This window comes from Camellia sinensis, chromosome 2, assembly GCF_055761805.1.
Source record: "Camellia sinensis isolate YWXY chromosome 2, ASM5576180v1, whole genome shotgun sequence".
NCBI lineage: Eukaryota > Viridiplantae > Streptophyta > Magnoliopsida > Ericales > Theaceae > Camellia > Camellia sinensis.
The window spans coordinates 159138692-159210780 of NC_138962.1; the positions used below are offsets into that span (position 1 = coordinate 159138692).

At 38.3% G+C, this 72089-nt stretch overlaps 2 protein-coding genes and 1 non-coding gene across 5 annotated transcripts; all 3 read left to right on the forward strand.

The window, feature by feature from the left end:
• The first annotated feature begins 10533 nt into the window (after positions 1-10533).
• LOC114279089 (cellulose synthase A catalytic subunit 3 [UDP-forming]) lies at positions 10534-27811 on the forward strand. 3 transcript variants are annotated; one of them, XM_028221274.2, is made up of 15 exons: positions 10534-10906; positions 11103-11313; positions 11635-11830; positions 12994-13214; positions 13302-13419; positions 13506-13704; positions 14202-14468; positions 14594-14939; positions 15025-15162; positions 17363-17488; positions 17575-17787; positions 18360-18624; positions 24542-24744; positions 25757-26107; positions 26902-27811. In XM_028221274.2, the coding sequence occupies exons 2-15, from the start codon at positions 11290-11292 to the stop codon at positions 27484-27486; spliced, it is 3252 nt and encodes a 1083-aa protein (XP_028077075.2). In that variant the 5' UTR covers positions 10534-10906; positions 11103-11289; the 3' UTR covers positions 27487-27811. The 3 variants fall into 3 exon arrangements, with proteins under 3 accessions (XP_028077075.2, XP_028077076.2, XP_028077073.2); XM_028221275.2 differs by having other exon boundaries at positions 10545-10906; positions 13302-13371; XM_028221272.2 differs by having other exon boundaries at positions 10584-10906; positions 13302-13434.
• Positions 22370-24064, forward strand: LOC145820418 (uncharacterized). Its single transcript, XM_082915974.1, has 2 exons — positions 22370-22505; positions 23282-24064. The coding sequence occupies exon 2, from the start codon at positions 23314-23316 to the stop codon at positions 23947-23949; it is 636 nt and encodes a 211-aa protein (XP_082772100.1). The 5' UTR covers positions 22370-22505; positions 23282-23313; the 3' UTR covers positions 23950-24064.
• A 43891-nt stretch (positions 27812-71702) lies between the features above and the next one.
• On the forward strand, positions 71703-71796 carry LOC145820772 (small nucleolar RNA SNORD96 family). Its single transcript, XR_014362835.1, has one exon. It is a non-coding gene; the product is annotated as a small nucleolar RNA SNORD96 family (small nucleolar RNA).
• The last annotated feature ends 293 nt before the right edge of the window (positions 71797-72089 follow it).

Sequence of the window (72089 nt, forward strand, 5' to 3'; positions counted from 1 at the left end):
ATTATGTAGAGTACACGGTTTTTTTTTTTTTTTACCCATACATTCTATTTGAAAGGTCTTCAAGATTTGTTGCTGAGAGTTGATCGTAAAAATTGTCCCCATTGTCTGGTTCATTCTCCCATTGGTTATTGTCTTCTTCCAATATTGGTGAATCATGAGAGACGTTATGCTGATAGTTAGGATACCGACTTTCATTGACAAATGTTTATTTGCTGAAGAGAAAACCTAGAATGGCTAAGTTACAATATATCTTCTGATTTCTATATTCACAGACGAGATGACCATAGTTTCCATTATATGTTAATAGAGGATTATTGGAAAATTTTCTTCATTTATTAAGCTGATCTCTAAGCGAAAATTTTCTGCATGGCCAGGGTCTTCGATTGAGAAGTCCTCAGTATCCTAGAAATGTCGAAATTCCTCTGAGGTACATTTTATGCTTGGCGGGGATGCATCTTATTCCTTTCCATTCCAGTAACTTGCTGTCAATTAATACTTCTACAAATGGATGATGCTCTTCCTTACACAAAGTACTAAATGAGCAAGTTTATTCCCAAAATTATCTGTCTGTTCTGAATCTAAAAAAAATTATTCTAGAAACAAAGCCATAATCTAACAATTGTGTGGCTGTTAAATGACGAGTTCTGCTCTAATCTCTATCTCCAATGGCTTAAAAGTTGCTAGATTTATCTGGCAAAGACAGATGTTGAAATCGAGATTACACTGACATCTTTCAAACTATGCTGGCCTTTCTATACATCTTTCTTCTTGTAAACATGGTTGTTCTTCATACTCGTAGAAATAAGTCCATTGATATGCTATACCGTGGCACTGAACTCCTGCTATGGAAAGGTCCTGAAGAAATTGTTGTATAGTGACTAGCTCACTATTTCTACTATCTTCGGGTAAGGTGTATATATAAGGTTTACGGTCTTCTATTTCTTGGCTTTTCTTACAAAAAGATTGAATGATAGAATGCTTGAAAAAATACATTCTAGCACTTAATTGTTCAAATTCCTCACTGGTGAGTTGTCTGATTTCTAGGTTTGGAAAGGGAGTGGGTGCTTTATCTAGAGTTAGTTTTTTAAGCTGGCTGGTTAGGATTCGAATGGTTGCTCTCAATTGTTTTTCCTCGTCTCAGAGCTGGTCTAGCTCTTCACTGACCTTTTTTCCTTTATTCATAATTTTCTTGAAATTTCTGGTAAGGCCTTCACAATGTCTGCGCATTTGAAAAAGATTTTGAGAATCTAGTTGAGGGTTAGTACTATTGCTCCATGTTATCTGGCTAACTAGAACTCTACTGGCAGCAAGAATAGTTGACTGCATCTTGCTCAATGTGTCTAGATAATCTTTAGCTATTTGGCTAATAAAATAACCGATTCCTAATTGTCTACAGGCATATGTACTGACTGACTCAAAATCATAAAATCCTTTGACCTGAGGTAAGGAAATTTTTTTAACTAAAGGTTCAACTTCTATCCAGTCATGGTAAATACCAGGCTTGGTTCCTTTGGCTACTACATAGAAAGAAAAACTTTTAGACAAAAGTTTATTCTGGATTTTTGAGAAATATATACTAAGAGAATTTAAAGCTGACAAACGTTTAGCTGGGTGGTTAAGGTTGTTCCAAAGGTTGTCTAAAAAATACTGTTGAACTACATCTAGCTAGATTCCTGTTAACAGTTTGAACTTGGTTCTGCCCTCATAAATAGGAAGAGCAAATCCCCCAAAGTTCATTGTTTTGCTGTTAACTTATTATCACTCCCTTTAATATGAACTACATACTATAAATTAATTTTCACTACACTCTACATGAACTACATACTATATAAATTAATTTGGAATTGACTCCTTTCCAGTTCATTATTGGATTGGAGGGTACTCTTGGACTCTTTTGGGTCCTAATTTGGGCCAATCTCGATAATTCAAATCATTCAATATATAGATTCCGTCAAATAAATCATCTCTGCAAAAAATCACAGCGATCGAATATTAATACTCACTTGATCAAATCACATTTCTATCACAATTTATTTTGAAAATTATGTATGCCATTGATGGAAATGTAATCTAATGAAATGCCTATTGATAACCGATTAACGTGATTAATGTACTCTACAAATTTTATAAATTAAACAATTTAAATCATCAATGAATCTAAATCAAAGCTCACAACAATCGAACAACCTTGTCCAATTCGATAATAGATTGAAAAGAGCCCTTCCAATTAAATTCCACCGCAAAAACACCCGCCCACGATATTACAGATGGGGCAAGATCATCTCCAATGGTTCATCAAATCCATCATCAAATTTAAATTTGATGAAAAAAGTTACTTTTTGTTCCTCTAACGGTTCATCAAATCCATCGTCAAATCTTGGATTTCATTTTTCTTTTATCAAACTGAGAATCAATGTGCCTTTCATTAAATTATTATTCATTCCCGTTAGATTTTTACCACTGGATGTCCCCCAGATGTCCTCGGATGTCCTCCGAATGACTACTTCAAGGCAAAAATTTGTTAAAAAATTACATTAGTCGATCGACTGGCCAGTCGTCTACCTGGTTGACTAATGGTTTGATGAAGTTACAAAACCCCCCGTTAGAGTATATGATATCAATGAGAACTTTTACTTAAAATTTTACTCAAATTTAGGCTTCGTTTGAAAATAAGCTATATTAGTAACTTTCAATTTTTTACGAAAAAATGTATAAAAAAATAAAAAAGAATGATATGATAACTTATAATAACTTTTTAGGAGATGTTTGGAATGTTTTAAATAAGTGCACTTTTTGACTTTTTATGATAAAAAAAATATATATGTTAAAAAATAAAGAAAGTGGATAAAAAAAGTAGAGACGAGATGTTGATAGATGTAGCCTAAATAAGTGTATGTATGTAAAAAAAAGTGTACTTTTTTAGTGCATGTTAAACAAGCACTTAATATTTTGATCAAAATATATAATTAACAAATAAAACTTTAATGAAAAAATTAATACGCCATTTGATGCCTTAAGTCAGGTTAGCATACTTTCCCTTTCTATATTTCTAACATTTAGGCCTGGTTTGAGATACACATATTTTTACTTAAAAGTCAAAAAATTACTAAAAAATTCAAAAAATTATAACTTATATCAAAAAGTTAAAAATTTTCTTTTTTCTTTATTTTATTTTAGAAAAGTCTACAATGTGCACCTTCTAAAAGGGCATATGATATGCACTTATTGTGTGGTTCATATTGTGCCACATCATAAAAAGTAACTTGCTAAACAGGTCATTTAACACGTTACATGAAAGAATCATAACGTTTTTCAAATATCATAACAATACTACAATGAATCATAACAATGTCATAATATTCACCAAAGTGTCATAACAAAGACACTATAAATCATAACAATATAATGACAACTCATAACAAATATAGTTATTTCTAATTAATTATCATAACATTTGAATCGTAACATTTTTTATTATGATCCTCCATGACAAATCATAATTTTTGGTGGTACAAATCATAACTTTTACTAATGAATCATAACCATAACACATTGAGTATAACTTTTTTTCCCACAATCATAACGACATTAACAAACTATCATAATTTTTACCAATGAATCATAACATAGCATGTTGATTGTAATTTTGTCCCGAAAATCATAACAACATTAACAAAACGTCATAACTTTTAAATTTTCAAACACAATTAATTGTGTAATAAATTGGTATAGCATATTGGAGTGAATGGAAAATCATAATTGATTGCAAAATCAATTGGATTGAAAGGCCACAATTGGTTATATAATCGATTACCAACCAGAGTTTTGAACAATCACAATTGATTGTACAATCCATTAGAATATAAGGGAGATTCAAATATCACAATTGATTGTAGGAATCCTTGATATAATAAACCTAATTGATTCAATAATCAATTAGTTTTCATAAGCCACACTAAACCAATTAATTCTGAACTTATTCATAGTTTCCAATCAATTAGTAAAAGCGTAATCATTAATATCAATTTAGTTAATATTCGAATAGTAATTGATCGGTTGATCGGTCGCCATTTATATGTAATTATGTTGTTGGGTTGTCATTACCTCAAACATTATTACTAACAAATACACATGACACCCCAAGTACATTTCTCACTCTACAGTTCTCTCTCTCTCTCTCTCTATCATTATCGTCAATGTTAATGTTACCTAAAATGTTGTTGCTATGACTATCTCATCGACTCTCGCTTTTTCTTTCCTTGTCATTATTAGTGAATTAGACAATAATGTTATAGTTCCAACTTCAATTAATCATGCCCTTTGATCTACTGAAAACCATCATCATCGACTTAGACCATTATAATAGCATTGTTGTCACTACTAGTGTCATGTTGTCATTATGTCCAAATGATGACATCGGGTATAAATCACTGTGACACATTTATAACTGTAGCACATACCACTAGTAGTCCTTACCTATTATTTCGTAGTTGGTCACTACCTTTTTACCATCACTTTTTTTATTCTTAGATATATATTGTTTGTCATTGTACCCACCTTAGTCCCTATATTATTTGTCTTTTCTTATTTTTGGTCCGATTGGCTAACTTCTGAAGTGTGACAACCCTCACCACTGATTAGTGCTAATCCATGATTAAGCATGTTAACTAACTGATTGACTAAAATCCTGAACTGATTGATTGAACGTATTAGTTTAAATGCATGTCTATCTGTTTGACTGTTAAATTATCTGTTCGTATTTTATGTTTTAAACTGCAAATTGAAGGCCTTATCAGCGGCCGAATCCGAAATTGCTTAATGTTTTATGCTCGTTAGAATTTATGTAATTTTATGGTATATTTAATTGAAATGTGATTGTGTAGATTAAATATTAATAAATTACAAGAGTTGGCCTTATTTACAACCTTGCCACTTAGTGGCCCACTCCATATCATATTTTGAGACTTAGAATCAACACTTCTTCAGCCATTTGCTTGCACCAAACCGACTAGAGAGAGATAGAGCTAGGAGAAAAACTTGGTTTCATCTTGATTTACTTGGAGGCTTAGGGATTTTGGAAGATAATTGGCAAATTGAGCTTCTAGACTTGTAATTGAGAACCCAAGGTAGGATATTCAACCTCTCATTAATGTATTCAAGTTAGTTCTTACATGGCTCTTGATTTATGGAAGAATTGAGTCTTGATTTAGTCTAATAATGTTGAATTGGAGCTTAATCCATGCATGCATGTGCATGGTCTTGCATTTTGAGATTGTTCTTCATGAAATTCCACATACATGTTCATATCTTGAGCTTAGTCCATGAATTCATCTTGTTTTTGAGGCAATTGAGCTCATTTGAGCAAGTAATTGAAGCTTTGAATTTGATTGAACACATGCATGTTACATTTGAAGTATGTTCTTGAAGTTTGGTTTGAAATTGGGTTTAATTGACTCACCTTTGGGCCTTGATTTTACAAATTGAGCTTTGAATCATGTTATACTATGAGTTTTAAAGTGTTTTCCAAAAAATTAGCCCAAAAAGATCGAATTTGGTATATTGAAACTTGATTTTGAGCTTGAGGTTCAAATTTGGAAATTCCAGATTTTGGACTCCCGCTCGAGCGGGGTAAGTGGCGCTCGAGCGGGAAATTCGCGTATCCAGCACTTTTGTTGTGTTTACAGTCCACTCGAGCGGGGTTTTGCACGCTCGAGCGAGGACTTGTGTCACACGCTCGAGCGGGTGTCGAGCGCCCATCGAGCGTGATTTTCACACATCCAGTACTTTTGCAGTCCGCTCGAGCAGGAAAGTTTAAGCTCAAGCGGAGCCTTTTGTTTGCATGTCTGCTCGAGCGGGGAAACCTACGTTCGAGCGGGACCTTTGTTTTCTGAAAATTCTAAAAATATTTTTAAAATGCATCTTTGCATCCTCATTCCATTCTAGGCATTCTTAGGCCTAGTTTAAGGCATCTTAATGAGGATATTGATGTAGAACCACACCGAGGCAAATTAGGAATTAAGTTATTATTTCCCAACTGTGTAGCTTAGTGTGTGTTTACTCTGTAATTGTGTAGGGTTGGCATCCGAGGACGCGTACTAGCTTATCTATAGCCCAAAACTCTGTGAGTAACAATGTTGTAAAAATATGTTCAATTGAGATTATTTTCTGAACAAATGACTGTACTGCTTTATGAAATGACACTGTTTACTGAATGAATGTTTGTCCTATTTGTGAACTGTATTCGTGGCATCCATAGCAATATACTGTTACTGAACTGTTACTGCTACTGTTACAGAGATCTCTGTCGGTTCCCATGTTTGGAACCACTACTGTTTACTGATATGATGGCCATCATTGACTGTTCGGTCTGTTAAGACCTACTGTATTGTTTTGCTATTGGATGTACCACATATGACTATTATAGTTTCTGAATGACTGTTATGGCATGAATTATGAGCCACAAACAGAATGACTGATATACTGATAAATGACTGTTTTCAATACTAAAGGGACATTCGTTCTTAACCTCTTTACGCATATGTTATTCACTGGGCTTTAGCTCACTGCTTATATATATATGTAGGTGTACAGGCACCAGACCGCTGCTAGGAGCGTCGGGCTAAGTTCCCGTTTTGTCAAAGCCAACCACTGTGCCTTACTGCGAGGTTCCAAGTCCATCAAGCTAGGGCTTTTTGGGGTGTTTTAGTTTTCCCTCTTTTCGTATCTGGTTTTGTAACACTGTATAGGCTGACATGTGTACCCGTACTGTACTGTTATGGTAGGGATTTGGTCCCTAACCTGAACGCCTGTAAATGATGTATGCATGTATATACTGTTTTGTTTCTGAATGTGAATATATATGAAAAGTCTTTTTGCATACAGACCGTCACAGGTCATTGGACATCTTTTAATTACTGTTTTGGCTTCCGCCAGCCCCTGTACTCTGTATTACTATTATTACTGTTAAGCAGGCCTTCGGTAATCTCGGATTACTGGCCGGTTACGGTGCTAAACCCATAGGGGCAGGTTTGGGTCGTGACATGAAGATAACTGCGGAATTTTAAAAATTAACTTTCCTACTTTGATCACTTAGAAAACTTTGTTTTCCCACTTCAAAATAGATAGGTCATGGTAAACGGTAAATAGAAGTGTTCTATGATGGAGGATTGCATGTTAAGGTGGTCTATAGCAGAGGTTTTCGTATAAATGAAGGTCAACTTGACCTATCTCGCATTTTCCGTCACAAAAGCTTAACATTTGTTACAATTTGGACCAAAGTGAAAAGAATATAATAGTTTGGTCATTTTTGTACAAATGTAGGCGAACTTGACCCATGCCGCATTTTCTGTCACAAAAGTATAACATCTCTTACAATTTGGACCAAAGTGAAAAGAATATAATAGTTTGAAGACCAAAGTGAGAAAGTATTCATAGGTAAGCAGGGTGACCATTTTACAAAATGTAAACCATGCCTTAATCTGTGAAGAAATTATTGATTTAATTAATATCATAATAATTAATATTTATTATTAGAAAATATGCTAACATAATTTAATATGAAGATTTAATAATTTTTAATAAAGGTAAAAAAGGAAATATCATTTCGCCTCTCATACTATCACTGAAAATTAAGTTAACCTCTATTATTTTAGTAATATTAATTTTACACTTAGTTTATTTGATTTTGGATTAATCTTACACTTAGTTTATTTGAAAATTAAGTTAACCTCTATTTATTAATTTTACCCTTGCTGTTGCTTCTTGAGATTTGATGAAATAATTAGAGATAATTTTTTAACACTTTTCAAGAAAAAATAAATAAAAATAACTAAATGGGTATTCAACTAAGTCGCAGTAACATCAAAATATTCATTCGTTTCTCACTTTCCACAATTCCCAAAGAATTGCTAAAGGTAATACATCTCAAACCACTATAATTTTTTTTTCTCATAGGAAAAACAAGCCACCATAAGAGTAATTGTTAGAAACATAAACAGATTTCAATAAATAAATAAATAATTACAGTCTCATATCAGTTACATGAGTACAAAATTCAATTACCCACACATCATATTTCACACCCTGAAGCCAAATTTCAAGGACATACATATATATATATATATATATATATATATATATATGGAATCAAAACAACTACCAAAGCAAAGAGGAGCTTTGGAGTCGTCTCTAAAGAGAGCTCTAGAGTTGTGTCTGAAGAAGGCGAAGAGGAGTTTCGGAGTCGTCTCTGAAGAGAGCTTCGGAGTCGTGTTTGAAGAAGGCAAATAGGAGCTTCGGATTGGTCTGAAAAATAAGGGTTTTGGGAAAACAAAGTGAAGAGGGTTTGTGGAACATACAACAATCGGTAAATAAAATTGTAACCGATTAAGAGGGTATTCAATATTTTTAATCAAATTATTTAATGGTTGAGATTAATTTATAAATATCTAATAATTTAAAATAAATGTATACATGATGTGCACTATTTAATAAGGTGCACATCTTCAACAACTCCCTTTTTTTTTTTTACATCTTTTCATAAAAATTAAAAAATTATTTTTAAATATACTAATTATTTTACCTTATATTTTAATAAAAAAAATTACTAAAATAATCAGTTGCAAACGAGGCCTCGTTATCTTCCGTCTTCTCTCTGACCATGTTTGATTAGGGGTTTGGGAGGGTGGATTGGATTAGCAATCCGTGGAACCCACCAAACTCTTGTTTTGATGCAACACAATGTGATAGGATTAGTAGTGAAGGAGACTTAGTAATTCCCTTCTATATGGATATTAGCTTGAGTGAAATTTATGTGGGATTGGGAAAATAGTGAGGGAATTGGGTCTATTTTATATAAAAAATTTATTATTTTTAATTTTTTTTTTACCAAGTGCTCCTATTTATTTTAATATTTGTTTTAATTTTTTTTGTAAAAATAATTTAATAATCCCATCACTAACCATTTTCCATATTATTATCAAAATAAACACACTTTTACTTAAACCCTTCACTAACAATCCACATATTAACAACCTCCTTATAAATAATTCCTCTTACTGTGTGTTTGGTAACGTTTACGTTTTTAGTTTATATTTACAAAAATTTTATAAACTGGTTTTTGTTTATTTTTAAAAAAACATAAATTACAAACGCGTTTGGTAATTGACAAAATGTTTTAAAAAAATTTAAAATATAAAAAAGAGTGAGAAATGGCAAGTGGTGGCAAGTGGCGGCGGAAGACAGTGGTGGAAAGTGGTGACGGTGGGTGGTGGGTAGTGGCGGGTGGATGGTGGTTGGGTGGGTGATGGTGGCGGGTGGTGGTGGTTGGGTGGGTGATGGTGGCGGGTGGTAATGGTGGTAGTGGTGGGTGGTTGGTGGTGGTGGCAAGTGGGTGGCGGATGGCGGATGGCGGGTGGTGGGGGTGGTGGTGGCGGGTGGTGGTGGTGGTGGCAAGTGAGTGGCGGATAGCGGGTGGGTGGTGGTGGCGGGTAGATGGCCGGTGGTGGTGGTAGGTGGGTGGGTGACGGTGGCAGGTAGTGGGTGGTAATGAATGGGTGGTGATGGTGGTAGTGGCGGGTGGTAGTGACAGGTAGGTGGCGGATGGCGGGTGGGTGGTGGTGGCAGTGGTGGTGGTGGGTGGGTGGATGACGGTAGCGAGTGGTGGGTGGTAGCTAGTGGGTGGTGGTGGCAGGTGGGTGGCGGATGGCGGGTGGTGGCGGATGGGTGGGTAGGTGACGGTGGCAGGTGGTAAGTGGTAGCGAGTGGGTGGCTGTGGCAGTGGTAGTGGCAGGTGGTGGGTAGTGGTGGCAAGTGGGTGTCGGAGGGCAGGTGGTGGCGGTGGTGGCGGGTGGTGGTGATGGTTGGGTGGGTGACGGTGGCGGGTGGTAGGTGGTAGCGAGTGGGTGGTGGGTGGTAATGGCAGGTGGGTGGTGGGTGGGTGGTGGGTGATGGCGGCGGCGGCGGCGGCGAGGGATGGGTGGTGGTGGCGAGTGGGTGGCAGGCGGGTGGTGGCTGGTGGGTGGTGGTGGTGGCGGGTGGTGGCTGGTGATGGTAGGTGAGTGTTGAGTGGTGGTGGCAGGTGGTGGTGTCGAAAGACGGTAGTGAAAAATAGTGGCGGGTGGTGGCTAGTGTTGGGTGATAAAAAAAAAAAAAAACTCAAAACTCAAAACGGAAACACATTTTTTGTATTTTCATTTTTTGGCCAAATTTATAAACTGAGACCACTGATTTATAAATCAAAAATTTTACCAAACAAATTTTTATTTGAATTTTTAAAATTTTTGTAAATATAAATAGAAAATTAAAAACGTAAGTGTTACCAAATGGCATCTAATAATCTCATTCAACCTATTCCGTTAATCCCTCAAACAAACGTGGCCTCTATGTGTAGCAGCACAAGCCTTGTCGGTGGAGGAGCCGTGCTTCGGACTCCCAGTGAGGGTCGCACCCCCAATAAGTGACAACATGGGATTGGTGAAAAAAAAAAAAAAAAAATATTTTTTTTTTTAGACCAATCACACGCGACCCCCGTAGCCCACTGGCGGTCCGAAGCTTTTTCCGTCGGTGGAGTGACAAGTCATAATTTCACAGTCGCTACTACGTAGCTGTCGTCTCTTGTAAGTCAAATTTTCTGTTCTTCTCATATTACAGCTATGTATATACTCAGATAAACAAAGACAGACAACACAAGCCCCCAGACAGAGAGAGAGATACAGCTGTTTTCTCTCTTCGTCTGCTTCAGTTCATACTACTTCAATTCGATCCCCCCTTGTTAGGCACTTGTTCGATCTTCATTGTTACACATTCGAATTCGATTTTCGCCTTCTCTATTTGAAGCTTGATTTTGATCATCCAAGCCTCATTGTTTTTGTGGCGGACATTGCGATAACCCAACCCCTAGATCTCTAAGGTATTCTCTTCTTTTACTCTCTCGTCTTGTACTCAATTTTGCTCAATTCTTCTGCTTGGTTGCTCAGAATACATACCATAAGAAAATGAAATTTTTTTCCAACGATCTTCACTTTAACTACTCCGGCGAATTCAAGCTAACATTTAACAGATTGAGTTTCAATTTATTTATTTATTTATTATTTTTTTACACTCAGATCTGGGCTGTAATTTAAGCCGACTTTTGCAAGAGGCTTGCTTTTGAAGTGGAAGACTGAGAAAAGAAGATTCCGTTGATTTATGTGCACTTGGATTATAAGGCTTTGGATATGTTAATTGTCTATATATCTTGCTGAGACTGAAGCCTAATTCTATTCCATTGTTCTTATCCAAAGGGAATTGAGCATGGAGTCAGAAGGAGAAAGTGGGGTTAGTATTCACAAAAACTATAACACTTCCCCTTTGATTTGCAGTTTGATCCATTCTAATTTTGTTATTTTATTCACTTGTTGTGAATTTTCTTGTTCTCTATTTGATTGGGTATCTTTGTTTTGACCTTAGTGCTGCAGTTATTTTATTCTATACAATATCTGGTTAGCATAGATTTGCCAATTACTATGAATAATTATACAATTCTTCCACATATCTATATATTTGGGTATGTTTTGAGTTTGCAGATTTGGATTGATACCTTTCATGTCATTGCACTATTGGGTTTTTGAATGAGTTTGGGCATTGTGTTTGCCTCAGGGGAAGTCCTTGAAGAACCTGGGTGGTCAGGTCTGCCAGATCTGTGGTGATAATGTTGGCTTGACTGCGGGTGGTGAACCATTCATCGCTTGCGACGTCTGTGCATTCCCTGTTTGCAGACCCTGCTATGAGTATGAGAGGAAGGATGGAAATCAGTCTTGCCCTCAATGCAAAACCCGATACAAAAGACATAAAGGTTTGTTTAAGATAGTTAAGCATTATCTCACTATATATATGTTTATATATATATTGTGGTTTAGACATTTAAGGGAAGAAGGCAAATTACTTGAATCTCTGTATGTGTGTTACTGATATATCTATTTGTCTTTAAAGCTTAAGCTAAATAATTATCCTTTTAACTAGAAACAAGAGGAGACAGTGGCAGCGGTAGAATTTTTTCTTAGGATAAACATTCAAAACGTTAAATTTACAAATTATCTTAAAGAAATCACACTCATCCAAAAAATATGATGAAAATATATTTTTTGATAAATTTTATCCCTAATGGCGGAATTAATAAAAAATAAAAAATAAATTGAATTTGGTGGATACCAATTTGGCACAAATAAACATTTTTTTGACAAGTAAAAAATATTATTAATAAAAAAACAGATTCTACAATCAAGTTCAAAATACATGGTCTTGTAGTACAAACAACCACAATAGTCTCTCAATAGAGAAATACAAAGATCAACAAGCATGTTAAACAAACAACTCAAGTGGAAAGTCTCCAGAAGATTTAAAAGAATTTTAAACACACCTCAACACGTCCAAAACCAATAAAGAAAACACACTTTAAACTTTTTTGGAGTTGAGTGGACTTTTTGGGGGACTAAGTTCGGTTCAAAGTCTTCAGAGGAACAAGCTCATACTAGTAGTAGGTGAAGGGTGTTCAAAATTTTATTTTCAAAGGTGACAAATTAACAATCCAACATACAGCTGTATATTTTTTTCAGGTTCAAGTGAACACCCTAGAATGTTTGAAGTGCTGCCCCTGAGAGGAGATATTCTTATATCTGTTAAGCACATGTAATGTGCTATGGTGTGTTATCAGTCATTAGTTGTTTTTTACAAACATTTTAATTTTATATATGAGATAATGTTCTAGACATTACTAAGGAAGATTTGCTCTTCATTCGGAGCTGAGCTTTGTTATCACTACTGGTTGACCAACTTTTTTTCTATGATGTCTTCTTGAGTAATCCACTTATTTGACAAACATTTTAAAGCAGTTGTTAAGTAACTAAGCTAAGGTCTTGGACATTTACAAACATTTTAAAGCAGTTGTTAAGTAACTAAGTTAAGGTCTTGGACATTGTCTCTGTGAATGTCAGTTCTCATTCATGATGTTGACTCCAGGAAGCCCAGCTATTAGTGGTGATGCAGAGGAGGACTGTGATGCTGATGTTGATGCAAATGATATTCATTACAATTCACAAAATCAAAACGAGAAGCAGAAGGTCGCAGAGCGTATGTTGAGCTGGCACATGACATATGGACGAGGAGAAGAAATTGGGGCTCCAAACTTTGATAAAGAGGTTTCCCATAACCAGATTCCTCTGCTTACTAATGGACAGGAGGTCTGTCAAAAAGAATCTACTGCTCTATCTTGTACTTGTACGTGATCTGCTTTGAAAATTAATTGTTCCTATTTATCTGTTTTAAAGGTTTCTGGAGAGTTGTCTGCAGCATCTCCTGAGCGTATTTCTATCTCATCTCCTGGACCTGGTGGTGTGGGTAAGCGTGTACATCCGCTCCCTTACTCTGGAGACATGAATCAATCACGTATATCTCCTGAACGTATATCTCTTTTGCATAATGTATTTCTTTCCTGATGTGATTCTAGTTTCTTGATAATTTGCTTTTTGCAGCTAATATTAGAGTTGTGGATCCAGTGAGAGAGTTTGGGTCCCCAGGATTAGGAAATGTGGCCTGGAAAGAAAGAGTTGATGGCTGGAAGATGAAGCAGGAGAAGAACGTTGTTCCCATGACCACTAGCCATGCTACTTCTGAGAGGGGAGCTGGAGATATTGATGCCAGTACGGATGTGCTTGTGGATGATTCTTTGCTGTAGGTTTCCACTTCAATGAATTTCATGAATTTTTGCTGCCCCCTGGTTTAGTTAATTGTACTTTCTCTGTGGCTCATGTTGTCAGCTCGATACGTTTGTCAATTCTCAACATGTTTTTCTTGGGTTTGTTATGACAGTAACTACACAGCTTAAGCAATTTCTTGAAGATGCTAATAAATTTTCCTGATTGCTTGGTTAAACATGCTTGACTTGTGTGTGTGTGTGTTTTTTTGTTTTTTCCTTTCATTTTTTTTTTTTTTGTTTGTTTTTGATGTGTGTTCTCCACATCAAAGAAAAAATAAAAAAATAAATAAACAATAAAAAATAAAAAATAAAAATAAAAATGTGTGGGTTCTAGACATGTGGTTGACACAGCTTCTAGTTACATTCATGTTGATGTTTTTTTTAAGGTTTAGTTTCCTTGTCATTTTACTTTTTTTTCAATATCTTTTGTTGCGAGGGTTATTTGTCATGCTTATTTTCCTTTGTTGTGCAGGAATGATGAAGCTCGGCAGCCTCTTTCTAGGAAGGTTTCTATTCCGTCATCCCGGATAAATCCTTACAGGATGGTTATTGTTCTGCGGCTCGTTATTCTTTCTATTTTCTTGCATTATCGGATAACAAATCCTGTGCCCAATGCCTATGCTCTGTGGTTGGTATCTGTGATATGTGAGATTTGGTTTGCTTTATCCTGGATATTGGATCAGTTCCCTAAATGGCTTCCAGTGAACCGTGAAACATATCTTGATAGGCTTGCACTTAGGTGAGATGATTTTTCGGGTTATCCACCTTTATTTAATTATAAGTTGGTCCCCATTTTACTTCTACTTTGTATCATATGAGTTCCTTTGCCCTTCAGATCTTTAACTTGAAGTTACATGGTTACAGATATGACCGAGAAGGAGAGCCATCACAACTAGCTGCTGTTGACATTTTTGTCAGTACAGTCGATCCTTTAAAGGAGCCTCCTCTTGTTACAGCCAATACTGTGTTATCTATTCTTGCTGTTGACTACCCAGTTGACAAGGTCTCATGCTATCTCTCTGATGATGGGGCTGCTATGTTGACATTTGAAGCTCTGTCGGAAACATCAGAATTTGCAAGGAAATGGGTTCCATTTTGCAAGAAGTATAACATAGAGCCAAGGGCTCCAGAATGGTACTTCGCTCAAAAGATTGACTACTTGAAGGATAAAGTTCAAACATCATTTGTCAAAGATCGTAGGGCAATGAAGGTGGGGATCTATATATATAAACATATGTAATTTCTCCTTTCTGTAATACATCCTTTTGATGTTTCTTTGTGTGCTTGCATTCCAGAGGGAATATGAAGAGTTTAAAGTTCGTGTCAACGGGCTCGTTGCTAAGGCCCAGAAGGTTCCTGAAGAAGGATGGCTCATGCAAGATGGCACACCATGGCCTGGAAATAATACTAGGGACCATCCTGGCATGATTCAGGTAACTTCAGTTTCACATTGGTGTTGTGATAATGTTAAATATAAATGTTTATTCTCCCAATTAGTTGCAATAACTTTGATGCAATGCATATTGTTCTCTCTTTATTTCTGATCAGAAACAAAGAAAATTGCATTGGAGAACATGCCAAAGGGGCACAACCCTTGAACAACTGAATAAAAAGAAAAATGAAAAAGATAAAAAAGAAACCTAACCAAACTAAGCCTTGTGTCTCAACGAAGTGTGGTTGGCTACATGGAGATGGATTGTTTTTGGCAATGCAACTCTATTAAGGGCTATATACTCAGTTAAATTAAATAAATATCTTCTTTCACTACTCTGCATCTCATGTAAGCTGAGGTCTTCCCCTCCCTTTAGCAACTCCATTTTTTATGATCCTATTACTCTTTCTTACTGTTGCATCTACAGATCGTCGTTGCACATGACCAAACCATCTTAACCCCGTTATCTCTCAACTTGTCTTCAATAACATCCTTCTCCTCCTCCGTCCTTTACCCATTAAACAGTCTCCCCTATGTTCTGCTTAATTTCAGAATTCTCCTCCATCTTCAAAGTAACACCCAACTCATCTTCCTCTTCTGGCTCAACTCCCTTACATGAATCCTTTTGGCTTCTATGCTTCCTTTCATCCAAATCCAACCCAATCAACTGCCTTGAAGACTCTATACCCTCTACTGTTAATGCCTAGCCTCTCCTGTTAGCCTCTTCCCTTCCCTTCTCCACTGCAGGCCCCCATCTATTTTACCCTCGTCAATTGGGAAAGTACAGACCCATCACCCTCTAAATTTGCATCGACTTTCCCTTTCGACCTTACATCACAATCTCCTGCGAATCATCACCACCTGCTGCCCCATACTTCCCACAAGCAAAGGGAAAAACAATAGACTTCTGCCTAGGAGTTAAAGACTTGACTTTCCGTGAAGAACCAACCTTTAAAGTAGTCCCTCACACATCATAAGGATAATAAATAATAATAGGAGACTTACCTGAGAACACAAGAGCTCCTTGATTGAGCCGGCCTGATCCCTTCAAAAATTTTACCCACCCCTAACCATTACCAATCAGGTCTTTGAGACGACCCAATAGAGTTAGGCTTATTTTGTCTTTTGGGCTCATCCAAAATCTAGGCTTTTAAACTTTAGTGTTCTTGAAATTGTCCACTAGGATCTTATCGTGTCCTAGGCCGGAGGTCCTTGAAATTCTTAATTGGGCTCTTCCTCTGATCCCTATTAATCTTCAATGCAGGACTTTTCCTTTCCTCGGCCCAATATCACCTTTTTAAACCCAAATCCAACTTACTTGTCTATTAGGCCATTAAGTAACCGGACCCAACTTATTGAATAGGCTGTAACTTTACCTTAACTTTTACCACCCCCAAATTCAACTTGTCCACTCCAAATTCAAAACATCAAGCCAGGTAAAAGAACCTAGCTTTTGATTCCTTTCTAAAGTGGCACAAACTCAACTCTTCCTTTTCTTCTCAAAGGACTCATCCATTAATGTCAACCAAACACAACCTACCCCCACGCACCTTAAGACAGTGATCACCACATGATACTGCTTTCCACACCTCTGGAAACTCCAAAAAGCCATTTATCTGACCTTTTTCACTACATAATTCAAATCCCCCTAATGACCCTGACCACCCAACCTGAACCCATATCTTCTAATCAATGTCATTTCCAAATCACCAATCACTCCTGAAACATCAAGAATGAACAATCTAGGAGCCACAAACCTCCAAAAACAACATTCAATGCAATGCAACCGTTTCTCAACCCTCCAACCCTGTTTACAACCTCCGTATCTACTACCAAAACCTCCTTGCTCAAACTTGAACCTCTGCATAAAAGCCCTGCCCCTCTTCTTCCACATCTCCTACCCCACCACCTCAAACTCAAACACAAACTCTCTCTCTCTCTCTCTCTCTCTCTCTCTCTCTCTCTCTCTTTCTCTCTCTCTCCACACACACACACACACACACACACACACACACATGTTTGTTCTTCTATTTCTTGCATTTACAATGTGTTTATGGTTTTGTTCTTTCTGCTTACCTTCAGTTCCTATTTCTTACATGGTTTTTAACTTGTTATTTGTTTGGTAATTGAAGTTTTGTCTAATCCATGCTGCTTCTTTATGCACAACCATTTTGTTTTTGATTACGCGTCCTTATGTGCAGGTTTTCTTGGGTCAAAGTGGGGGCCTTGACAGCGATGGTAACGAGCTGCCACGACTAGTATACGTTTCTCGTGAAAAGCGTCCTGGTTTCCAACATCACAAGAAAGCTGGTGCTATGAATGCCCTTGTGAGTATTTAAGAATCACAGTCCGTGCTTATTCAGGTCTGTCTAGGCATCTGTAACCTATAATGGTCAATGTAACTCTCTTGTAGGTTCGAGTATCAGCGGTCCTTACTAATGGACCTTTCTTGCTGAATCTTGATTGTGATCACTACATAAACAACAGCAAGGCACTTAGAGAAGCTATGTGTTTTATGATGGATCCAAACCTTGGGAAATATGTCTGTTATGTTCAGTTTCCACAGAGATTTGATGGTATTGATAGGAATGATCGATATGCCAATCGTAATACTGTTTTCTTTGATGTAAGTTGTCTCATCCCTTCTTGCATTTATGCGTTGAGTTGACTGTGTCGTATAATGTTCATTACTGATGGTTTGTTAATGTTTGTTGATTTAGACTCCTCCCTTCCCAACTACTAATAAGATCAAGAGTGAATTGAAAGCCCCCAAGCCATGAACAAAATTGGAAGCTTTTCATTTCACTTTCCGTTCTCTCTTAGCCTTGCCCAATTTTTATTATGTACTTTCATACAGGATACTAGCAGTGTGTTATCTTGTTTGGTGCATTATGTTTTATGATTAGACAAACATTCATTGAAACACCAAAAGAAAAAGGGAAAACAGATTAGAACATTCAATCTGTCCTCGGGACCTGCTAATTACTTGTTGAACAACCCCTCCTCCCTTAAATGACTTTTTCTGACTGCCTCCTGGATAGTCACTATTTGTGGTGATTTAGTCACCTTTCAGTGCTCCCTTAATTATGTGAGTGGATCTGCCAAATGAGTAATGGGATCAAAGCCTGTATGCTCACTTTCCTTTTGGCTAAAAATCTTCCTCGATCCATTACCTATTTATTTTTTTGTTGTTGTCAGATTAATTTGAGGGGCTTGGATGGAATTCAAGGCCCTGTGTATGTGGGTACTGGATGTGTCTTCAATAGAACAGCTTTGTATGGCTATGAGCCTCCTTTCAAACCTAAGCATAAAAAAGCTGGATTTTTCTCTTCTTGCTGTGGTGGATCACGAAAAAAGAGTTCTAAATCAAGTAAGAAGGGTTCAGACAAAAAGAAATCTAGCAAGCATGTGGATCCCACAGTGCCAATTTTCAGTCTAGAGGATATAGAGGAAGGGGTTGAAGGTATGGTTTCATTTCATGTTAGTGTGTATCTACTTGTTAAATCTACTAATTGAAGATATCTTGACACCCTATGTCAAATTGGATTTCTTGACACTTCGTATCAAGTTGGATTTCTTGGCGCTTCTTCTGAATCAGCTATTGCATTTCTGTTTTGATTCTCAAAGTTAATCTTAATAGTGTTTCAGGCCTCGTTTGGAAACAGGCTAATTTAGTAACTTTTTGGCTATTTGGCTAAAATATGAGCTAAAAAAAACTACTATGTTTGGGATGACTTTTTGGCTTTTTACGAAAAGATGTGCAAAAAGTAGAGAGAAAAGAGAATCTTTGACTTTTTGGTATGAGTTGTTGGCTTTTTGGCTAATTTAGTAACTTTTTGGCTTTTTGGCTAAAAAGGAGGGTTCCCAAACGAGGCCTGAGAAAACTGCAAATACTGATTGAAACAGGTGTAAATTGTAGTAGCCTCCATTGCCTCCATTTCAGGCATGTTTATTAGACCTGGCTCGGGCATCATTGCTCAGAAGGGTCGTAACTGGGTTACCAGTTTAACTGCTAAGACATCTTGTCGGGCCATCATATCACAAAAATAGCAATTTTGCAGAAATAAAAATTACACAATTATGATTAGACTTTTGTTGTATTTCACAAAAACTGAATATCATTTTAGTATATGGTATGTGTTCTAACTTCTTCACTAACACATCTAAAAGACAAAAAGAATGTGGCGTAGGGCTCCAAACGAGTTGAGCCGAGCCAACCTTTATTGAGCTTGAGCTCGAGCTCAGCTCGTTTGCTTATCAAGCTCGTTTATTGAGCTCAAGCTCAGCTTGATAAGTAACTATTCGAGCTCGGGTTCAGCTCGGCTCTGCTCGGCTCAGCTCAGCTCAGCTCGTTAATATTAATAAAACTCGAGCTCGGTTTGGCTTGATAAGATTTTTTTTTAATATTATTTATATTATTTAATATATAAATAATGTATTTATACTATTATTTATATATTATTTAATATATAAATAATATATTTATTATATAATTTAAATAAAGATAAACGAGCCGAGATTATTCGAGTTCGAGCTCGGCTCGTTTAATAAATGAGCTCGGCTCGGCTCAGCTCAGCTCAGCTCGTTAATATTAATAAAACTCGAGCTCGGCTTGGCTTGATAAGATTTTTTTTTAATATTATTTATATATTATTTAATATATAAATAATGTATTTATACTATTATTTATATATTATTTAATATATAAATAATATATTTATTATATAATTTAAATAAAGATAAACGAGCCGAGATTATTCGAGTTCGAGCTCGGCTCGTTTAATAAATGAGCTGAGCTGAGCCAAGCCTATTCGTGAACAGTTCGATTCATTTATAATCCTAATGTGAATTATGTAAGCTTATGTATATGTATATAATTGTATAAATATGCATACAAATTATGCGTACTTTAGAGTTGCTTATTGCTTATTGTTCTAAAATTCATTTTAATTTTTTTATTAGTAAATAATATGATTATACAATCATCTAATCATAAGCCTACATGTGTATATGGTCCTATAATGGTAGCTAGCAAACTTCTTTTTATGGATATGTTTTGTTGACATGGGAGAATAAAGGTGTGGGTTTTCATTGTTATTTACTTCACTTTCTACTCCCAATATTAGAATTTTAAGACTGGCCATTACTATGTAGAATTTCATGTTGTCCTTGCAAAGTTTGTAGTCTTGGTTGAAGGATTAGCATTGATATAAGACGAGTGTCGGTATTACATTCAGTGAGTCCAACGTTGATGCAAAATATATGGCTGAATGGTTAAAAAAAATATAAGGTTTTTAAAGGTTTGGGTATGAAGCCCCCCATATCTAGGCTAGGTGATGGCAAGGAACTCCGACTTGTTTTGGCGTTGCGTTGGACCAGTTGCGGGTAGACCCAGTGGCTGGGACAGGAACAATGAAATTGGGAAAGGCAGAGCCAGAGCTACCCAATAGCAAAAGGCTAACATCTCTATGGCCTTTTTAGTAGTAGTGAACTATGGGATAAGAAAAGGGTAGGGTTTTGAAAATGAAAACACAAGCTTCTATGGCCTTTCATGGGTTGTTCTGGGCACTGTGAACAGTGGCCTCGTTGGTTTTGTAATCTTTGCAAGCTAGGATTGATGATTGAGGAACTGTGATACTTGAGCATGTAATAGGGACTATTACAGATCTGATTTTGTGGTTTTAGAAGCTATAAGTGCTGAAAAATTTTAAAGAAAAAAGTAACTCTAAATCAGTACTATATCTAGGCATCACACCTAGACTTGAATTGCATCTCACAATTTGCAAGAGAGCTTCAAAACTCAGTAGCAGGAAACTTCTACTTGGGTCATGTTTCTTACTCAGAAACGAGATACCATGCTCCCAAGTAAGAAACCTGTTAGAAACTCGGTATTGTTGAGGAAGAAACTCACTCTCAACTGAAATAGAACCACTCAGGCATACAAATATTAAATAAACAAAAGAAAACCAACTCAAACTTACTCAAGTACTTTCTATTTACATAATATTTATTCATACTTTACAGTGACAATTTGTAGTTGACGTCAATCTCTAATAATAATTCATATTTTAACACAAATATTACGACTAAGCAGAGGAAAAAAAAGTTAAAAATTATATTTTCAACATATAAAATATGTACATGCTCCTATAGGCACTCCAAACCTTAGAAACGTCTATATGCCCTTGCTCCCTGCCCCCACTTTGTGCAACTAAGTTCAAAATCTTCAATAATTCTCAAAAACTCAACTCTATTAAATTATATGCAATAAATGGCCTTATACAGACATTAGAGAACTCCTACTCTGTATAGAACTTTGACTTCATATGTGGAAATTAGACATTTTGACTTCTAAAACCTACCTAAATCTAAATAAGATTCATAAATAAAAACCCAATTGCATAACTTGAATGGCCCATGGGCTACCCCTATGGCCCATGTCCAAAAATCTTTCAAAATTCCAAAAAAAATGCTCGAACCTACAAAAAAAACTAGAAAACATGTTGAAAATTGATGAACTACATATCTAGCCTATAAATCCATAAAATAAGACTCTACTAAGACTAGAAACATGCCTATGCATGGTTTCCTATAGGTCTTGCCTTGGAAATATGCCTACTTTTGATATTATTTGCTTCCTTAAACTTACTTTCTCTTGCTCTTCTTGTGGACTGCATCATTTTGCTGGGTAAGCTTTGTTTTGGTTTCTTTGTAAGCTTAACCAGCTGATATGGTAGCTGGGCCTGTAAAGGGAGGTGAATTTGACTGTCTGGTCTCCTCTAAGTCAGCAGACAACATTGATACAAAATGATATAAGTGGTAATCCAGCTCAAGGAATAAATGTTGCAAAATTGATATTCTGACATGTTTAACTATCCGCGCTAAAGCTTGGTTTTCTCATACCTCCATATTTAGGACATATATGTGTTCATCTCATCAGAACATAATACATATAAAGCAGTGTTATTAAAAGCGCGCCTAGGCGCGCGCCTAGGCGCGCGCCTAGGCGCAAAGCCCAGCCATGCCCACCCCTTGCGCCTTGCAGTGGTCAAGGCGAGGCGATGTCACTAAGGCGCGATTAAAGCTCACGCTTCGAGCTAGGCGCAGTTAAGCCCAAGGCGCAGGCCTTGAGGGCTTTTTTTTTTTTTTTTTTTTTTCATACAGATTGGACCACCAAGATATTAGGGTCAGCTACAGCAGATTATTTCCTTCAAATATACTTGAAGATTTAGCTCAAATCAGCGACAAACAACGAAAGAAACATCGAGCCCTAATCCAAATCTCCAAAGTTCTTCTCTTCCAATCATCTTCCAGCGCAGTCGTCTTCCAGTTCAGGATGCCCAGGTATGTTCTTCTCTTTGTTTCTTCGTCTCTTCTTCTCCTTCTCTCCGTCTGTTCTCTTCGTCTGTTCTCTTCGTCCTGTTCGTCTCTTCGTCTTCTTGGTCGTCTCTCGTCTGCCTGTTCTTCGTCTTCTTCTGCTTCGTCTCGTCTGCCTTGTTCGTCTTCTTCTGTCTTCGTCTCGTCTCTTCGTCTCGTCTGTTTTTTTTTTTTTTTTTTTTTTTTTTTTTTTTTCCTCGTCTGTTTGAACCTTTTTCTTTTTTTTTATTTAATTTTTTTTTTAATTCTGAATTGCTCTGTTTAGATTTAATTTTAGCACAACTAAAATTAATTTCTAGTTGTGCTCTGTTTATGGTTCAATGATTTAATTTATTTAATTTCTTTACTTCTATGATTAATTTTTTATGGTTCAACTAAAATATACTAAAATTAATGGTTCAACTAAAATATACTAAAATTAATTTTTTTAATTCTGTTTATGGTTGTGCTCTGTTTATGGTTCAGAATTTAATTTAATTTCTAGTTGTGCTCTGTTTATGGTTCAACTAAAATATACTAAAATTAATTTTTTAGTATCTGGGATGTTTTCTTGAATTAAAAAGATCAAAAGATCCTGAGTTAAAAAACAGAGCACCCATTATAATCTTTTCTTGTGCTCTGTTTATGGTTCAACTAAAATATACTTAAATTGTTTATGGTTCAGGATCTTTTCTTGTACTTTCAAAAATTAAAAATTGAGTGCTCTGTTTTTTAATTCTGAATTCTCTACTTCTATGATTTAGATGGCATCTGAAAGTACAAGAAAAGATCCCGCATGGAAATATGCACATCAGTTAGATCCTATAAGAACCCAAATCAATTTAAGTGTAATTTTTGTGGTAAAGTATCTAATGGAGGGGTTTATAGAGTCAAACAACATCTTGTTGGAGGTTCAAGGAATGTCACAGTTTGTCAAAAATGTCCACCTGATGTAAGGGAAGAGATAAAAGAGTATATGGGAAACAAGAAAATACAGAAAGATCAAATGAACTTGTTGCCTCATTTTGATGAGATGAACAATGATTTTGAAGAGGATGAAGATGACATTGCTTATGAGATTCAACGGCCTCGTGGATCAAGTGGTAAAGCATTGCCAAGCAATCAAAATAGTTCTTTTGCTGGATCAAAAAAGTTGAAGAAGAAGGGACCCATGGATGTATTCTACACACCCAATCCTGATTTTGTGGTGCAAAATAGAAAAGGAAAACAGACAACAACTTCAAAGACACCATCATCATCGAGGGCAAGGCCAAGGGGTTCTAGATCATCAAATGCATGTCAATTGATAGATGAGGAAGAGGCAGATTCAGAGGAGACAGAAGAGGAAGATGTAGAAGGATACAAATCCAATGATGAAGAAGAAGATTTTGAATTGCGTGTTGTTGATATTGAGGATGACGATGATTGTTAGATCCTCATTGGATAAATGGAAGCAAAGACTTTATGTTTTGTTGGTTTAATTTGTTGATGTTTTGAAATGCATGCTTAAACTTGAAATATTGTTATTAGTTGACTTTTGGATCATGGATATTCGCGTTCTATGTTTTGAAATGCATGCTTTATACTCATTTGTCTATGTTAAAATAGCGATATTTGTTGGTATTTATTTTTTTAAATGTTCAATATTGCATTTTGTTTATGTTATACCAGTTAGTTATTTGCTTATATGTCTCATATTAAATTATATTATTTTAACTTGTCATGGTGCGCTTTACTTCGATAAAGCCTGCGCCTCGCCTTGCGCCTTGCGCCTAAGGCCTCAAGAGACCTTGGCGCCTTGGTGCGCTTATCGCTTTTAATAACACTGATATAAAGTCATGTTGTTTTACTCATATGCTTGCTGCATTCCCAAGTATTTGAGTAAATAACTATTATCTATATGAGAACCTGCATATTATGATTACATCATATTAGATGATGGATTGTTCAACTAAACTGTTTTGGTTCATAGAGGGAGTACTTTATTTTTGTGTCACATATTCATTGTTCAATTTCAAAATCAGGAGCTGGATTTGATGATGAGAAGTCATTGCTCATGTCACAAATGAGCCTTGAGAAAAGATTTGGTCAATCTAGTGTTTTTGTTGAATCCACACTTATGGAGAATGGTGGTCTTCCCGACTCAGCAACGCCAGAGCATCTTCTTAAAGAGGCTATTCATGTTATCAGTTGTGGGTACGAGGATAAATCGGACTGGGGAAGTGAGGTACGTAGGTTTTGTATGTTTAATACCTTAGCTCCATTGTAGATTTAGTTTATTTATTCTTACCACTGCACTTGTTACCTTTTATTTCTTTCTTTCCTTCCTTCCTTCCTTTGTTCCCCCCTTTGGGGTGAAAAATTATGTCACTTGAAAAAGTATGTCATGTGAAAGATATCATTTGCACTCATGCATTTAAATGGCACTGTCTTATGTTTCAGGATGGAGACACCAGCATACTGGTTTGCATTTGAATGAGTGAGAATAACTTTTAGTAACCAATTTAGCATTCCTAATTTATATATGATTCTAAGTAAAGGTTATGGTTGTAAATTTAATACCATAGGAGTTGAGCTTCTGCAGTATGTGCCTCATTAATCTCTGAAATATGAGGAAGGAAGAAGGTTTTCTTTTCTATTTTTTCTTCAGCTCTTGTCTGAAATAATATGGAGAACAAAATATTTGTTAGTGATGAAAAGTCATGTACTGCCCATAGGAAGGCAAGAATCCTGGAATTTTGTTTAGGTTTTCTAGCGTGATAAAGCCAAGATATGAGTTATATTTTGAAGAAAATCATAAAAGCTTTGCAGTCTGTGTGTGTGTGTTGTTTTTTTATGGGAATTTCCATTCAGTGTAAGATTTTAAAAAAGAAAATTATAGATAAGTGGTAAAATTTATACACATTAATAATTAAAATCATAAGCTTTTTCATGATTCTGTAATAATTTTTTGATAGGACCAGTGATGAGTAATTTCCCATTCTTTTATTTCTTCTTCATTCCCCTGATCTTTTGAATCCTCTCTTTTCTTCCTATCAGGACCAATCTTCTATTCTTTTTTTCTATTTTGATGTATTTAAAATCCATTTGTTCCCTGTCAGACTGCTAGTAACTCAACAAAGTTCTGTTCATCAATATCCATTATATGAAAAACAAAATGGTTTATTTCATATATTCAAGACTTTATTTTTGTTTTGTGCTCTTGTTAAAATTTTCAATTTTTGTCTTTCAATCTGCAGATAGGGTGGATCTATGGTTCAGTTACAGAAGATATTCTTACTGGATTCAAGATGCATGCCCGTGGTTGGCGGTCAATTTACTGTATGCCCAAGAGGCCTGCCTTTAAAGGATCTGCTCCTATTAATCTTTCAGATCGTCTCAATCAAGTGCTTCGATGGGCTTTGGGATCTGTGGAAATTCTATTCAGTCGGCATTGCCCTATATGGTATGGCTATAATGGAAGACTGAAATGGCTTGAGAGATTTGCTTACGTAAACACAACCATTTATCCAATCACTTCCATCCCTCTACTTATGTACTGTACTTTGCCAGCTGTTTGTCTTCTTACTGGAAAGTTCATTATCCCACAGGTTCGTTACACATCCCCCATTATACTCTACTCTTTTATTTAATGAACTCGTAAAAAGAAATCACTTGATTGTGAAGGGGCACTGTTCTTTAGCAGCCAGCCTCTCTGCAATTGCTGTTGTTTCTAGTGATAGCTAGAGATATGATGTATACTTTGGGCTGCAGTATTCAGAGTCGTAAAAGATGCGAATGGGCTCTTCTAAATTCATCCCTAATGATTAACTTCCCCCAACTGTACTGTGACATTTTATGCTTGTGTTTGGATGCTCTTTACTCATATCTCTCTCCCCTTTTTTTCTTTTATTTCCTTCTTGAGGCATTATAAATAGTGAAAAAAATTGTAAATTTCACAAATATGTTATTTTATTTTCTTTTATTTCCTTCTTGAGGCATTATAAATAATGAAAAAAATTGTAACTTTCACAAATGTTATTTTATTTTTTTTCTAGCAAAGAACTTGTATTGTCTATTTGGGAAGTTGTCAATATGCTTTGCAATCTCTATTCAAAATGTTTCTCATAGTTTTTTTATCCTGCAACATTTGAGGTTGTGAATATGTTTGCGTATTATTAGAAAGGCTGTGTCAGAGGTTTTAAACTTGTTTTGTTTTGAGCTTGTAGTAAACATCTAATGTGCTTTTGTTATGAGATGTTTTTATTATAATCCAACTAGTTTATTTATAAAAACAAAACTATAACAGCATTTATGATGCTAATTAGCATGTAAAATGGAAAAGGCATGAAAGTTGTACATTCCCTACCATAATAGTAAATCTTGTGCCTCATTCTGGTTGCAGATTAGTAACATCGCGAGTATCTGGTTTATATCCCTCTTTCTTTCCATCTTTGCCACTGGTATATTGGAGATGAGGTGGAGTGGTGTTGGAATAGACGAATGGTGGAGAAACGAACAGTTTTGGGTTATTGGTGGCGTTTCGGCTCATCTTTTTGCTGTTTTCCAAGGTTTGCTTAAAGTGCTTGCTGGAATTGATACCAACTTCACTGTCACCTCCAAGGCATCAGATGAAGATGGAGATTTTACGGAGCTCTACATGTTTAAATGGACAACCCTTCTGATCCCACCCACGACTCTCCTTGTAATAAACTTAGTGGGTGTTGTTGCAGGCATCTCGTATGCCATCAACAGCGGTTATCAGTCGTGGGGTCCACTCTTTGGGAAGCTATTCTTTGCTTTTTGGGTGATTGTTCATCTCTATCCCTTCCTCAAGGGTCTAATGGGGCGCCAGAACCGAACGCCCACGATTGTTGTGGTTTGGTCAATTCTGCTTGCTTCCATTTTCTCATTGTTATGGGTGCGAATTGATCCCTTCACTACCAGGGTAACTGGCCCAGATGTTCGGCAGTGTGGAATCAACTGTTAAATCTACATGTTCAGTCTGAGAACTCTCTGAACTGAGCTGAAGTTTGTGAGGTTGAAGTTAATTATGAAGTTTACAAATTGAGCAGGAAAGGAATGGTTAAAAGTCGTTTTGGTTTTTTGACAGGAGTGATTATATAATTATTATTCATAGAGCATTCTGATCTTTTTTTGTTTTTGTTTCTTTTTCTTTTTTTTCTGGGTCTGTATAAATTGAAGAGACTGGCTGGAGTAAATTATTTATTGTTTTGTGTATGTTCGATCTGAATATTAGAACCAACATTGTAGAAAATGCTCTTTCATAATGTAATTCATGCCATTTCCGATTACAAGTTTGTCTATCTGTTTCCTTTTATACTGTTTGTGTGCATTGACTAAGATTAGTGAACTTGCAGTTGCACTTGGTATTTGCTATTGTCAATTGCCCGAATACAATCTGTTGTACTATACAAAGGTCAGCCTGGTAAATGAAGGGCGGCTTTATACTGTTCTATGAGTACAGACTTTTGCACCAAATACAATGAGTTGCAGACTAACAGTCAATGATTAGCACTGAGAATCAATTACTGTCTAGTTTATATTAACAAGGTACTTACTTAAATATCGAAACGTCCCTTAACTGACCACCCTGATTAGAGTGTCATTTCTTTAGTGTTTTTCAAGTACTCAGGCCAGGCATTAAATTTTTCTGGCAATCATCTACTAAATGTGGTTAGGTTTTTCCCACATAGTAGATAATTGAGCCATGTAATAAGTTGCTTAAATTTGATTTAAAAATTTAACAAGTTTGAAAATATGTTTAAATTTAACTTATTTACATTTTGAATCTATCATGATCGAATTTAGGGGTTGTTTAGGATGTTTAAAATAAGTACACTTTTTGACTTTTTATGAAATATAAGTTAGGTTTGAAGTGATATAGTAGAGAGGTGATGTGACTTAAATAAGATGATGTGACTTACATAGGATAATGACTTTTTAACTATTTGACTTTTTTAGGAGATGCAAAACCTAGCGTTAATCAAATAGATCCGAACAGTAAATTGTTTAAGCTTAACATGAAAATTAATAAATTTAAGGGCAAATTGCACTGGTAATCTCTATACTTTAACTATTGTGTTATTTTGGACATTGTAAACTAATTTCAATTCGCTTTATTTTGACCTTCAATTTATGACTTTGACTCAATTTGGACCAATTGATTATAGGGGATTTTTTTTAAGGTCCCTCGTATTAAGATTTTATAGCATAAAAGACACTCAATATTTTCATAATGTCTAAAGTCCCTGAATATCGATCTAGAGAAAATTCGACCCTAAAAATTTCTCTGGACTTCACTCTTCAGAGAAATTTTGAACTTTCTATAAAAATTTCTATCTTAAGCCTTCATCTTTGTCCAGAGAAATTCTAAGAAGTCTAGAGAAATTTCTCTCCAGAGAAATTTTGGACTTCCCAGATAAATTCCTAAAGCCTTCATCATCTTCTTTGTCTAGAGAAGTTTTGAGAAGTCCAGAGAAATTTCTCTCCAGAGAAATTCCTAAAGCCTTCATCATCTTCTTTGTCCAAAGAAATTTTGAGAAGTCCAGAGAAATTATGGACTTCCCAAAGAAATTCCAAAAGCCTTCATCATCTTCTTTGTCCAGAGAAATTCTAAGAAGTCCAGAGAAATTTCTCTCTAGAGAAATTCTGGACTTCCCAGAGAAATTCCTAAAGCCTTCATCATCATCTTCTTTGTTCATCATCTTCTTCCTCTAGAGAAAATCTGGGAATCCAGAGAAATTCTAAAACAAAATCACTTCCCAAAATATGCCTTGGAATAAACAATTCCCAAAAGAGTAAAGAAGAACAATCTGACAAGAAAACACATTTAGCAAAAGTTCTAACACAAACAAACTTAATTTAGATTCAATATGACCAAATTTGGGAGGAAAATTTCACAGAAACAAAACAGAGCAAGAACCAATTCCCATTCAGTCACATAAATTACAGCGAATATGAGCTAAATACAAGTTGCAGAAAAATACACAATTCACAGACGAAGAAATTGAAAATCAAGTTAAATTATGAGAGAGATACCCCTACACTTGGCTCAACCTGCATCTTTGTTTCTTCCTTCCTACTATCAACCCCTTGGTGAAGCAGCAATAGCTCTTTGACTCTAATTCTTCTTTGCTTTCCCATTAGCCTTTGCACTATCAACACCTACAGAATTAGCTCCACCAAACCATATCTTTTTCGACAATTCATACGTTTTTGTTCATGAGCCTTCGAAAAAATCCGATCCTCGCCCATTTTACTCTTGCTAGCATTGTTCTCATACTTCTTCTTCAACCTCCTCACTTTTTCAAACAATTAGGTTTTGCTAACATCAATGTGCAGCGATCAATATGCAGTGATTTCTTGATGAAATCATAAAAAGCATTCATATCAGCGAGTGGATTAGACCTTTTTTCGCAATATATTAAATCATACCTTTCAAAATCACAATCTCAGCGAGTGGTCGACCGTTGTTTGCCATTTTTGTAGAGAGAGGAGGAGAAGATTGGTGAGAGCTAGGGTTTAAATAGTATTGAAGTAGAGAAAGAAAAATGAAGTTTGATTTGAGAGAGTCAAATTTCTCTGTGATATATAGGTGTGGGGGTAAAGGGACCTTAGACATCATAAAATAATATTGTGGATCTCTTTCATTGCTAAAAATGGGAGAGGGACCTTAGACTAATTTTTCCTTGATTATAAACGTTAGCATTTTTTTTTTAAATAAAAAATACACACATGAGCAGCATGTGTCATACTTTTAGGGGTAAAATCGTAAAATTATTTAACTTAGTGAGTTAACCTCAACCAACTTTGTGATCATTTTTTGTTAAAAACCCTTACGACTTTATCAATTGGACCAAATTAATGCAAAATTTTAAATTAAATATCAAAATTAAGCAAATTAAAAGTTTAGGAATCAAAATGGTATAAGAGACAAAAAAATAACCTAAATTTAAAATAGGGTGATTCTATTTATCCACCATCAAATCTTTTAGTACACATCATTTTCTCAATACACACCACACGCATTTTTAATTTTTTTGATTTTTTCTCACTTCACACCATCAATTTTCATAAAATCATAAATTACCCCCATCTTCTTCAAATCTTCATCCCAAACCCTAACCTAATACTAATCCTAACCATCACCGCCGACCTCCCTCTCTAGCCGCCTAACCTTCTTGCACCACCGAACGTCGACCGCCACCCCCCCTTAGCTCATCACTTCCGGTAACCCCTTTAAGCCTCATTTCCTTTCGAGGAATCTCCACTACCACAACTGCTCTCCACCGTTGCCCTCTCTCTCAACCCCGCTGTTCATCGCCATCATCCTCTTTACCACTGCTAGCCTCCGTCTCTTGATCCCCAACTACAATCGTCGTCCCTAGCCACCAAGACAATGGCGATTCCACCATCGCGAACAACACGCTTCTCCATCGCCATCACGATTCGTCTCCCCACCGTAACCCAACTCTTGTCCATTGCATAAAAAGATAGAGAGAGAGAGAGAGAGAGTGGTGTGTATGTGTGTGTGTGTAACACCCCAGCCTTTCACATATCATCGATATTGTCTGCTTTGGGCCACGCCCGCACAGATTTGTTCTTCCCAGTGGGTTATCCATCCTAGAACTACTCCAGCTTAAGAACGCTTAACTGGAGAGTTCTGCTAGGGATTTCACCACCCGAGAAAAGGCATCGATGCTATATAAAGGTCCAAGTTTTTACTTTTATAGCTCAGGAACTCCCCATCCATTCCCGATGTGGGACAGTAGGACCTTACAGAAAGAGAGAGATAGAGAGAGAGAGAGAGAAACCTAGGGTTTTCAAATCTTAGACGAAGGTGCGAGTTCCAGTGGCGACGATGGAGAAGGGAGGCGCAAAAGATGAAGGTTGGAAGGGGAGAGAGAGAGAGAGAGAAATAGAGAGATGAGAGGAGATTGAGAGCTGTCGGAGAAAGAGTTGTTGGTGCGATGGGCTGGGAAAGGTGTCGGCAGTGGTTGGTTGATGGTGTGGCCGGAGGGGGGGTCTGCTGGTGGATTTGATTTTAGGATTTTTGTTCAAAATGGTAATTTTATTCAAGGACACAATGGTAATTAAAAAAAATTGGACAGGGATGTGTACTGAGAATAATGATGGTGTGTTAATAGAATTACCCTTTAAAATATGCTTAAGTTTAAATTATTCACATAACAAACTGATTTCAAACGAATTTTTAGTTAGTTAAACATTAGTAACTCAGATTTGTTTTACACCAATAAAGAGTGTCAAAGAGAGATTGGGCTCACAACAATAATTGGATAAATTACATTTTGCTTCTTCTATGTTTGCCCCCCCTCCTTTTTTTTTTTTTTTTTTTTTTTTCACTTTAGCTATTCATATGTTAAATATTTTTTTCTCAATTTACTCTAAAAATTAACTTAGATCCAAAATGAGATAGAAAATAGGTATTCAAGCCATAAATCTATTTTATAGACTTTTAAAGGCATAGATCTAAGAAACTTTTTGTAGGACCTGGGGCTGCTGCTGTGACTAAGTCACAATAGCAATCTGCTGTGAGTCCGTGGGGGCTTTTTCGGAATCTTTTTCGATGATCCGAACCGTTCATATTGTAGGGTTCGTCGAGTATATCATCCATATAAAAATCAAGTTAATCAGAAATCTGTAACCCTATGATCAGATTCAAATTGTTTTACAAAAAATATCGAGATAATGTTAACCGTTTATTTTTTAAAAAAACAAATGTACTCTTGTTATAAAGTTATAGATTTCAATCAATTTGATTTTTTGCATGGATGATCTATTTAACAAACCCTACAATATAAACGGTTCAGATCATCAAAAAAGACTCGAAAAAATCCTCCACAAGATCACAACAGATTGCTGCTGTGACTAAGTCACAGCAGCACCCTCGGGTTCCTTTTTGTTTGGGTCCATAATGACAAGCCCATAATTTGCTAGGTCTATAAGGATAGCACATTATGTGTACAAATTGTGCCCACCAACCGAGTCTAGATCATCTACCGTACTTCTCTATAATGCTCCCTGCAGTATCCCAAAATGACGTCATTTTGGGGCTAAACACACCCAAAAATAAATAAATAAATAAATAAAATCCAGAAGCTAAGGAAGGAAGGAACGAATAGAGTCACCTCCGGCCCCATACTTTCTCCGGCGACCTTCGCACCGACATAGAGAGAACCATACTTGGTGGATATTTCATTGATTTAGCATTTTGTAGAACACTTGGAGAAGGTGATTTTGAATCCGTCTTCCAAGTAGGCACAAAAGTGCTCAACCCACATCTTTTCCCAACCAAAATCGCTCATTTCAAACGATAATTGCGAACCAATGAGGAAGATGTTGAAGATGAACAACCTTTTTTCCTGATCTTACATTCCCTTCATTCTACTCTTCCATTTTCATTCAATTTTTGCCTCAGCATTCCCTATCACACATGAATTAACCGTGATGTTCTTGACAAAAAACAATCTTTAGAAGTGAATTTCAAAAACTGGGTATTGTTTAAATCGTGGAAACAATGATGGTTTTGGGGTTTAAATACACAAAGGAGAGAGAAATGGGGAAGAGGTTGAATATCCATTGCAATCGCAATCGCAGTCGCAGTTGCAGACGAGTCACCTTGCCTCACCTTGCCGCCTCACCAACTCACTGTCGTTGCCCTCAACCACTGTCGTTTTGAGAGAGAAAGGAAAAAGAGAAGGAAAGGAAAAAAGGGCAAAAAAAAAAAAAAAAAAAAACTGACCAAAACGATGCCATTTTGTTGACCACAGCAATAAGCATTGTAGGGCACCACGACAGAGGATCCGAACTCCCAGCAACCCCCACACACTCTCTCTCTCTCTCTCTCTCTTCAAACGGTGATGGAGGTAGAGTTGGCATCAAGGTTGTTATCGATGAGTTACCAACGAACTCTACAAAAATGTGTAAATAATACATTTTTTTTCTTGCCATCTATTTGTTTTGATTTCGATTTCAATTTTGAATCTGCGATCTGTGTAAATAATACATTCATTTTCATTCAAGTGTTTGGTTTCGATTCAGTCACAACCATTACGAAGATCTGGAGTGAATTATTTCAGTGTTCGTATATTCCGATGGTGTAATCGTCGCAAATCGATTCTCCTGTTGGTGGACAAACGTTTGAGACTTCCTTAATTGGGAGTTTTCTGCTATCGACAGGAGGTGAATTTATATCCTATCGCCTTGGGGAGCTGAGTTTCTGCCATGGACTCTAGGTACTTGCCATGAGAATTACATTCACAATTATATACTTACAATATGTATAAATCTACATGTGTATATGTATGTTGGAAAATAATGATTTTTTTGACAATTTTAATTCGAAATTAAAGTGGAACTCAATCGTCGGTTGATGTGGGTCTAAGTAGTTTTGTATTATCTTAAATGAGAATGTTGTAATATAAAAATAATGAGCTAAAACCATTGGATTATAAAATGAGAATTGTTTCATAAGGTGAACATCAATAAAAGTTTGACATAGATTTGGACTCAATCTTACTTTGGACTGGGCCTAGGCCTAGGCTTCTGCTTGTACATGTAGTAGATTTGGGCTTGAACTTGAATTTGGACTTAATCTTGAGCATGAGTTAAGCTATGCTATGTTGGGCTTAACTTGTGCATATGTTTAAGATTGAATTTGGATTGGGTTGTGACCTAACACCCATATCCATTTTGTGACTCATCTAGTTTAATTGTCAAAACTTATGCATTATATACACATTATGATTTATATAATATTTTGGAGTTTTGAACCTTTGTAACTCTAGCCCTAATGGCTAGAGTTGATGGCCTTTGGTTAACAACATTTGATGGCCCTCATGATGATAGCCTTCATGACTAGAAACTTCCTTACTTGTATAAATAGAGAGAAATTTTCCCTCCAACTTGACAAGATAATTTTTGGAGAGATTTTTGATAGAAAATGAGATAGTGTTTTGAGATAATAAAGTTTGAGATGATTTTTATACCAAAAGATTTTTTTTTCTATCTTCTTTTTGCTAGCCCTTCTTTGGTTTTTGTTAGAGAGAGAGTGTTGCCATTGTCAAGTTTGCTAAAGCTATTTAGAAGGTGCTTGGCTTCACCCATTGTATCCTAAGTGACAGACGCAAGCGTGCCTCCAGCACCCATCGAGACGAGATGAATCTGTTTTAAGGAAACTGTGGTATCACAAAGACTTCGGTTTGCTTATTTTCTTATCATTTGTTTTTTAACTTATCAAAATTTAGTTTACCTCGACAAGTTCTAATATTTAGTTATTCATGTTAATAATTTGTTCTATTAGTAATGTAATCTAATTCATTTCTATATTTTTAGTTTTGCAGTTTATTCTGTATTTCATTCTTTAATTAAAAAAAAAAATTATTTTGTCATTTCTATTTAATTTATTTTATATATTTTTCTAGTATTATTTTGAAAAAATACCAACAATCTTAAAACAGATCTTTATAAATAGTTTTGATAAAATAATTTTGTTTTTGTTATAATTTTATGCTGGTGACTCTTTGAATTACAATTAATTTAATTGCCTAGAGTTATTGGATTATTTTGAGTTGTTTATTTCTAGTAATTTACTAATGCAATTTATTTTATGTTAATTAGTTGTTATTGCATGAGTAATTTGATTGTTAGTGCAGGATTTACTAAGAATTGATAAGATAAAATAAGAATTTTATTTCTTAAGATTCTTATTAATATATTTGATTTGTTTGTTATTTTTTTTTCTTTTATAGCTAACTTTCTCTATAGGTTTATCTAAACACGAAAGGAGGATATATAACACGAACAAATAAAATAAATTGAAATTAGTAAATGGGACTACTAATTTTTTATTTGAACATGATTACCTTTGCATGGAAGAAGGAATAAGATTGGACCTTGTTTTATTTTATTTTATTTTTTTTTTTGGGGGGGGGGGGAAGGGGGGGCTATTTGTGAATTTAATTATTCACTTTAATGTAGAGAATTATATTAGATTTATTTCGTATGTTGTATTGCAAGTTGGTTAACCATTTCGATTTAATTTGATTAATTAAATTATGGAAAAAATGAAGTGTTGAATTTCATATTTTGAGAATTTCAAGAGATTCGTCTCGTTAAGAGGTTTTGACGATATAGAATAGTTTCGGTTTTTCTATATAATAGTCTTATTTCTATGATTGCTTATAATTATGTTGCATTATCGCATGGTAGTAGAGCTTGGCATTGTAGTGATATTAACTTTTATTCGTTCTACTTATTTTTGGTTGTATCAATTGTGAGTTCTTTCATGTTTTGATGTGTGATCAAGGAAAATACTCTAAAATATTTTTGTATTCATGGAGGTTTGTCGACAAAGAACCTTTCCTATATGTATTTATTATGGCAAGAACCCTACCATTCTGTTGCCCAAAGTTTTAATAAATACATACACTTTACTCCCTTTGCATAGCATTGATAGCATATGCTCGTGGAGATTGGGGATACTGTTTCTCATTGAGAGTAGGCGTTTTCGAGAGGTCTGCCCTGTGTTCTGCTGCAGTTCTTGGTTGCGTTGCGGCGCACCTGTAACATCGCCCGGGGGTACCTGTGCGCGTTAACAGTTTGGACCCTCAGGTCTATGATCTAATCTCATGAGTGCAATGTGAAATGCATATGAGAGTCCACATTTGACAACTTTTAGAAATCTATTTTATTGCAAAAGCATTTGCCAAAAATGGACTACATCATCATATCTCAAAGTCGCCACCTAATATTTATTTTGGGAGAATTAGGAAACTCGTGACTCATGCCAAGACCACTTTTCATCATAACCAAGGATACTTGGCTTGTAACCTTAGGTATGAAAGGGAAAGGTCATTATTTGAGCACCTCCGCTCACTCGATCAAAAGATCAGCATTTACTAACCATGATATGATTTTTATTTCCTTTATGTGTTCATATTCCAATTATTTACTAAATCCTAGAATTTACTATGTGAAGTAAACAAATATAGACTGTGTTATCCATTTTGGAACAATTTGATTTCATTATATTAAAAAATGTTTTGAATAGTGCAATCATGAAAATCAATTTTATTCCAAATTAAACAACGCAGCCTTCACCTACTGGCATACATAGAGGTATATCAAATAAGCACATAGCCATATGGTAGGATGCTAAACATAGTAGAAAACACACACAGGCAGAATGCTAAAGCACAAAAACTTACATATTTACTAGCATCCCGCAAATAGGCACAAAAACAAAATTAGTGAACATGTATGATCTTATATACAAGATCCTAATACAATTCACTCATGAAATGCAACTACAGATCCAACTTCTAGTATATGACATGTGAATCATCTCAAAACATGAGGTAGCGCACAAAATTCCATAATAAGCAATTAAACCCATAAATGCAAATTTAGCTGAATCTTAAGGCATAAATCATGGATGAAAGGTATGGATACGATGACAAAACAAAATATACAACATATACACAGATATGGAAAGCAAATAAAAGAATAGGATAGAAAGAAGCAGGGATGGAGAATTATTACAACTTTGGAATATTACATATGCAAATAGAGGGGAGAGGGGATAATATATTACACAATTGAAAACCTCATAATCACTCTCTAGCTAAAAACAATAATAATAATAAAAAAGGCAGTTGTAGGTGGTCTCGGAGACCGTTAGACACTATTCTGCTGATCATCGGAGGCTGTTGGGTTTTGTCTTGAAGAAGGGTAGCTAGTCGGCCAAAAAACCTACCGGCCGGCCACTCAGGCTAGGCCAAAAGCCCTGTTTTGTTCATAATACCAGAAAACAAATGAAAAATATGCAGGTGGCTCAACTCACCACTTACAGTTAGCTTACAATAGGTGTATATTATGAAATTGAAGCAAGAAAATCAATTCAAGGAAATAAAATGCAAGATATACAAGAAAATGAAAAGTGTGCAAAATTTACCTTTCAAGAAAAGGATTTGATTTCCAAATTTCCTTTTGCTTACCCTCAAGCTTATTGATGTGTGTTCTCAATTCTCAACTTGAAAGCTCAAAATTCTAGTTAGAAAGGTGTTTTTAGGTTATATAACAGTGTTTGTGGGGGTAGTTGTTCCAACTCTCTGTTTTTCACTCAAATTCAAGAACACTCACTCTCTTTTGATCAAAGCTACTAGAATTAGGCTCTCACAGATTTAATGGGATGGTTTTGGTGTATGGAAGATAGAATTTTAGTGTATATTTTGAAGAAAATGGAAGTTTTGGTTCAAAGCTTTCTTTCTCTCAATTCAATTCTCTTTTTTCATTCTTCATCCTTGATACATACATTATGAGTATCTCCATATAGACAAGGATGGAAAGCCAAGTCAAGGACGTGAGAGACAAGGGTGATAGAGTGATATGGATGGATTGAAAAATGGTGCCACCTTTAAGGAAGATGACAACCTCTCTTTTGATAAAGGGGCTAAAGGATGATAACAAAGGGGGCCTCGTGCATGAATCTAACAAGAAACAGCTAGAATGAATAAGACTCACATGCTTTCATCAAGATTTCTGCCGAAACTACCCCACTTCCGGGCAAATTGGCCGGCCGGCCAAAAAGTTATTAGTTGGCTGACCAAAATAATGGCTAGGGCTGGCTACTTTGCATGAAATAGGATTTTTCGACAGAATTCTCATCATTTCCTCTTATTTCCACACTGTTCTTCGTTTAATTTCTTCAGAAAAATTTTCATTTTGAAGTTTAAAAGCGAGCCTCAGAACACTACTAAAATATTCAGAACAAAGCGCGGAAAGAAAGTTTTGAAAGAGAGTTTTGAATGGGATTTGAACACTTGGCCAAAACAGGCTTAGGTTTGACAATGAAACACAAATTTCATCTTTCTTTTTCATCATCGGGTAATCAAAAGGAAGCGCTCAAGTCTTAGGGTTGGTCAAAATGGGGTGTCTACAGCACCTGGAGAACTAAACTGTCGAGATCCATTTGAGCCTGATGATTGGAAAAGGACTGTTGGGATAAGTAATTCAACTTGTGGCCCGGGGCTGGCCTTCAACAGATAAATGGGCTACTACTACTAAAGTCATAAAGCCTCTACTTATTGAAGTTGATCTTTCGCGTAGCATGTTGGGTGGGCGAAGGTATCTTGTGGAAGTTTAACTGTATTGTTATATATATTTGCTCACAGTTGCATGGTTAGAATGCTAACATTATGACCACAATATTCCTATATATATAATTAATTTATAGCCATACACTACTGATATTCTTGTAATTGTGATGCATCTGTAGCCGTTTGAATTACACATTGTGAGTTATAGCTGAAATTACTTGTGGAATATTTACTTTATTGGTTTATTAACTCGTCTTGTATCTAAGTATGTATATAAACAGTGAGTGTGGAGATTTAGTGACAATAAGGATAGAGTTTTGTAATGTGTTTTGTACAAAGATAAGCATTACGGGTGGAGAAGTACATTCTTGGCTAAATAGACTATTTCAGCTACAACTGTGAACCTCGTTTTTGCATATTTGGACAATTTTTAATTGTAACGATTGCATGTCCATTTGTAATAGTTTTAATTTATAGATTGTAATACTTTCACCTTAGTGAATGGGAAAGGGAAAAAGAAATTATGAACCTTCGGGTTTGTTGGAAGAATCTTTGGGATTAATTTTATTGTTCCCAAAGTGTTTTGGTTTTCTATAACCAAATTTTAACTTTGGCTAAAGAATATTTCTGATTTGTATTAAAAAATGACAATCGAAATGAATTTGGGTTTTAGTGGGTTGCAAACCTTTGGGTTTTATGGAAGTCTTTGTGTTTAATCTTTTTATTCTTAAAGTGGAAGAAAATCAAGTTTTGGGAAAGTCTATGGTTATAATCTAATTATTTCCAAAGTGTTTTGATTTTGGGAAAAGAAACCAAGATTTAGTATTAGCTAAAATATTTTTTATTTTTATTCAAAAATAATGGGTTCAATTTCGGGAGTACCGGTTAACTTTTATGAGTGGTGTAATTCTGGTAGCAATTTGCTTGGGAATTTTTATTATTTTTATTTTTAACCTGGTTTATCCCCTGGAAGCTTAATTCTAAATTTGTTTCCCATTGACAATGAGTCAACAAGCTCTTGAAAGTTTTGTCTAAGACTAATTAGGTTTTAAGTGGGACCGTTGTGACCCCTTCAGTTTTCCTAGAAACTTTCCTGACCTTGTTCGATTTTGAAATTAGTGGTGAGATAAGTTTTGAATTAAATTTCAGTTTTTGGGAATTCCTAGTGTTAATTTGGTTTTTAGAGAAACCAAATAGTTGAAATTTTGTTGTTGTTTTTAGAAATGGCTTTAAAGGTGATAATAGGAAATGTTGTTCCACTTAACAACCTTAAGCTTTGCAAGGTTCTTAAAGCAAGATCAAAAGAGATCAAGTGTGATTAGAGAAAATCATAAGATTGTATGATAATATTTCTGAATTAATCAGAGGCGATTAGTATGTTATCCTCGTGTCAATTATAGCATATGTGATTGCTATGTAACCTTGCTTAAAAGCAAAGATGAGACAACCTGTTAAGGTGGGTGAATATATTTTTTGAATTTAAAAAAAAAAAATTCAAAAGTATTCTTAAATTTGTGGCTCCTGGTAAGTACAAGATTACTGATCACATAGATAGAAAACTGATAGTTCCTAAGAGGTGTTAGACCACTGGCTACACAGTTATGAGATTGTAGTTCATAGTAGTGAACAGATTACTGATCACATGTTAAGACATAATGATTCCTAGTAATGAAAGAGCCTATTGGTCCTATGTTAAGACATTATGATTCCTAGTAGTGAAGTGACTATTGATCACAAGTCAAAATATTGTGATTCTTAGTAGTGAAAAGTCTATTGACCACATGCTAAGAAATTAGTGATTCATAGTGAAAAGACTACTAGTCATGTTATGAAGTTCCGAATAGTAGACTAGTTAACACTGGATCTACGTTTCCTAATAGTAAGGCTATTGGCTTTAGAGTGATAGGTTGGACCAAATATGTTTTGGTGCATTGAATTTGGAAAAGACCTAATTCGGTTGATGACGGTCTAGGAATGTGTTTTCTGTGATATGATTTTGAGAGTTTCATAATCATTGTGACACAAAAAATTGTTTAATGACCTTGTATGAATTTTTGGAGAGGCTAGGAGCATTCATATAAATCTTACAAATGTGGAGGTGTCATAGCAATACCTAAACCTAAGTGGGTAGGACAGGCCTAAGAATCTGTTGACTTTGTGTTCAATAGTTATGCACAATATAGTGGTGCATATTGGTTTTCTTGTGGATAAATATAAGAATACTATCATGAAATTGAGGAAATGGTTTTCATGAGAAAAGAGATAGCCTAGAAGATGTTAAAAGGCTAAAACTTTAAATATTTTTTGTCTAATCTTCTTAAACCTATATGGCAGCTAGTGAGACTAAAAGCTTCTTTGATGCTGTGATTTCTCTAGACAAAAGTTATTAAATTAACTTGAGCTTGCATAGGTAGTTAGCCATAGAATGCAAGTGAATGAATGCCGATAAGACATGCTTGTTATCAAAGGATATCGGTGAAAAGAAGGCCTAGATTACTTTGATACGTGATCACCAGTTATGGTGTTTGTAATCGCAATTGTGCGAAATCTGGAGTTACATCAAATGGGTGTTAAAAACAGCTTTCTTAAATGAAGATTTAGATAATGAAACAACCTAAAGTGTTTTTCATTTTGAGGATATGGAAAGTTTATAAGCTTGAGAATCATTTTATGATTTGAAATAAGCACCGAAACAATGACATGAGAAATTTGACAACACAATGTTGTCAAATGGGTTTTAAATAAACAAATATTGACAAATGTGTATATGTGAAAAACACTGACAAATAGATATGTCAGTTTGTGTCTATACGATTGATAATTATGAGAAGATGTTCAGAATTACTAAGAAGTTGTTAAACTCTAAGTTTGACATGAAATGCCTTGCAGATGTGATTATTTGTATTAAGATTACTAGAACATTTGGTATTATTGTACTTTCTCAATCTCATTATATTGATAAGATACTTGAGAGATGTAGTAAATTAGATACAAGTGTGTTGAGGATACCGGTAGACTTGAGTCTATATTTGGCCGAGAATAATGGTGAAAGTGTTTTTCAACTAGAATATTCTCGGGTTATTGGAAGTTTGAAGTATTTGATAAGTTGTACAAGGCCGAGTATAGCCTACTCAGTCAAAAGGCTAAATAGATACATGAGTAATCCCAATGCCTATCTTTATGCGGGTGCTAACGTACTTACAATAAAGCCAGGATTATCGGTTGCATCACACTTGATGTCCAGTTGTACTAGAAGGGTACAAAGGCGCCTACTGGATATTTGATATAAAGACAATGAATCCATTAATGGATATGTTTTTCTCTAATTAGAGCTGCAACTGTGTTTGGGAGATTTTCCAAGTAGATGTGTATCACGAGACCAATGATGGAGTTAGAATTCAGTGCTTTAGATAAAGCTACTGAAGTAGCTGAATGGCTTTGCCATTTTCTTGAGGATATTTCATGTTGATTGAAACTTGTGCTAGCAATTTTGTATACTTTGTGACAACTAATCAAGTATTGGTAGGGCACAGATGGAAAGTCTAGACATTTTCATTGAAGACATAATTCCATACGATGACTACTCTCGCGTGTTGTCTCTTGTAACAACCCCATCCTATGATTAACATTAATCCATGATTTAATATGCCTAATAAGTTATTAAGCCCAGATTTTGAATTAATTGCATATGTGTTGCATAAATTGTGATTTTATTTGTTCATCGTAGACACATTTGTTTGAATTTCTGTTTTGTTCTGTAAATTAAAGGCCTTATCGGCATCCGATTACGAAATTGGCTTGATATATGTGTTATTTGGAATTTTTAGAACATTATGGTAGGCTCAATTGAAATTCGATTCGGAACAATTAAATTGGATTAATTTAATACCCATTTGATTAGTTTTAATAGACCAACATTAATGAAGCCTAAATAAGGCTCCATATAAGCCTCCACTAAACTCATTTTTCTTCAATTTTTAAAACATACTTGAGCTACTACACACACAAACGTGTGAGAGAAGGAGGGACCAAGAGAGAGAGAGAGAGAGTTGAGATCAACAAGAATTGTTGGAATTGGAAAGAATTAGCTTGGAATCTTAGTGTGCTCATCATCTAGATCTTACTTGAGAGGTTGAGATATGAATTTAACACTTAGATTATATAATTATGATGTTGAGAACATGAATTCATGAAGATTATGTTGAGTTAAGCAAGACTTGAGTTAAATAAGTTAGTAGAAGGACCATTCCATGCATGCATGTCCATTCATTCACAAATTGAGCACGATTTCCAAGAATTCCTCATGCATGTCTTGAATTCACCTTGATCGTGGGAAATTATCAAGTTTTATGTTGTTTTATAGCATTTGATCATGTTTTGAGAGGCTCAAGATCAAAAAATGCATGCATGTCTTGTTCATGGGTCACTCATGAATTATAAGTTGAATTTTGCACAATTAGCAAGCTATTGGGCTATGATTTATTGAAATGATCTTTAATTCAAGATGTTTTAAAAGTTTCCATGTATTTCCTTAAGTTTTGGCCCAGAAAAATCAAGTTTTGAAGCTTTAAGTTTGAGTTTTGAGCTTTGAAGGCAAATCTGGAAATTCCAGAGTTTTGCCTCTACGCTCGAGCGTAGGAACCCACACTCAAGCGACCACTCTGAGTGCGTGCACTTCTGCTCGAGCAACTTGAGTGACTTGAAGCACGCTCGAGCATGAAATGCAAGCCCTCAGAAGTTCTTGTGTTTTGCAGCACACTTGAGCGACAAAAGTCACGCTGGAGCGAGGGTTTGAGTCTCACGCTCGAGCGGAAATCGAGCGTCTGTCGAGTGTGAAAAACAAGAAACCAGTACTTTTTCAAAATTTACTGACCGCTCGGGAGTAAGAAGTTACGCTCGAGCGGGCCCTCACATTTGCATATCCACTCGAGCAAGGAAAGACACGTTCGAGCGCGGACCTTGTTTTCAGCAAGTTTTGAAAAATATTTTTAAGTGCAATTTTGCATTCTCATTTCATCCTAGGCATTCCTAAGCCATGATTAAGACACCATAATGAGGTTAATGAAGTAGAAACACACCAAAATAAGAAGGGCCTAAGTTATCATTTTCGGGTGTGTAATTCAGTATACGTTCGTTCTGTAAATGTGTAGGTCACGCGCCACAAGGGAGTTGAATTGCCTACTCTGGTTGTCTACTTGTAGCATCTGTTATCTGTGAGTAATAACTTAGTAAAGTTATGTTCAAGTTAAATTATTTTTTGTCTATGAAATAAGATCTGTTCAACGAAATGTCATGTTTTATACTATGAATGATTGTCCAAGTCTAACAAGCATTTATGACATTATGTTATGATTCAAGTAATGCTATGATTCAAGTATGTACAAGTTCTTGGTACCGGAGGTTCCTTATGGAACTGACAAGCTATCTGTACCCGGCTGGAGGTTCCTAGGTGGAACTAACAAGTTAACCATTCCCAATCCGAAGGTTCCGTTAAGGAACTGACAAGTTATTCTTACCCGGCCGGAGGTTTTTCTATAGAACTGAAAAGTATGATTTAAGATATTCTGTATATGATCTGTCAGCGCTAACAAATGTACTATGTAAGATTAAGCATGAACTCTGAATTCTATATATGCTCAGAATGAGAACACGAATGTGAACTCTGGATCAGAAATGGTTATGGGACATCATTCATTTACCCTTTTACTTTGTTATTATTCACTGGGCCTCCACTCACTAGTTATTTATTATGTATGTAGATGAGCAGGCTCGTGATCAGGCCTGAGATGATGCCTGAAACGTTTTTGTATTTGTCAGCTACCTTTTGCGCCTCACGAGGAGGTTCCAGATCAAGTCATGTTTTGTGGCTATGTTAATATGGATATATAAGACTGTTCCTTTTGCTTTATGAACAAGTTTTCCTTTTTATGTACATGAAGTGACGTGTACATACTGTGTCTATGACGTCACTCGAATGTTTATAAAAGATAAGATTATCAGTCCCATGTATGTCAGCACAGCTCAATGGATTACGAATATTTCTTTTATGTATTTACTTTCGCAGCCCGTTATTACAACTCTAATTGTTAAGAGGCCTTCGGTAATCCGAAAATTACTGACCGGTTACGACGCTAAACCTATAGGGGCGGGTTTGGGTCGTGACATCTCTATAGATTATGTAAAGTCTAAAGACAATATTACGGATTGTGGACGCACCCTCGGGCTTTAGGCCATCACAGTTCGGACTCCCTTTTGTGTCACGGTTCTTAGTCTGAACCAAAAAGTCAAAATCCGGCAAATCGTTTTGAGAAAACATGTTTTTAGAAAAGAAGTGTCAAACATGGACTGCTTTGCCAGATACAGAGTCGCCACCTAAATATTTTTTAATGGGGGAATTTAGGAAATCTTGACTCGTTTGCCTAAGGCCACGTGTCCGTCATTACCAAAGTTGCCTCGGCTCGGGAACTTGGGTACGATTGGGGAAGGTCAGCTATGAGAACCCCCTTTCGCCCAATCCGAAGATCGGCCTCTACTAACCATGATATCCAATTTTGAAAACGTTATGTGTTTTTATTCCGGTTAATTAGCTAGAATTACTATGTGATGCGCACAGCAAAACAAGTATAGACTAGATCGCCTAATTTGGAACAAAGCATCGTATATCCGTTTGTTTGGAAAATATTTTGAAATTTGCTACTCGCGAGTAGGCTAAAACACGGATTTTGATGAGTTGTTCCAACTCAAGCAATCCAACCTTCACCCACAGGCATTCAGGCAGTTCATATCACATAAGCATCTAGCCACATGGTAAGCATGCTGTCATGTTAACATTCACACTCGTGCGAGATGCTAAAGCACAAAATACTTACAGTGTACTCCAAGCCAAAACAAAGAACTCGTTAGCAATCAATGTATGATCCAAGTCCATGTTAAGTGCCTAATGCAACGCATACAGAATGCAATTAGGATAGGCTCGGCTAATCCTAGGATGGCATGTGAAATGCAACCATTTGATGCACATATTCAAGTTAGATTTGAAATACTTATGCAGTTAGCATGATGCGCCGAGCCCAGTGCATGCAATACTGATGAATGATGCACGCATGCATAGCATAAGGTATGCTAAATTAAATATGCCCTAATACTAACCATCAAAGCAGGTAAGTAAAAGGGAGAAATAAGTGGGGGTTGGAAAACATGCACACACGGACCCACACTTATTACAAATTCGCCCTCGCTCGGAGGGACCAAAAGAATAATACAATTAATTAACCTACAAGCTAATTAATTATTACAGACAAATTAAACTAGTTAAGCAAATTAACTAATCTAATAAAACAGTAAACAACCTCGGGAAGAGGGCCCAATGTAATGCATGCTCGGTTTTGTTCGGAAGTCAACTGCCATGCACAAGTTGCCTCAGTTTTTACTGTTTGGCACCTCTGAAAATTGCACAAACTCCAAGGTTGCTTCTTTGAGTGCTGTGGAACACCACCGGCCATGAGGAATGGTCACCGGCCATGGGGAATGGTCATCGGCCACCTGTGGAGATACCGGCCACAAATTGTTGGTCGGTCGGCACTGTATGTAGCCGATTGGCCAAAACTTCCTGCAAAACCTGTTTTGACAGCAGTAGAGGGCAAAACAAGGCATGGCAATGCATTTCAAGCAAATGTGTGCACCAACACATCCCTTATCATGTTTGTGACTTAAAGGGACATGGTTTTCGATTCTCGGACCACCAATCGCGCGTTTCAATGCGTGATGGCCCAAGAAACCAAGTATGCACTTTGATTTCAAATGAGATGCACATCAAACAAACAAGTGAGGCTCAACCTCTATCATACTCAATTCAAGAGGCAAAGCATGCATGCCAATGCAATGCAACCTAGGCATGTTAACTAAGTATGCAACATGGGCATGCAATGCACAATGCATACTAGGCATACAACCTATGCAAGCAAGCATGCAAGGCATGAGGCAATGCAAACCAACAAGTGTGCAAGATGTAATGTGGATGTTCAAGCATGCAACAACACATGGAGCAAACATGTTAAACAACCTAAAAAAGTAACAACACACAAGTATGCAACAACATACAAGGTGAGCATGCAACAACATGTGAATAATGGACTTAAACTAATTTGGGCAGCTCTATACTAAGCCCAAAACAGTGGCCAAATGCTATGGAAATAATAGGCAAAACACACACAAGCATGCACATGTTAAGGCCTAAACACTTAAGCATCAAGAAACATCTTTTAAGCACACTTAAAAGGGGATAATCATGGACATATGGCATACATAATAAGCTTTGAGAACATGTAGGAAATGATGCCAAATGAACCTACCAATGCAAGCTAGGCATGCAACCAAGCCCAAGGACCTAAAACATGATCGTATGACACATGAAGCAAATGACCAAAATGAACCAAAACAATCCTAAATCATGCAAAAGTAAGCCCTAAGAACCACTTAGATGGCATCTAAATGACCTAATCCTAGAGGCATACACAATAGTACAAACATGAAGCATGAAACCCCAACCTCTTAACACATTAAAGGGGCATCAAATGTAAGCATTCAAGCATACCATGAGGACTGAAATGACATGGCAAATGGTTCCAAACCACTGAAACAAAGCAAGTAAAGCATGCTCCACACTCACACACCCAAGGCTAACAAGCCAAAATGTAAGGTGGCTATACTAAGCATGTCATGGTCGACCAAAACAACCAAAAAAAGAACTTAAGCATGCTAAAACAAGCACAAAAACTTCACAAGGCTAGGCCAAAACAAGTAAGCATAATAGGCTAAATGCTAGGCACATGTTAAGGCAAATCATGGCATTACAAGACATGTATGCAAGGCAAGCATGGTGTGTCTAAACCAAGTAAAAATAGTGCTATATTATGACAAAATAAGCACAAATAACAACTAAGACATGGCCAAAATGCACTTAAAAATGGTGCTCACACATGAGGCTAAAATGGCCCTTTTCAAGGACAACAAGGAGAGGGGGTGGCCCTCTCCTTCTTAGGACCTTAAACCACTACCCTCACCACTGAAATCTCAGTGGTGAGGAGGTCCAAACAAGGTGGTCCCGGAGCTCACAAAAATGGGGCCAAACAAGCCCTAAGAGGGGTCAAACAACCTCAAACAACAAAGTGACCTTAAACAACTATTTAGAGCAGGAAAAAACAAGACTTTTATATGTTATACATAAAGTCTAAAAACAGTTGCAAGATAGGTGAAAAAGCTATGCAAAAATGGGGAATAAAGGGTGAAGTTCTTACCCTTGATGACCCTCTTCACAAACAATGTTCCAGCTGGTTCTTTGAGCTCAAAACCAATCAAGAACTTGAAGAACGGCTCCCTAGCACCTCAGTAGCCAAGGTAAGATGTAATGGTGGGTGTTTGTGTGCAATAATAAGACCAAAAAACACACTTATACACAAAAGAGAGAGAGATATGGAGATGGGGGATATGCAAACGCTAACCCTAATACTCAAAGCTTTGAAAATTTTTTGTAACCCTAATGAAGGGAGAAGAGGCTCCCTCTTATAGAGATTCACTCTTGCAAAGCTTCCAAAACAAGCTAAGTAAGAGTGAAATCCCTCCATACACGTGTATGGAGGGGACCAAAGTGTATGCCAGCTAGCACAGCTAGCATAAAAATATCTGCAAAAGCACATGAACAGTGGTCGGCCAGCCAAAAATGCAATTTGACCAAAATAGATGGCCGGTCGACCATCTAGAGTGCCGGTCAGCCAAACATTTGGCTGATGGCAACAAAAAACAGCCGGTGGCCTCAAGCCATGGTCGGTGGAGTGTGGGGATGGCCAACAAGCCATTCTCTGCCCTCCAAAGCAAAAACGCAAGTGTTTGGCGCAAAACCAAACACAAAACAGTCGAGTTGAGAGATCCTGAGGCAAGGCGCGTAGCCCAGACCTTCGGGAACTCAAGACGAACACAAACAAGGATGATCACCGAGTGTTCAAACGGTGACGTCCAAGTCTTGAGGACGGTCAAAAATGGGGTGTCTACAGTTGTCCCTCTTTGACAGAACTCGAAAGTCATAAGAATGACGGGAGTGAGTGTCAAAGCCCAGAGACGACCCATTTTTGACAAGGCCGAAAACTTAGACAAAGCATGCAAGACAATAAAGATATGCGCCCGAAGGCAGAGGCAAAATGCAACTGATAATGCAAGAAGCCGAGCATAACTTATGATCATGCAAAGAAAGCTGTAACGAAGCATAACATGCAATAGTTTTAAGCTAGCATACATCAATCCAACTACACTACAATGCAGAAAGGATGTAAGAGAATTATACAATTCTCGATACGTCTCACTCGGAGAATACAATACCTGCGCGGTTCGTCTGGTTGCACCAGCTTCAAATGAACCGTAAATACAATATTGTGCCTGTAAAAGAAAGCAACTTAACAGGTACAATATTATTAGCAACATGCATGACAATGCAAAATGAATACGAAATGATATGCAGTATATACAAAACTATGTATAAACAATGCAAACGATAATGCAATGCAATTGAATCATAATCGAACCACGAGCGGTACAAAACCACACAAATGTCAAAGAAATGATGGAGATGCAAAGTCCGTCTACCATAGAAAAGGTGCCGCAACCCTCAAACCAACATACCAGCTTGGAATAGGCGCGTACACATGCAAAACTATGAGTGATATAGACGGACACAAGAACAAGTAATTGGGTGGAATGACATAAGTGGGGAAGTGACCTGCTGAGGAAAGACCATAACCTTAATGCTGGATGCAAAAATTACACTACAATGTAATATATACAATGGATATGGCGCGCGGGCCAAACCAAATCTTGCCTAGGAAAGGCATGTACACATACAAGCCATGTCTAACACAGAAAAGGTGCCACAACCCTCAAACCACAATATCAACAGTGGAATAGGCGCGTACACATGCAGAACTGTGCTTCAACGCGAAAAGTATGAGCACATACCAAACCAAGCTCAACATGGAAAGGCGCAAACCATAGCTGGATGTGATGCGGCAAATGCATGCAAGCTACAATGTAACATATACAAATATGCAATGGAATGGAATATTTACAATGGATAAGGCCTGCGGCCCAAACCGTATCTTGCCTAGGAAAATCATGGACACAAACAAGCCACGTCTAACACAGAAAAGGTACCGCAACCCTCAAACCACAATACCAGCAATGGAATAGGCGCGTACACATGCAGAACTGTGCTTCAACGCGAAAAGTATGGACACATACCAGACCAAGCTCAACATGGAAAGGCGCAAGCCATAGATGGATGTGATGCAGTGGATGCATGCAATCTACAATGCAATATATACAATATGCAATGGTTGGGTGCAACATTTACAGTGAATGCATGACATATGCAGTTTATAATGAAATGCATGACATATGCAATATTTACAATGCATGCACGACATATGCACTATTTATGATGAAATGCATGACATATACACTATATACAGTGGATGCATGACAGATGCATGAAAATGCATGCTATTTACAATGCATGACATATGCATGTTTTTTTTGAAATGCAAATGATGCATGTTGTTTTGGTTTTTCCTTTCGAAATGCAAATGATGCATGTTTTTTTTTTTTTTTTTGAAATGCATATTGTCTGGAATGCGCAACAACGCAAGTTGCTTGAAATGCATGAAAATGCATGATTTCGAAATGCGCGACAACGCACGGCTTGAGATGCATAAAAAATGCATGATTTTGTTGTTGTTTTTTTTTAAATGCATGAGAATGCATGATTTTAAAATGCGCAAAAACGCGCGGCTTTTGAGATGCATGACAATGCAAATGAGGAAGATGCATAACAACGCATGTAAGGTGCGTATAGCAACGCGTGACGAGGATCATGCATGACAATGCAGACGCCAAAGGTTTCGCACCTTCGAAGGATTTAAGGTCTCCTAGACCGAGCGTATTTAAGGTCTCGCCAGATCGGGCGTATTTAAGGTCTCGCCAGACCGAGCGGGTTTAAGGTCTCGCCAGACCGAGTGTATTTAAGGTCTCGCCAGACCGGGCGGGTTTAAGGTCTCGCCAGATCGGGCGCATTTAAGGTCTCGCCAGATCGGGCGCATTTAAGGTCTCGCCAGACCGGGCGGGTTTAAGGTCTCGCCAGACCATGAGAGGTGCATAACAATGCAAGTAAGATGAGCATGGCGATACGAAATGCGTGCACAATAATGCGAATGAAATGACGTATAACCAACGCATGTTCACGACAAAGCATTTGTAAAGTAACTCTTGCGGGGCAGCTTTCGAATCTCGCAAGAGGCAAAAGGATACCAAAAAGGATACACCTTGCACATATTCGGGGATGGCATGCCGAAAACACGGTCCGAAGTCAAAAAGGAGACCGGTTAAGCTTCAAAAATGCCTGTTCTTGCACTGTCTTAAGAAATGAGGGCCCCAAACCACTTATCTGACCCAAACAAGAGTGTAGGAGGCTCACTGGCCATTGGAGGAGATCACCGGCTGTCCATCGGCCATCAAAAAGTTTAATCGGCCAAATATTTGGCTGACCGACCAACAGTGTGGCCGACCGGCCAAATCTGCTTGAATCGGGGCAGCTTGGTCTTTTGGCCTTGAGTCTTTTAAAATAGGGCCTCTAGCCCTATTTTCTTCACTTGTTCTTGGTCAGAAATTGCTCCTCCCTCTCTCTAGGTTATTTTTCTCCCTTCCATTCACCGTTTTCTTCGGTTTTCGTGCCCGTTTCGTCGTTTGATTCGTGAATACCTTCGCGTTTCGGACGTTTTGAACCGAACGAAACTTCGTTTCGGTGTCTCTTTCTTGATTTTCACCACTTGGGGCTTGTTTCCCTCGAGTTCCTCTTGATCTTCGTGCCTTTTCCATATTCCGGCTTTTCCGGCCATTTTCTGCCCTCTCGGGGTTGACTTTTCGTTGACTTTTCGCATTCTAGCCCAGTTTCCACATTTCCGGCCATTTTCACACTCTCTCTGAGATGGCAGACGATCTTCCACAGGGCGGGACTCCCCCAGAGCATGAGATGGATCCCGAGGCCGAGCTCTTGCCTCTGAGCGTTCGCCCGTTCGACCCGGCGACCTACCGGCCAACAATTCACATACTGCCTCCCGACGGACTTCGCCAGTTCCGGAGTTTTGACAGGACGGTGCCTCCAGAGCTTCTTCTATGTGAGCCGGAGTCACATCTATCATATGGCGCTTCTGAGGTATATTATTCCCCGTTTCATTTTCCGCAATGTAGAACACTTAACTACCATAGTTGATTCGGTTCTTTAACTGCTTAGCCCGGATACACCGATACACTGTATGTTGTAGTTGACTGTGAACACACTTGCACTTGATGTCTGTTTGAATCTGAACACGTGCACACACGCTGTATTGTCACTGAACCACCCAAACACACTGGCACATCGCATGTTGTAGTTCACTGTAAGCACACCGGCACCCGATGTTTGTTTGAACTTGAAAACGTGCACACACGCTGTATCTGTACTGAACCACTCAAACACGCTGACGCGTCACATGTTGTAGTTTACTGCAAGCACACCGGCACCCGATGTTTGTTTGAACTTAAAAACGTGCACACACGCTGTATCTGTACTGAACCACTCGGAAACACTGACACATCATATGCCGTAGTTCACTTCAAGCACACCGACACCCGATATTTGTTTGAACTTAAAAACGTGCACACACACTGTATCTGTATCGAGCCACTCGGAAACACTGACACATCATATGCTGTAGTTCACTTCGAGCACACCGACACCTAATATTTGTTTGAACTTAAAAACGTGCACACACGCTGTATTGTCACCAATTCTGAATGCTCTTCAAAACTGTACATTTTATATTGCTTCGTAATTGTTTTGCTTGAACACAGGGAGATTCCCATGCCTTCTGGCGGTATGGGAACGTTGCCGCTCGAGACTGGTATATGGAGCTGCCTGATGCGGTCCGCCACATCGTAGACCAGGCCGGCTTCGGCGCCTTCTGCAGAGAACTCTCGTGCCTCACTGCGAGCATGCCTTTCCTTGCTGCTCTAGTGGAGAGGTGGTGGGACACCACCAACTCCTTCCACTTCTCTGCTACGGGAGATATGACGATGACTCCCTATGACTTTTCGATGCTCACCGGCATCGGGGTAGGGGGTGATCCGATCCCCTTTGACACCGACATGGACGAGTAGGAGGCCGCTCAGATTTACTTGCTGGGCGAGATGCCGCCTTTCTCACGCCCTGGCTTCGTCAGAAACTCATGGTTCGAGGTCCAGTTCAGGGTTCAGCCAGCCTTGGCTGAGGAGGCACCGATGACCCAGGAGGAGGTGGAGCAGTACGCCCGCGGCTTCCTGATGTTTCTGTTGGGGACGACCATTTTCGCCGATCGAGCGAACAACGTGCCTCTCTGTTTGTTGAGTGCGCTAGTGGACATCACGCGGATCCTGCGCTACGACTAGGGTGGCGCTGCCTTGGCCACTCTGTATGGACACATGAGCTCAGCCTCCCGTGGCAGCGGGCAGTTGCTCGGAGGCTACTAGCGGGCTTGGGAGGTACGTCTTCTTCTTCTGTTTTTCGTTTCTGCTCTACATTTTCTGTACTCTGTACACTGCACACACTGTGGTCTGCTTCACGCTGACTGTATATTGCACACACGGCACACATATACTCTGCTTTACACTGACTGTACACTGCACACACTGTACACTCTGCACAATACACTGCACCATACACAGTTCTACTATTTATGCTTTATTCTGTATTCTGCTTTATCTGATAAGCATACTGACACTTACTCTGCAGTTGTGGGTCTACGCCTACTTTCCGAGACTCGCTCCAGTGCCTGATGTGGAGACCCCTCTTGGTGTTCCATTCTCCCGACGCTTCGACGTGAGATGCGTGCGGAGACCGCGGAAGACATTCATCTTCTTTTGTCGCTACTTTGACACCATCACCCCCGCAGAGGTATGTTTAGAACTTGCAGTTCATTTAAGCTTCGCTTTGCACTGTATTTTCTGATAACAGATAGATAACAAACCGCATTTCATTTTTAGATCACCTGGCAGCCTTGGGCTCCATTGCCAGCTGTGATGCGGGAGCGATTTGCCGGTGCGGAGGAGACTTCTCCCTTTAGGATTTTGCTGGAGGGCCCTGTCTGTCGGGCCTGGTACCTGGGTGAGTGTTTTCTACGCCAGACCTTGGGTTTACCGGAGCAGATAATCCGGGTTCACCCTCCTGACCATATGAGGGACACCGAGAGGTTCACTCCCGAGCAGATGGCCGACTACACGATCGGCTGGGACTCGACACGCTTTAGAGGCATAGGCGACTACACAGAGTACGTCCAGACCTACATTATGCGGCCTTTGAGCAACGGCCGTCGAGCTGAGAGAGAGAGGCTTGTGGCGTCAGCGGCTGGAGTAGGAGTAGGAGCAGGAGCAAGAGCGGGAGCACCGAGGGTGGTTCGAGCCTGTGGCAGGAGCGGAGCTCGGAGAGGACGGGCGGCTAGTTGGCCAGCACTGCCCGTGACGATGACATGCCAAGGGCGTGGTGGGGCGACTTACTAGATCCCCATTGCTCCCCCTCCGGCTGATCACGAGCTAGTCGGGTTCTACGGCTTGCCTCCGGTATGTACTACTGCATTTTGCATTCTGCACAGTTAGTTCATTTCAATTCATTTGATATTCCGCAGAATACTGATGCTTCTAACACTTTTGCAGGCTTCCTCCGAGTACACTCGCCAATCCCTGGAGTTGACCGCCTCTGTGATGGGGATGCTCCAGCAGAGCCTCGACCTTCTGGCGATTTACAGTATTCCGGTATGTTCTTCTAACCACGGTCTCAAACCGTAAACTGTTTCACACAATCTGATGCACAACACAACACTTGATGCACGGCCCTCACGGCATCTGATACACTGTACTCATACACTGCATTCTGAACTGATATGTTGCTCACTGTATTCACACACTGTACTTATACACTGCATTCTGCATTCGTACCTTGTTTTACGCCGTGCGGCATACTGATGCATTTGCCTTTTGTACTTTTCAACATCCCTTCCAGATTCCTACTGTAGGAGGTGCTCCAGCTGGACCATTCGTTCCTGTTCAAGAGGGAGATGGAGAGGGCAGAGTATACCCCCGCACCAAGGCGGGGCGCACTCATGTTGGGAGTAGCTCACGGGCACCAGTTCCTGACGATGATGAGTCCGAGACGAAGGCGGAGGCGGAGGCGGAGGCGGAGGCGGAGGCGGAGTTATCTGAGGAGTAGACCGGAGATGGCGCTGACTCGGGCTCAGATGACGGCGCTGATAATGATGCTCCTGGACCTTCGTCCAGGAAGAGGATAAGGACGGACCTCTAGGCCTGAGACCATTTGACATTGATCCAGATTTTTGCTGTTTTTCTTCTTCTTGTTTTGCTTTTCTTTTGCTGGTAGCTAGGGTACCTTGTACTGCCGCGGGCAGGTTTTTGTTTTCTCCAAAACTTTGTACTTGAAAAAGATGATGAAATGAAACAAATTTTTTGTTTGAAAAATTGTTACATTTGTACATTTCATACATTGCATCGCATTACATCATGTTACACCTCAATGTAAATGAGATTGATCTCCTGTCTGAAAATCAAACATTTGTATTATAATAACCAGGTAATGAACCAGCTAACAGCAAAACAACTCAAACGAACCACTGCTCATTTTGAATACTCGGCTTTCAACACAGTGCTTGGTTTAATCTGCATACAGCCCACATAGCTCACAACTGATTCTGAACACTGTTCATTCTGAACTCTGCTCATTCTGAACTTCATAGCCCATAACACAGTATTCTTAGTTCATTCTACACGCGGCGAAAACAGTCCAAATCTAAAAAGATGGAATGCAAAGGTAGAATCGGAAGAAACTGAAACACACTCAGATGCAATCCGGAACCCACATGTTCACTGTTTCCAAGTGACCCGGGTTGAACCCCTGCGGTTTTACAAAAGAACCAAACCTGTTTTACAGAAATGTGGAGAATGGCACAGCACTCTAAGCACAAAACGATTTGAGAAAAAGGGTTTTTAACCGAGTATTGAGCTTACGACTGAACACAGTGAAAAAGACTCAATAACGAAAAACAAAAGGTAAACAACCTAAACACAACGAGACATGCTCAGAACCGACTCAAAGCAAGAGTTAAGGCAAACAAAACAAAAGACACGACACACAGACGCGTTATAAAAACGAGGGACTTCCTAGATCATGAGGAGCCAGTTTCTCCGGGTATTGTTTCCCACCCTTTCTTATTTGTGGTTCTTACATCACTCGGCCCTCAGGCTCGTTTTTTCTCTCAAAAACGCTTTTGCTCACTTTTCTCTCAACTTATACCTCTCTATTCTTTATTCTCTCATTTTTTCATCCCTTCCCAGGGTGATTGATGGATGAATAGGAAGTTGTGGGTTCAAACCCAACACTGTTAGCTCACAGCTATTTCCTCTAGGGACGTCTAGTTGATGTTCCGGATGAGGGAACGGAGTACCTTGATCCATTCCAGTTCGTGCTTCGCGCTTGGTTTGATACCTCGTTGCTTGGAGGAGGTTGAGGGCTTTTAGCCCTTTTACTGACAGCTTCAGTTGTGCCTTCTTCTGGTGAATAGAGTGCCCTTCTGGCAAGTATGTTGACTACGGGGGAAAGACAGAACACCTGACTCAACTGTGCCCCCAGTTCATCATTTTGACCATTTTTTTCTGGTTTTCTACTAAAACAGTCTTGACCAAGATGAGAGTTAGATCAACATACTTGTTCGATTTTTGATTTGAAAATCATGCAAGTCAGGCTATGAGCACTGAAAATTTTCCTTTTTGGGTCCAAGAAAATGGTCAACCTCAGTAAAAATTCTCAAAAACTATTTTTGCAAACGGTCACTGCTTAACGAGTGCAGAACTTACTCTCGAGATGTACAACCTCAGATTGGAAGGAAAACTGTCCCTTTTCTGAAGGACACTGCATGGCAATGGAAAGTTGCCCCTTGTTTGAATGGCACCGCAGCGCTTTGAATGGCAACGGAAAGTTTTCCCTGGTTTGAATGGCGACTCATGGCAACGGAAAGTTGCCCCTTGTTTGGATGACGCCGCAGCATATTGTAAACAGTCCTCCTTAGTGATGATCACAACCGAACTCTCGGATACAGAGAAGACGAAGATGGTCAAAACCAATATATGGACACAGTCGCTTTGAAAGCGTTGGGGGCTGGACTTCAGGATGAAGCTGCCTACGTATCCCAAACATGGGAATCAAGGACGATTAAAACCATTACATGGACTTAGTCGTTAGGAAAGCGTTGGGGGCTAGACTTCAGGATGAAGTTGCCTACGTATCCCAAACATGGGAATCAAGCCTTACGTAGTTCTAGTTTAGGTACACTCGGGTATTAACCTCTCCTTTTACGCTCTAACTTTTGCCAAGGCCGCCCTTTCTAGGTTTTCAACCTTGCGAGCTTTGTTTTTCTTTTCTTTTCAATTCTTTTCCTTTTTTTTCATTTTTTTGTGTTTTCTTTTCTTTTCATTTTTTTTTTCCTATTTTTCTCTTTTCATTTCTTTTGCATTTTTTTTTCTTCTTTTTTTTTGTATTTTCTCTTGCTCTAACTTGTGCCTGGGTCGCCTTTCGGGTTTTCGGCCCAGTGAGCCTCTCAAAGGGTAAAAGTGTAGTAAGTCCATGCCAAATGGTTTTGAGATCCTGAAGTCATCTGAATCCAGGAAAGTGACTGTTGTATTGATTTGCTGAAGGACCCATCTTCGGCTCTTCGAGCACATCGGATATTTTTGCCCCTAGTTGGAGGGGTGCTTCTGTTCTAGCTTCACAAGCTTCTTCTGATGAGATCTGATCTTCTTGATCTGACTTTGGTGCCTCTTGTTCGAGGGCTGCTTCCGATCTGGCCACACAAGCCTCTCTTGATGGTCGATCGTTGAACACTCTGAATTGTGGTTCAAGGTTTTAAAGCAAGGGCTCAAGTCTTGAGGCTGAGAACGATCCTAAGTTGCACAATCTCAAGAGCGATTCCACACAGGTCTTCGCAGGACCGCGCAAAACATTTTGTTTTTAAAAGTTTTTAAAGAAGCGACAAATCGCTCACTCTGAAGACAGTGCGGAACCAATCTGAGTCAAGCTAGGGTCCTTCTCAGTACTCACGTTAACAAACATGATTTTAATCATTAAGGGCTTAGCACGCCTCTCTTTCTCTCAAATGATCAAAGTTTTGCAAATCCCAAGGAATTCCTTCCTCTTCGTTTTCATCACCACATTGTTAAAAAAGTTTTGGAAAACTTAGGTCAATGTAATGAATTCGAGGTGCAGAAGAGTAAGTGAGATGCTCCGCCGTTTCATTTAAATGCTCTGGCACAACTAGCTCAAAGTAGCAATAAGCACGAGAACATGATAGCCGCAGCTGTTTCATTCAAGATTTCCTGGTTGCAACTGGCTCCACAGCAGAGACAGACTCAAAAGAAAGCAAAAGGATAATTACAAAACAAAACGGTGTTCGAGGCAACAACCCCGGAATCACCTGACATTCTATACAATGGGACCGACTCGACACAACAAGACAGACCCTTTAAGCAAAAAGATTGACTTAAGACAATGAGACAGACCCAAAACAAAACAAAGAACTGACTCAACACCTAAGCTAGAAATTACAAAACTGCATTCGCAAATGCTTCTGACAGTGCGTGCCAAACGCCACATCTGAAGTACACCGATCGTCGCCCGCAGGTTGTCCAACCCCTAATCACATGCTTGCAGCATCCTCGAAATCCAACAATTCAGTGGTGACAGACTTTGCTGAGGTGGGTAGGAGGATGACCTTATTGTCGATCAAATCTTGCACTTTGTGGCGAAGGCAGAAACAACCGTCGGTGCTGTGACCGGTTTGCTGGTGGTATGCGCAGTACAAGGCAGCATCATGTGTAAGAGGGAGATTCTTCGAGAGAGGTCGAGGTTCGAGGGGTTTAAGATGTCCCTTTTTAGCCAAAATTTGAAATGCCCTAGACAAAGGCATGTAGAGGGCGTGAAAGACTCTGCGCCCTCGAGGCAAGTACTTCGAAGTCTGAGGGTTCTTGCTAGACGTACTGGCGAAAGGGTCGGCAGGCACTGCCTTGGCTTTCTGATCTTTTCCAGGTGCAGGGTTGGGAATGGAAGGAACTATCTTGGCATGACGGGGCCTATCCCGATTTTCCGCCTGGCTTGAACTGCCTTCGGTTGGAGTGGGGAAAGCATCATCCACAGCTTTAGTCCTGACTGTGAATACTTGCTGCTTATTCATTCCCCCGGCTTTCAAAGCCTCGACTGCCCACAGCAGTTGTCCAACGGGATCAGCATCTGTTCCCACTTTGTTCTTACCTCTAGCCTCAACCTGATCGAGGGTTTGGGTTACTATATCAGAGCGAAACCCAGTTGTTGTTGACACGTTGTTGCTATAGCTGGAGGCAACCTCTGGTTGGCTGAGCTCGATCACAATCCGCCCCAGTAGCGGGGGCTCCTGTGGTACAAAATTCCCAGCATATGATGTGGCTAGTGGCGAAGCCGACATTCCATAGGCCAGATCGGCCATGGGTCTCTGGAGGTCGCCGATCATTCCCATTAACTCAAACGTGGTGGGCTCACGAGGCTGATACTACTGGAGGGGTCCAGATCGGGTGTGCAGCAGGCGACTTGGGCGGATGCGGTACATTAACATTGGTCTCATCCTGCAAGATGATCCCTTGGTCTAACGCGGCTGCCATAACCACAATTTGATCTGAACTTTGGGTCATCATAACTCCGCTGAACTGAACGGTGACTGACGGATCAGATATCTATCTTGCCTCAGCGAAGGAGAACACCAAGTCTCTGAACCCAAATCTCTGAACTGAAAGGGAAAACAAGCAGTAGTTCAGCACAGACGGAACAGACACAGACATGATTGAATAACTGTACTCTACTACTGATCACTGTTCCCCAAAATCGCTGTCCCAAAACTGAGTCTGATACCCGCAGATATAACTGATTCCCCAAAACACTGATACTGATGCACTTAGGCCTGGTACTCAAACTTGCAAACTGATATGCACATTCCCTGTAGAGATACACTCTAAAAGCACATAGCAAGTAAATGAGAACCAAAACACGCCTATGCTGGGGTAGGGTTTCCCTGTCCTATTTTGTCAGGAACTAGGGTTTCACTACGCACGCAGCGGTTTCAAACAACCTATAATCGGGTAAGCAACCTGTCTTACTTTGGAATGGTCACTATGGATTTCGAATATGCACTAGGTCGAATGGTCAAAAGGGTGCCCCGGTAAAAATCGCGGTTTGTGTTCCCATACTGGCAGAGCCCGCAACCGGTCAGTCTTATGGTCATGCCTTGACAAGGCAAGCCTCTGGCAAACCGTTCAGGAATAGCAGATGGCTAACACAATGTCTTGGGCGCACCAATGCACATGCAATGCAAAGAAATACATAAATGTAGTCAAAACAAGATATCATGAGTTCAAGTCAAGCTCTCTAAACATCCCCAACAGAGTCGCCAGAAAGTGTGGACGCATCCTCGGGCTTTATGCCACCACAGTTCGGACTCCCTTTTGTGTCACGGTTCTTAGTCTGAACCAAAGAGTCCAAATCCGGCAAATCGTTTTGAGAAAATAGATTTTTAGAAAAGAAGTGCCAAACATGAACTGCTTTGCCAGATACAGAGTCGCCACCTAAATATTTTTTAATGGGGGAATATTGGAAACCCTAACTCGTTTGCCTAAGGCCACGTGTCCGTCATTACCAAAGTTGCCTCAGCTTGGGAACTTAGGTACGATTGCGGAAGGTCAACCATGAGCGCCCCCTCTCGCCCGATCCGAAGATCGACCTCTACTAACCATGATATCCAATTTTGAAAACGTTATGTGTTCTTATTCCGGTTAATTAGCTAGAATTACTATGTGATGCGTACAGCAAAACAAGTTTAGACTAGATCTCCTAATTTGGAACAAAGCTTTGCGTATCCGTTTGTTTGGAAAATGTTTTGAAATTTGCTACCCGCGAGTAGGCTAAAACACGGATTTTGATGAGTTGTTCCAAATCAAGCAATCCAACCTTCACCCACAGGCATTCAGGCAGTTCATACCACATAAGCATCTAGCCACATGGTAAGCATGCTGTCATGTTAACATTCACACTCGTGCGAGATGCTAAAGCACAAAATACTTACAGTGTACTCCAAGCCAAAACAAAGAACTCGTTAGCAATCAATGTATGATCCAAGTCCATGTTAAGTGCCTAATGCAACGCATACAGAATGCAATTAGGATAGGCTCGGCTAATCCTAGGATGGCATGTGAAATGCAACCATTTGATGCACATATTCAAGTTAGATTTGAAATACTTATGCAGTTAGCATGATGCGCCGAGCCCGGTGCATGCAATACTGATGAATGATGCACGCATGCATAGCATAAGGTATGCTAAATTAAATATGCCCTGATACTAACCATCAAAGCAGGTAAGTAAAAGGGAGAAAGAAGTGGGGGTTGAAAAACATGCACACACGCACCCACACTTATTACAAACTCGCCCTCGCTCGGAGGGACCAAAAGAATAATACAATTAATTAACCTACAAGCTAATTAATTATTACAGACAAATTAAACTAGTTACGCAAATTAACTAATCTAATAAAACAGTAAATAGCCTCGGGAAGAGGGCCCAATGTAATGCATGCTCGGTTCCGTTCGGAAGTCCACTGCCATGCACAAGTTGCCTCTGTTTTTACTGTTTGGCATCTCTGAAAATTGCACAAACTCCAAGGTTGCTTCTCTGAGTGCTGTGGAACACCACCGGCCATGAGGAATGGTCACCGGCCATAGGGAATGGTCATCGACCACCTGTGGAGATACCGGCCACAAATTGTTGGTCGGTCGGCACTATATGTAGCCGATCGGCCAAAACTTCCTACAGAACCTGTTTTGACAGCAGCAGAGGGCAAAACAAGGCATGGCAATGCATTTCAAGCAAATGTGTGCACCAACACATCCCTTATCATGTTTGTGACTTAAAGGGACATGGTTCTCGATTCTCGGACCACCAATCGCGCGTTTCAATGTGTGATGGCCCAAGAAACCAAGTATGCACTTTGATTTCAAATGAGATGCACATCAAACAAACAAGTGAGGCTCAACCTCTATCATACTCAATTCAAGAGGCAAACCATGCATGCCAATGCAATGCAACCTAGGCATGTTAACTAAGTATGCAACACGGGCATGCAATGCACAATGCATACTAGGCATACAACCTATGCAAGCAAGCATGCAAAGCATGAGGCAATGCAAACCAACAAGTGTGCAAGATGCAATGTGGATGTTCAAGCATGCAACAACACATGGAGCAAACATGTTAAACAACCTAAACATGTAACAACACACAAGTATGCAACAACACACAAGGTGAGCATGCAACAACATGCGAATAATGGACTTAAACTAATTTGGGCAGCTCTATACTAAGCCCAAAACAGTGGCCAAAAGCTATGGAAATAAGAGGCAAAACACACACAAGCATGCACATATTAAGGCCTAAACACTTAAGCATCAAGAAGCATCTTTTAAGCACACTTAAAAGGGGATAATCATGGACATATGGCATACATAATAAGCTTTGAGAACATGTAGGAAATGATGCCAAATCAACCTACCAATGCAAGCTAGGCATGCAACCAAGCCCAAGGACCTAAAACATGATCATATGACACATGAAGCAAATGACCAAAATGAACCAAAACAATCCTAAATCATGCAAAAGTAAGCCCTAAGAACCACTTAGATGGCATCTAAATGACCTAATCCTAGAGGCATACACAATAGTACAAACATGAAGCATGAAACCTCAACCTCTTAACACATTAAAAGGGCATCAAATGTAAGCATTCAAGCATACCATGAGGACTGAAATGACATGGAAAATGGTTCCAAACCACTGAAACAAAGCAAGTAAAGCATGCTCCACACTCACACACCTAAGGCTAACAAGCCAAAATGCAAGGTGGCTATACTAAGCATGTCATGGTCGACCAAAACAACCAAAAACAAAACTTAAGCATGCTAAAACAAGCACAAAAACTTCACAAGGCTAGGCCAAAACAAGTAAGCATAATAGGCTAAATGCTAGGCACATGTTAAGGCAAATCATGGCATTACAAGACATGTATGCAAGGCAAGTATGGTGTGTCTAAACCAAGTAAAAATAGTGCTATATTATGACAAAATAAGCACAAATAACAACTAAGACATAGCCAAAATGCACTTAAAAATGGTGCTCACACATGAGGCTAAAATGGCCCTTTTCAAGGACAATAAGGAGAGGGGGTGGCCCTCTCCTTCTTAGGACCTTAAACCACCATCCTCACCACTGAAATCCCTCAAGATTTCAGTGGTGAGGATGTCACGCCCGTAACTCGCCCCTAAAAGTTTGGGCATGACCACTTCAGAAACGGACATAAAGTCTGACATGTATAACATATGGGGCCTGAACGGAAGCATTTAATACCATAAAATAACGTAAACCAATATCCATTGAGCTACCACTACTATGCCAGGATCACACACATTACATAAGGTAGATGAACATACAGTAAATATACACCTGAACATCAGTAATAGACATACACATATACAGACCCGACCCCATGATTGGGCGTATAACAAAAGCATTAGCGAAGAAGAGGTTATACACCTCTAAATATACAAAGCCCAAAGTTGGGCAAAACCACACAACACACACGTGCTTTATTTAAGTGCCTGGACATACGGAGGTGGATAAAGCAGAGACGAGCATCAGGGTTAGAATTGACTCCAGGTTGAATACCTACAGAAGCAGACAAAATACAGAGTGAGCTAGGCTCAGTGAATAGTAGTACTTCAACAATTTCATGTTCAACTTAAATTATAATACATATCAGTGTGTATGTGAACGTAGAAATCATGTGGTTAATCTGATTCTGCATAAATTTTCAGAACGGCCTTGTTGGTTCACAAATTCACGGATTGGCCCTTGGCCTGGTGGGTTCACATATTCACAAATTAGCCTTTGGCTTTATAAATTCATCACTGAGATTCATAACTTCACAACTTGGCCCTTGGCCTTTTGAATTCATAGTTTCACGTTGGTCCTCGGCCTCATGGATTCATATTTCACAAAATGGCCCTCGGCCTCATGGATTCACATTTCACAAAATGGCCCTCGGCCTCATAGGTTCATAAATTCACAAGTTGGCCCTGGCCCTCATAAGTTCATAAATTCACAAGTTGGCCCTCGGCCTAATAAGTTCATAAATTCCTTCATCATTCTCATATATTAACATACTTAACTTGCGTAAAACAGAGTGCTAATGATAACTTTGACATAAAGTAAAGCGTAGTTATAGATTGACGCAGTTGTCTTATGTATAACAGGGTAATAACAATAATTATTTACAGAAAGCACATGTGTCATTACAGTACTATTCATGGTGACAGAACGATTCACATCATAACGTGAGTCACATAATAATGTTAGACCTTTGTATTCATACTATAGGTTTTGGACGACTTCGGGTCCATGTATATCACAACAGAATAATCTCAAACTCATATGGATGTACATAGCTTTTCCAATTGTCTGGTTCTTCGAGAGTGTTCACACTCAATGACTTATTAACTGAATAATCTTAGGTTCATACGGATACCATTGTTCAAGGATGAACATAAGTTCTAAAGTCATACCAGTGTACGCAAATCTTTCAACGTTCACATTGATTCCCAATCATCATAAATGTTCGTGTAAATACTTACAAGGAACAGAGCGTTAGTGGCATTAATCATCAACGGTAAATAAAATGTACATTTCTGTACTATTACTCACAGTGCTGCAACAGCGTGCCTGTCCCTCTCGGGTTGTGACCTACACACATACACAACTTATACGTGAGTTCTTTTCTCAATCCATTTCCTGCTTTATTTTACTTCGAATGAATTTACAGGCATCTTAAGGGCACCAGACACAGATTTCAAAGATACTAAAGGGTTAAGCACGCAAAACGGAGCGAACAAATTTTTGCAACATGGGCCGCACTAAGGACTACACATGAAGTTTTCAAACCTATTTCTCCAACTCAATATATATAAAAGATTACCAATCTTGCAAAACACATTATGGAATTTACACCCATTCATCTTTCTATTCAAAGAAAGAAAGGATTTTATGAACATTTCCATGTTCCCCAAAAAAAATCTCTAAATTTCTAGTGTTTTCACCAAAAACCAAACATTTCCCATCCCCATAAAGGAACCCCATTAAATCATCCTCTAGAGTTGAATGACTAAACAAACCCACTAGGAATTTAATAAAATGATTTGAGATTAAACCCATTTTGGAAATCTCTACATTTTAGATCACAAAACCAAAATCAACATGATTCAACTCAACACCATTAAATATAATTCAACATATTTCAAAAGAAATTCTTAAATTCCATTTCAACATTCTATTATGTCATCTAAAACATTAATAAATCATTTCCCCAAATTTCCAAATTTCCTTTCTCATTATAACATAACTTACAATGCTCATAACAAAGTTCATTCGCAAATTTTAAACATGATTTTTAAATACAACCAAATTCCAATTAAACTTGTACACATATAATTCAACCTACCAATTTCATGATTCTACTTTCAATTTGGGCCAAATCATCGATTATCATCATAAATCAACCTAGAGTTTCTAGAAAATCTAGAAATTTCAAGAAAAACTCAAACTTCTTAACCCATTACTTTTTCTTCCAATTTCCCCTTGATTATACATCCGTCACGACCCAAACCCGGCCCTATGGGTTTAGCACCGTAACCGGCCAGTAATCTGAGATTACCGAAGGCCTGCTTAACAGTAGTACAGTAAAACAGAGTACCGGGCCTGGCGGAAGCCAATACAGTAAATAAACAATACCCAATGAGCTGTGGCAGTCTGTATGCAAAAAGGCTTTTCATACATATATACATAATCAGTACAGAACAGTATGCACAATATGTACAATCATTCAGACTAGGGACTCAATCCCTTACATAACAGTACAGTAAACATGCAGTCTATACAATCCATTCGGTTATTACAAAACAGCAAGACAGTACAGAAGGGGGAGTCCTAAAACACCCCTAAGCCTTAGCATGATAGGCTTGGAACCTCGCAGTGAGGCACGGTAGTTGGCTTGACAAAACTGGAGTAACCTTGACGCTCCTAGCCGCGGTCTGGTGCCTGTACACCTACATATATATATGAACAGTGAGCTAAAGCCCAGTGAATAACACAATGCGTAAAGGGGTTAAGAATGAATGTCCTTACAGTAATGAAAACAGTTCATTAAATCAGTAATTCGGTCGTTCAGTCAGTACAGTCATATGTGGTACATCCATTAGCATAACAGTACAGTAAACAGTAGGTCTTAAAAGACCGAGCAGTAAATGATGGCCATCAGTCAGTAACAGTAGTGGTTCCAAGAGGGAACCGACAGAGATTTCTGTCACAGTAACAGTAAACAATAGGTGCTAAGGATGCCACAATACAGTTCAGAATATAGGACATACATTCAATCAGTTAACAGTAATCAGTTCAGAAAGCAGTACAGTTCAATTGTTCAGAAGATAATCATTTTGAACATATCTTTACACAGATGTTACTCACAGAGTTCTGGGCTACAGTGAGCTAGAGCGTCTCCTCAGAAAGCCAATCCTACACAGTTAACAGATTGAACACACACTAAGCTACACAGTCGGAAGAGATAATAATTTAATCCCTAATTTTGCCTCGGTGTGTTCTACATCTATGTCCTCATTAAAATGTCTTAAACTAGGTCTAAGAATGCCTAGAATGGGATGAGGATGCAACGATGTACTTTTAAAAGCATTTTCAGATTTTTCAGAAAACAGGGGTCGCGCTCGAGCGTAGGTCACTCCGCTCGAGCGTAGGTCACTCCGCTCGAGCGGACATGCAGACAAAGGTACCCGCTCGAGCGTACTGTAAAAGTACTGGATGAGTGAAATCTCCGCTCGACGGACGCTCGACGCCCGCTCGAGCTTGAGACACATGACTCCGCTCGAGCGCCCAGTCCTCGGCTCGAGCGGATTGTAAAACAGTGCAGAGATACTGGATGCTCGGATTCCACGCTCGAGCGTCACTTTCCCCGCTCGAGCGGGAGTGCAAAATCTGGAAAACCCAGATTGCACCTCCAAGCCAAAAACCAAGTTCAAAAGCATAATTTTCAATCCTCTTGGGCTAATTTCTGGAAAAACACTTGTAAACACATGGAATAACATGATTCAAAGCTTAATTGAGAAATCAAAGCCCAAGGGTGTTTAATTCAAACCCAATTTCAAACCATTTTTCAAGAACAATCCTCAAACATGATATGCATGATCTTCAAATAACTTTCAAGCTTCAAAACATGCTCTAATGAGCCAATTGATTCACATACAAGATGAAAACATGGCCTACACTCAAAACATGGACATGCATGTGACAATTTGCCATGAACTCAACTCAAAATCCAACAATACTAACATGCATGCCTGAATTATGCTCTATTTCAACATGCTAGAACTAATCCATGGCTCAATTCTCAACTTTGACATACACCATGCAAGAATCAAGCTCAAACACATCAATAAAGGTTGATTTCTCTTACCTATGTCTTCAATTAAAGGCAAGGGAACTAGATTAGCAACCACACTTCGATTTCCTTCAAATTCTAAGCAATATTGAGACGAAATCAACTCCTCAAGTCTCTCTCTCTCTATCGACTATGGCAAGGAGAATGGCTGAGCAAATATGTTATGTGATCAAGTGTAATGAAGCTCACAATGAATCAAGTAGTGGCCACTAAGGCTAGTTTGGTAAATAAGGCCAACTTAAGCAATTGATCAATATTTAATCTAATTTAGTCATACTAGATCACATTTTAGATAAATACACCATAAAATCACATAAATTCTACTGATCAAGACACACTAATCAATTTCGGATTCGGCCGCCGATAAGGCCGTCAATTAGCAGTTTAAACACCAAAACATGAATAGATAGTCAAACAGTCAAACAGATAGATTATGCATTTAAACAGATACAGTCAGTCAATTAGTTCCAGATTCCAGTCAGTCAGTTCAGTATTTTAATCAGTTCAATTATCAGTCGTAAACAGTTCAGTTTGGCGGTAATCAATGTTTATGCGGTAAACAATGGTGAGGGTTATTACAACATCCTAGGTTCATAATTCATAATCTAAACTCAACAATAAAACCCCAAACTCTCCAAACCCGAAATCCCTAAATTTCCATAATATAACTATATGCTCAAAATGTAGATTTTGCATTTATATACTCCAAAATACGACAAATTTATCTTTTAATGGAAGCATTGAAGGAGAACTAGGACCCCTACCTCAAGATTCAAGCAGGAAAAGCAAGCTTTGATGAGATTCCTCTAAAATTTCGAAATTCCAATCGGTTGAAAAAAAATGTTTATCTTCTCTTGTTCTCCATCCTTGATGCAAGATCCATGGTGGATTTGTTGATAAAAGTGGAGGAAATCAAGGTTTTGGGGGCTAGGGTTTCGGACATGGAGGAGGGGAGAAGAAGAGAGGAAAAGAAAATGTAAGAAATGGTCCAAAAATCACGTTTTTGAGCTGCTGTCCCGCACAGTCCCGCACGTGCGCCGTTATCCCCGCACATGCGGACCTGCTTCCAGCACAGATGTGAAAACTTCATACGGGTATAACTCTCTCATCAGGATTCCGTTCTATGTTGTTTTTGTGTCCAAATTGAAGCCCCGGAAACAAGATTTCCAATGGTTCCAACCTCACATTCAAATTCTAAGTACGGAAGAAGAAAAGGGCAAAAGAGTGACGGCTGGTCAAAAACTCACACTCAAATTTGGGGCTTTTTATCTAATCTTATCTATATATCTTGTTAAGGCTTCAATCAAGGTTCCAAACATCACCCAAGGGTCCTCAATTATAATATTTAAAGTTCACTTGCCAACCCATTAATATCAAGAGTCCGACAACCATACAAGTTTTTAAGGTGACGGGTATCACTATACATCAATCCAATGTGAATTTAAAATCCGAGTCGTTATAGAGGAGGTCCAAACAAGGTGGTCCCGGAGCTCACCAAAATGGCACAAAAATGGGGCCAAACAAGCCCTAAGAGGGGTCAAACGACCTCAAACAACAAAGTGACCTTAAACAACTATTTAGAGCAGGCAAAAACAAGACTTTTATATGTTATACATAAAGTCTAAAAACAGTTGCAAGATAGGTGAAAAAGCTATGCAAAAATAGGGAATAAAGGGTGAAGTTCTTACCCTTGATGACCCTCTTCACAAACAATGTTCCAGCTGGTTCTTTGAGCTCAAAACCAATCAAGAACTTCAAGAACAGCTCCCTAGCACCTTAGTAGCCAAGGTAAGGTGTAATGGTGGGTGTTTGTGTGCAATAATAAGACCAAAAAACACACTTATACACAAAAGAGAGAGAGATATAGAGATGGGGGATATGCAAACCCTAACCCTAATACTCAAAGCTCTGAAAAATTTTTGTAACCCTAGTGGAGGGAGAAGAGGCACCCTCTTATAGAGATTCACTCTTGCAAAGCTTCCAAAACAAGCTAAGCAAGAGTGAAATCCCTCCATACACGTGTATGGAGGGGAGCAAAGTGTATGCCAGCTAGCACAGCTGGAATAAAAATATCTACAAAAGCAGATAAACAGTAGTCGGCCAGCCAAAAATGCAATTTGACCAAAATAGATGGCCGGTCGACCATCTGGAGTGTCGGTCGGCCAAACATTGGGCCGATGACAATAAAAAACAGCCGGTGGCCTCAAGCCATGGCCGGTGGGGTGTGGGGATGGCCAACAAGCCATTCCCTGCCATCCAAAGCAAAAACACAAGTGTTTGGCGCAAAACCAAACACAAAATAGTCGAGTCGAGAGATTCTGAGGCAAGGCGCATAGCCGAGACCTCCGGGAACTCAAGACGAACACAAACAAGGATGATCACCGAGTGTTCAAACGGTGACGTCCAAGTCTTGAGGACGGTCAAAAATGGGGTGTCTACACGGATTCACTAACAAAAGGGTTAAATTAAGAATTAGTAAGAAGTGGTCAGGAGGAATGAAGTTAAGGCCTCTAGCGAATGTTACCGAAATGAAAAATCCAACCTAGTTGACTGGATATCCCAAGATCTAGGTTCAAAGGGATAACCTAATTACGTGTAACAGGTGAGTCACTGTGGAGGTAAATCCTCTTGCCCATTCCTTTATATAGTGATACCTTGTAGGGTGGAAGGTTAAACTGATGCTTTTAATGACCTAAATGTTGTGAATAGTCAACTATGGTATAACGGGATACCTTATGTAGGTCACCTATGTGATTGCAAAATGGGGCTGCTTCTTTAAGAATTGACAAGGTCGAATTCTTCAAAAACACTCACTAAACCAGACTAGTGTTCCGAGGCCAAACCGGACACAACAGTGAGAACAAGAACAATGGTTGGAGTAACTCGTGTATGAGGTCTATTGTCTCAGTTTACATAAATGATAGAATAGTTCAAGACATCATGTTCATTAGTCAGCCAGTAAATCTGATAGCCTTTCACTACGAAAGATTCAAGGCCAACTGCTACTTTTTCTGATACAGGGTGATTTTATGTGCTCTCTCTTCGAGTCTTTATTGTTAAGCGTTGTCCGCTTTTTTTTATTCGGCCAATTTTATTCATGTGAGAGATTGTTGAAAAATATTGATTTTTTGACAAATTTAATTCGAGTTTAAAGTGGGACCCAACCGCTGGTTGAGATGGGTCTAAGTGCTTTTGTATTCTCTTAAGTGAGAAGGTTACAACAAAAAAATAATGAATCAAAACCATTAGGTTATGAATGAGAATTGTCTCATAAAGTCGGTATTAATAAAAGTTGGTCTTAGATTTGGACTCAGTCTTAGTTTGGACTGAGCCTAAGCTTGTACTTGTGCATGTGCTAGGTTTGGTCTTGAACTTGGATTTGGACTTAATCTTGAGCATGGGTTAAGCTATGCTATGTTGGGCTTAACTTGTGCACGTGTTTGAGATTGAGTTTGGATTGGATTGTGACCCAACACCCGTATCTATTTTGTGACTCATCTAGTCTAATTATAAAAAATTATGGATTATATACACATTATGATTTATATAATGTTTTTGGAGTTTTGAACCTTTGTAACTCTAACCCTAATAGTTAGAGTTGATGGCATTGGTTAATGGCATTTGATGGCCCTCATGATTTACAAAGGTCCAAAAATCCTATGATTTATATAATGATAGCCTTCATGGCTAGAGACTCTCATATTTGTATAAATAGAGGCCTTTCCTCTACAACTTGATAAGATAATTTTTGGAGAGATTTTTTTATGGAAAATGTTTTGAGATAATAAAGTTGGAGATGATTTTTATACCAAAGGATTTTTTTTCTATCTTCTTTTTGCTAGCCTTCCTTTGGTTTTTGTTAGAGAGAGAGAGAGTGCTGCCATAATCAAGTTCATCGAAGCTATTCAGAAGGTGCTTGGTTTCAACCGTCGTATCTTGGGAGATAGACGCAGGCGTACCTCCAGTACCCATCAAGAGACGGTGAATCTGTTTTGAAAAAACTGTGATATCACACAAATTTTGGTTTGCTTCTTTTCTTATCATTTGTCCTTTAATTTTTCAGAATTTAGTTTACATCGACGAGTTCTAATCTTTAGTTATCCATGTTAATAATTTTTTCTATTAGCAATGTAATCTAATTCATTTCTGTATTTTTAGTTTTGTAATTTATTTTGTATTTCATTTGTTAATTAAAATTTTTTTTGGCCATTTCTATTTAATTTATTTTATATATTTTTCTAGTATTATTATAAAAAAAATATATACTAACAATGTGCGTCTCTATTTTATTGAATTTTAATTTTTTTTTTTATGTTGTTTGGCCGGTGAGGATAGCAGTTAATCAAGAACACCATCTTTCAAGACTGAATGACTTTTACAAAGCCTTGTTGCTATTGTGCAATTCTGAGGCCTTAACAAAACCAAAACTCAAAACCCATCTCTCTAATTTGCACAAACAAGATGAATTAACTTTTACTGTTGTAGACTTGATCTCTCTAAATGTATATGAATTTGGAAAATTTAGTCAAAACTCCTCAATTAGACCCTTGTTTGGTAAAAAAGACAACCCAATTTATTTTGCTTTATAAACCTCCTAAGGAGGAAGCACATAATTGAATAAAGACAAAGTAAAATATCATTCTTTTTTTTTTTTAGACAATATTGCCAAAGTAACATGTTACTGTTTACATCCATTTCGGCAGTAG

Excerpts from the sequence above, each read along its gene's own strand:
- LOC114279089 (XM_028221272.2), top strand. The coding sequence starts at position 11,290 with ATGGAGTCAGAAGGAGAAAGTGGG. Across the intron at positions 13,215-13,301 it reads TGCTTACTAATGGACAGGAG|GTTTCTGGAGAGTTGTCTGC; the intron begins GTCTGTCAAAAA and ends TCTGTTTTAAAG. Across the intron at positions 15,163-17,362 it reads ACCATCCTGGCATGATTCAG|GTTTTCTTGGGTCAAAGTGG; the intron begins GTAACTTCAGTT and ends CCTTATGTGCAG.
- LOC145820418 (XM_082915974.1), top strand. The coding sequence starts at position 23,314 with ATGGAAATATGCACATCAGTTAGATCCTATAAGAACCCAAATCAATTT.